The 72,089-nt window shown below is 34.1% G+C and overlaps 3 protein-coding genes across 7 annotated transcripts; 2 read left to right on the plus strand and 1 right to left on the minus strand.

Moving 5' to 3' along the window:
• The first annotated feature begins 3,696 nt into the window (after positions 1-3,696).
• Positions 3,697-6,415, plus strand: LOC110664964 (subtilisin-like protease SBT5.4). The gene is made up of 7 exons (XM_058143096.1): positions 3,697-3,907; positions 4,011-4,533; positions 4,739-4,836; positions 4,952-5,200; positions 5,295-5,409; positions 5,506-5,719; positions 5,910-6,415. Exons 1-7 carry the CDS (start codon positions 3,786-3,788, stop codon positions 6,413-6,415), a joined length of 1,827 nt encoding a protein of 608 aa, XP_057999079.1. The 5' UTR covers positions 3,697-3,785.
• Positions 6,416-16,853: 10,438 nt separating this feature from the next.
• On the plus strand, positions 16,854-18,459 carry LOC110664926 (uncharacterized). Of its 3 annotated transcripts, none has more exons than XM_021824827.2 (2): positions 16,854-17,134; positions 17,588-18,459. In XM_021824827.2, the coding sequence occupies exon 2, from the start codon at positions 17,609-17,611 to the stop codon at positions 18,260-18,262; it is 654 nt and encodes a 217-aa protein (XP_021680519.1). In that variant the 5' UTR covers positions 16,854-17,134; positions 17,588-17,608; the 3' UTR covers positions 18,263-18,459. The 3 variants fall into 3 exon arrangements, with proteins under 3 accessions (XP_021680519.1, XP_021680518.1, XP_057991831.1); XM_021824826.2 differs by having other exon boundaries at positions 16,856-17,134; positions 17,562-18,459; XM_058135848.1 differs by lacking the exon at positions 16,854-17,134 and having other exon boundaries at positions 17,555-18,459.
• A 17,096-nt stretch (positions 18,460-35,555) lies between these two features.
• On the minus strand, positions 35,556-51,212 carry LOC110656636 (protein DNA-DAMAGE INDUCIBLE 1). Of its 3 annotated transcripts, none has more exons than XM_058135855.1 (16): positions 50,967-51,211; positions 50,843-50,875; positions 50,472-50,599; positions 49,449-49,557; positions 48,900-49,011; positions 47,992-48,056; positions 47,024-47,086; positions 46,898-46,942; positions 46,616-46,677; positions 45,102-45,195; positions 44,475-44,567; positions 44,299-44,368; positions 44,068-44,138; positions 38,838-38,892; positions 38,527-38,552; positions 35,556-35,813 (listed from the first exon to the last, which is right to left on the minus strand). In XM_058135855.1, the coding sequence occupies exons 1-16, from the start codon at positions 51,030-51,032 to the stop codon at positions 35,685-35,687; spliced, it is 1,221 nt and encodes a 406-aa protein (XP_057991838.1). In that variant the 5' UTR covers positions 51,033-51,211; the 3' UTR covers positions 35,556-35,684. The 3 variants fall into 3 exon arrangements, with proteins under 3 accessions (XP_057991838.1, XP_057991834.1, XP_057991843.1); XM_058135851.1 differs by having other exon boundaries at positions 47,992-48,057; positions 48,895-49,011; XM_058135860.1 differs by lacking the exon at positions 38,838-38,892 and having other exon boundaries at positions 47,992-48,057; positions 48,895-49,011; positions 50,967-51,212.
• Positions 51,213-72,089: the final 20,877 nt, after the last annotated feature.

Consider the following 72,089-nt stretch of genomic DNA (forward strand, 5'->3'; position numbering starts at 1 on the left):
CACTAGGAATGACTATAAGCATGACCTCTTTTTGAAACAACCCACCAGGCACCCAGACTAAGTCAAAAACTCATTCTCGAGTCCAGTGAGCCATTATCAATCCAATCGCACCTAAAAGAAGCCTATAAATTATTAATAATTATCATGTAATTATCTTTTAATTTACAAGAATCGAAAAGGCTTGAAAATCTCACCAAACGATCTACACTGTTCGATGATCTCCTTTTTCAAACGGTGTCCAATAGGAGAGAAGTTAGTCCAATCTCGAAGGTTTCATCGCGCTGATCTCAACAGTGGTCTCGGATTTCCAATCCAATGATCGGATTGGTGGGAATCTCACTGGAAAGTGGCGAAACTCATTTTTTTTTCTCTCTCTCCTCATTTTGTGTGAATCTGGTGACTATCGACTATGAGGCTGGTCAGAAAAGTTTCCCCAGGCAGAGTGGAGTCAATCGGGACTGATGGTGTCACTGGGCATTAGTCAAAACGGCTAGACGCAGCTCTCTCTCTCTCTCTCTCTCTCTCTCCACGGTTGTTAGTGTTTTTTCGCTGGCTTCCATGGCTGCCAGAGGTCAGCCAACATGTTTGGGGCAGCTGGAGAACCTCACCGACACTGCTGGTTGACCGGAGAAGAACAAATGGGGGAGGGGTGGTTGGGTGATGAAGGAAGACTAAAAAAAGGGGGGGGGGGGGGGGGGGTGGGGGGTTGTCGTCGTTGGGTCTATTTGCTGTTTTGAGAATTTGATTTTTTTTTAACTTTTAATTACATCATAAGTCCATGAACTTTTTCGGCTTATTTACCTAGGTCATTTTTCTTTCTTCAAATAGGTCCAAACTACTTCCATTAATTTAATTTAAATAAAACTTTGGTAATAATAATTTAAAATAATAATAGTAATAATAATACATGTAAAACAATATTCATAAAATAAAATAAAAGTAAAAAAAATATTATTATTATGAAAATACTAATTTAACACAATGAATAAAGTAGAAATAAATTAATAATCTAATTAAAATTATTTTTTATAAAAAAAAAATCAGATTGTTACATAGGAATTCCATAATTAATAAAAATTTCCTTACTCCACTCCAGAACCTTCAACAAGGATGACTGTAGATGCGTGCCCTGTTGAGCTGCATGAACAAAATGTGTATGATAATTATCATATTTTATATATTAAATCTATCTAATCATTTTCAAATTATCTATTCTACATGATAGTTATTATAAAATTTGAAGTTTTAATAAAGTATTAAAATAAAATTACTATAGTTACATCCTATAAATTTTAATAATTAAATTATATAAAAAATATTAGAAATTATTTTAACAAAAAAATAAAATATTAAAATTTAAATTAAATATAAAAAAATTAATTTATATTAAATTTATGCATAACATAAGCATTTAACTAGTAATAATTGATAGATTATACAATGAGAGGTAGGAATCTCTCTTTTTTATTATAAAGATCAATTATTTTAAACTTAAATTCGAGAACTTTTAACTTTCAATATTTTAAAAGTGAAAAAAAAAAAATCAGACCGTCCTTGATTGACAGTCCAAAAATAATTATGATAATATAAACATAATTTTTTTTTAATATTTGTAATATAGTATAATAATTTATCAAGATTAAAAAAGAATAAAAATAGTATAATTATTATAAATTTAATAATATTAAAGAAATTAAATATGCTATTTTTATTAAAACTTCAAATTTTATAATAACTATTATATAGAATTAATATATAAAATATGATAATTATCATATGCATATAATTTTAATGAAATCTTTATTTTCATATAACTAACACTCACGTATACTTCACAACCAATAAAGAGACATCCTTATTGAAAGTTATAGGGTGAAGTAATGAAATTTTTATTAATTCTGGAATTCCTAGTTATAAGTTAGCTGGATATTAAATTATTATTAAAGAAAGTTTCAATGAATTTAATTAGAATTTAATTTGCTAATATTTCGACATGTCAAATTAAGCATAAAACTTAAATAATTCGTATCTCAAAAATTCAAATGCAAAATCATTGCTTTCTAATTGTCCTTGTTTTAACAAATTAATCAAACAAACATCGAATTTTGAGTTGTTACACTAAAATTAAGCAAACCCATCAATTTAATTAATAGATTTTTACAAGCTTGCCTCCAAAAATAGCAAAACTAGATGATTATAAAAACAGGAAAACAAAGAGATTTTTGCCACAACATACAGACATGTTGAAAGCAAAATTGAGGATTTCAATTCTTTTCTCTTCATTTCTGTTCACTCTTCTGCACGTTCCTTCTCATGCAGCCAAACAGGCAAGTATTTTTCTTTCCTTTTTTTTTTTTTTTTTTTTTCCTTTTAGCTAAACACATAAATTGTTATTGAATTATAGGAGTTAAATACTTCTTCCTCTTTAAATATTTTTGAAATAGTGAAAACAAAAATTTGAGACATTTCTTCTATCCATTAAAATTTATTATAAATATTATAGAAATATTGCATTAAGAGAGATAAAGAATAGGATTTTTTTTAGACTAATTTATAATGAAAACACAAAATATACGGTGGGACCTACTTATTAAATATATAAGTTCCACATGTTTATATCTCAAGTTTATAATATATAAAAATTTCTCAAAAGAATAAAACTCAATTTCACCTTAAACTTCTTTTTATTGTTAAGAATTATACCTAAAAATTGTTTTTATTAAACTTTGTAAGGCAGACTTAACCATTTGAATAAATATAAATAATTGTTTATGTGCAATTTTTTTGCTATCTCTCTCCACAGATTCATGTATCAATAATGCATAATTGCACACTTGATTAACGTGCCAAGTTATGTTTGGTGCAGTCTTATATAGTATACATGGGACAGCATTCCCTTCGTCAAGGGAATACAGTTTTTGATGACCAGAAAGTGTCACAATCACACCATGACTTGTTGGCCTCATTATCTGTTAGGTTTAAATTTTTCTTGAATTTCTGAAAAATCATTATCTGCATTTTTTATAATTAAAAAAAATTGAAAATTTACATTCTTTTCTCTCTTATGTAGTGGGACTGGGAAGCAGGACCAACCTGAAATTTTTTACTCTTACACTAGATGTGTGAATGGTTTTGCTACAATGCTTGATGAACAACAAGCAGAAGAGCTCAAGAGTAGGAGTTTCAATTACATATATATGTTACACGCATGCTGACTATGTTCCTATTAATTTTTTTTTATCGCTTAATTAATCAAGTTTAAATCAATGCAGATAATCCGAATGTCGATTCAGTTATCTTGAACAGAAAATATGAACTACACACAACACGTTCATGGGAATTTCTTGGATTAGAGAACAATAATGGAGCAGTTACTGAAAACTCAATTTGGAACCAGGCAAAATATGGTGAAGATGTCATCATTGCAAATTTTGACACAGGTGAGTATACTTTCCTTTAGCAAGTATTGGTTTGAATCTCCTGCACTTTTTCAAGACAGTACTCGACCAGATATTCTTTTGCTTTCACATTATTGAGCAATAACGATGGTGATTTTGGTGTAATGGTAAAGTTACTTCATTTATGTCATTAAGTCATGAGTTCAAGTCAGGATGTGCACTGGGTCACCCTCGTTTGTATATCATTGAACAATAACCTAAGCATTAATTACGTAATGCAGGTCTGCAGGATGCCATTGCTTGGAACTCCTGTTCCCCTGCTTGAATCTCAACATTTTTATTTATAAATTAAACTGATAATACATAACTTTAAAGGCTAATATATTTATGGGTAACATCACGCAAGGTGTTTGGCCTGAATCAAAGAGCTTCAATGATGAAGGGATGGGTCCTGTGCCAACACGATGGAAAGGATTTTGCGAAAGTGAAGGTGGAGTTCGCTGCAACAGGTCCATTCTTTCTCCATTTTTCCAATAGATATTTTAATTATAATGCACTGAAGATCGATTAAGACACTTAAAAAAAAAAAAACAACTTTGTGTACATATCCAGAAAGCTTATAGGAGCAAGGTACTTTTATAAAGGCCGTAATGCAGCAATTGGCCCTAACACAACTGAACTATCTGCACGGGACACCAACGGGCATGGCTCCCACACCTTATCCACAGCTGGTGGCAGCTTTGCCCCTGGAGCTAGTATCTTTGGTTATGGCAATGGAACAGCCAAAGGTGGATCACCCAAAGCTCGTGTGGCTGCTTACAAAGTCTGCTGGCCTGACGGCTGCTTTTCAGCAGATATCTTGGCTGGAATTGATGCCGCCATAAGTGATGGAGTCGATGTGATGTCATTATCATTAGGTGGAACTGGTATGATAGATTATTCTACTGATGTAATAGCCATTGGAACCTTAACTGCCGTCAGTAGAGGGATTAGTGTAGTTGCCTCATCTGGCAATAACGGACCAGCGGCATTTACTTCATCCAATGTGGCACCATGGATATTTACAGTTGCTGCTAGTACAATGGATCGCGATTTCTCTGCCTTTGTTATACTTGGAAACAATAAGAGTCTAAAGGTGTGAACTTGTATGATCTCTGTCCATTTTTTTTTTTTTTTTTTTTTTACAATTGGCGCATTGGGATGCAAATTCCATACCTCATATGAGATGACTCCAATACCACTGAGAAAGCTGGTGATCTCTCACTATTATCACCATTCAAAAACAAAACTAAACAAAACTAAAATGTTCAAGGACAATTTTTTGTCATTTTAATTTCCAGGGAACAAGTCTGTCAGACAAAGCCTTGCCTGCTGGAGAGTCTTGTCCATTGATATTTGGTGATGACGCAAAAACTGCTAATGCAACAACTGGAAATGCGTGAGTGGTTATTCAAATTGGAAATTTTGATTTAGTATCCTATTCTGCTGGAGTTATATTTTATTTGTTGAAAGCTTAACTGGTTAAAAAGTTACATAAAATGTAATCAATGCAGTACGCTATGCCTACCTGGAACTCTTGATCCTATCAAGGTTGCTGGGAAGATCATAGTCTGCCTTCGAGGTGGTGGTATGGCAAGATCGGACAAGGGAATTGTAGCTGCTAATGCAGGTGCTGCTGGGATGATATTGGCAAATGGTCAATCACATGGGAATGAACTTATAACTGATCCCCATATCCTTCCTGCTTCACATATAAGTTACACTGATGGTTTAGCAGTTCTTGCCTACCTAAATTCCACCAAGTAAATATCAAATGCTATTTCATTGATCCACCTTGTCGATTTCAGTATTGACTCTTAGAGTAACTCATTCAAGGTTTTTATGCTGTTGGAACAGAAATGCAACGGCATCAATTTCTCCTGTACAAACAGAACTGGGAGTTAAGCCAGCTCCTAAGATGGCCTTATTCTCATCCAGAGGACCTAATTCACTTGATCCAGAAATCCTTAAGGTTAGTTCAGTAGTCTATTAAACCTAAAATAAACCAGAAAAATCCTTTCTAAATCATTTTACATGGCTAATGTTTAATATCTATCGTATTTTATAGCCTGACATCGCTGCACCTGGAGTTAATGTACTCGCTGCTTATTCTGAAGTAGCATCGCCATCTGAATCTATATCTGATAAGCGCCGTACTGCTTTTGCTATAATATCTGGCACTTCAATGTCATGCCCTCACGTCTCTGGTATTGTTGGACTTCTCAAATCACAACACCCAGATTGGAGTCCTGCTGCTATCAAATCTGCCATCATGACTACTGGTATGACCATCACTTTCAATAAAAAAAATTGCAATGTGTTATAACCTTGCTATTAATAAGAATTTGGTGTCTAACGAAGTTGAATAGTGAAAAAAGATTCATATAGTCCATTGAGATTAAGGCTTAGTTGTTGTTGTTGTTGTCTTATTGTTTTAACCTTGCTAACCAAATTAAACTATTATACCTGCAGCAACAACACAAGCCAACGATAAGAAGCCTATCCTTGATGAAGATGGGAAAAATGCAACTCCATTTGCATATGGTGCTGGACATGTACAACCAAACCTTGCAGCGGATCCTGGCCTAGTTTATGATTTAACCACGAATGATTACCAAAACCTTCTGTGTCACCATAATTACAACATATCCTTTATACGATCATTCGGAAATGCTTCTTATACATGTCCTGAGAATTTCAGTATATCTGAATTCAACTGCCCTTCGATCGCATTTCCAAATCTCACAGGCTCAGCCACTGTGACTCGCAGAGTTAAGAATGTAGGCTCCCCAGGGACTTATAATGTTCATGTCCTAGCACCATCTGGAATTTCTGTTGTAGTTGAACCTGAAAGCTTGTCATTTACACAACCTGGTGAAGAGAAGATATATAAGGTTACTTTTAACCCTGCTGTGAATAGCACCGAGCAAAAAGACTATGTTTATGGGCAACTGATGTCACACCCTACCCCTCTGTAAGGCATAACATGATCCCGTAGTATACCTAATGAATTACCAACTCCGTCTACTGATAACCCATTAAATACACTACAAGGGATTTTAAAAAAACTTTTCTTATTTCTTTTACAGTGGTGAGCACTATTTACAGGTATTAAAAACTTTGGTGAACTGAAGTGAAATAACTAACTCATTTGGTTTATTTGGAATTTCTGTAAAAATTTTGGCAAAGTGCCATCTGTATTTTGGACAAAACAGTTCTTCAGAAAACCTGTAAAAAAGCACTTCAATAATTTTCCAAATCTCAACTCCAATATATTTCTCAACACAACAGTTTATCAACTCAATTCCATAGAAATTTTTCAAAGTCTGAGATAAGGAAATATAACACAATTTGTACAAACCAAAACAACTCATAATTATTTTACAAGTCAAATGTACAATTTGGATTTACAACAAGACCAAAAACAAAATGTACATACTCATACATTCTGACAAAATGCAAAATATTGGTATACTCATTATACCAGGTAATCCCTCGCTGGATGTACTAGCATCCTAGTCTGCTGCCCTGTCTATCTCTCTACCTGCGACAGCAATAAAAAGCTATCGCTGAGACAATGTCTCAGTGGTGCACAACATTAACCAAATACAATTTTTAAATCACAGTTCATAAATCATATCAATAGTGGATACTTAAAACCATAGTTAAATTCAAGACAATGAATGTCATAAGGAATTTAAAATCCAATTCACAAATTATCAAAATTCATAATAACACAATTTAGTCAAATAGTTTAAGAATACCGTATTGCCAATTCATACACAATTTGATCAAATTACTGAATAACACAGTTTTTCCAATCAATGACACAATTTGATCAAATAACTGAATAATACCATTTTGCAAATCAATAACACAATTCGATCAAATAACTGAAGAATTTAATGTTGCCAATCAATAACACAATTTAGGCCATGATACAATTTTTCCATACATGCCGTGTTGTACACCACGACAAGACATGCTCACCCCAATGATCGAAATCAATGAGGGAGGAAGCTAGCTTAATAATGAGTACTCATCCACACTCACCTCTGACTGACAAGTCAAAGAGGGAGGAACATAATCATACTCACCCCAGACTGATAAGTCATAGAGGGAGGAATCATCACACTCACCCCGTTAATGGAGGAGGAAATAGTATCAGTGTCATGCCAATTGCGAGTCAAAGCCATTCCAAACATTTTATTCAAATGATCCGTAAGAATCCAATAAATTTCCAAAGTTATAATTTCATTCACAAAATGGCAACACAATTCGTAATCCACTTCAATTTCCACAAAAACCATTTACAGTACTTTTCAATCAATAAGTATCCATCAAATACCATTCAAACAGTTTCTCACAGTTTTAAATCATTTACAATGCTTTTCAAGCAATAAATATCCATTAATGTCATTCAAATAGTTTTTCATAGTTTCAAACCATTCACAGTATTTTTCAATCAATAAGTGTCCATCAAACACATTTCCACAATTTAAAACAATGATATACAAATAGTCAATATTTATTTCCATTGAAAATAATTCAAAAGAAACAGTTGTTGTGCACAAAAACAATATCATATAAATAATCATATGAAATATTCGAAACAAAATCAGTTAAAAACTAGTTGTGCACAAACCTCTGATATTTGTCTCCTGGTCCTGACTCAGTATTTCTTTCCCTTTTGCTGAGTCCTTGTTAACTGAGAAACACAATTCGAAGTGTTTGATCAAATTAAATTGTCTCTATCGATGGTGTTTGGTAAATAATGCACTGAACTCAATTATTCACTTAATCACTTAATATACCGACCCTCGTTGCGTTTTAGGTAAATTAGGTTTTAGTGTCGTTAATATGTCACATTTGATAGGGTTTTAGGTTTGGTATGTTTTACCAAAGTCATTTCCTTGCTTAGTGCATTTTAATGCAAATTGCTGGATTCCGGGACACTGGTTTGACCTAACCGGACGATCTAGTTCCCTCGGTTTTCGGGTCTCGGTCAAAACTACAAACTTGTAGATCTAGGTCTTATTGCACGCGGTGCAAAATTTCAGGTCAATCCGAGTTAAGTAGACCAAGTTATGGTCATTACACTATTGCTGGTCAAGTGGTACCATTTTAGGTCAATTTTAGGTCAAATTGGTCAATTCTGGTTCGGCCAGTTTTGGACCCGAACTTGTGCAAGTTGTTTGACTTGCTTATGGTCATTTCTGGGCTTTGGTGTCTTCATAAGACTTGTAGGTATGGGTCTTAACTATTCTTGGTCAAAATTTCAGGTCAATTGGACCTGGTTTGAGTGAGTTATGGCCTAAACACTCACTGCTGCCCAATTGGTCATTTTTCAGGTCCTAATTGCACCTAATCCGAGTTGGTCAAATTTTTAGGTCACCTTGCAAGCAGAATTTTGGCATGGTTTCTCAATGAAAGTTGACACATTTTGTGCCTAGTTTCACCCCAAATTGGTCTCATACCAATTGAGGTTACACATTCAAGGTTATAGGCCAAAATATACACTGCCCTCAATATGCTTTTCACACCCAAACTTCAAACACACACTTACCTTTACAAGGTTCTCTTCCATACCCTACCAAACTGTTTTGGCACATTACCAACACATTTTCTACATTACATTAGCATTATTTTGGGCAGATTCCAATCACCATCAACACACCAATTATCATTCACAATCACAATTCTAAGTACCATTACAATTACACCTAAACATTACAAACATTACATACACTTTACAACTTTAATTTACATACTTAACATCAATCCTTCTAGGTCAATATGCTGCCCACACTTCCTTCAATATACACCCTTTCTCAAGTGTCCACAAGCTGCCACAAATCACTCATCAACATCACATTGCCATACCATATGCTAATTCCCATCAAAGTGCATAATTCACCATATATACATACATTAAATCACTAGGTTACTAACTCACCATGAACAACATTATTTCTCAACAATTATATGCACAATTTCCTCATCAAAAACGTGACCATGGCTGTCCAAAATGACAACAACAATAACCCTTCAAACTCAAAATTTTCCTTCACCAAACCAATACCCATAACATGCACATAAACTTTAACAAAGTAATTCTCAAAATTATGAACTTACCTTATGCTTGGAGCTTGTTAAACCTTGCTTAAACTTCCCAAAATTGGTATCAATATCTTCCTTGTGGTGTGTAGACCATTTTTCATGAAGGAACCTAAGAGATTGGAGTTGAAAATGGGGAGGTTAAGTGAGCTCATGCAAAACGTCCATGGAGTTTCCTCTCCCTTCACTCACGGCAATGTTGAAATCTAAAATGAGGAAGATGAAGTTCAGCTGCATTTTAAGTGTACACTTGTCCCACTAAGTATTTAATTAATCCCCTTAGTGGTCCACTTAAAATTAAATCATTTTATAAGTTAAACTTTCACTTATTCCACATTTAACCCATGATTTTAGCTATTTTCTTTAGGTACCACCAAATTAATTTTTCATTTTATTTTCTAAGTGTAATACTATTTATTTTTAATGGACATTTAGGTCAAAAGACACTTCGGGATGTCAAATGACCATAATGCCCTGTTCGGTGGCTTTCCGATTTTTTATTTTGTCTGTTTTTCGATTTCTCACTTCTCTTTGTACTAATTATTTAATTTTTCTTTGATCTTTCTAATGATATCTATCCTTCAATAAGGTTCTATTTATGTCCTAAAAATGTTTCCCAGGGTTCCCCGCAGTCCAGGGTTAGTCAACGGTCCACGCCGTGACTTCCCCATCGCTAGGTTTCCACTTACTCGGTTACATTTCTTTGCTATGATTTTTCCTTTGTTTTTCTTTTCTTGTATTTCATTATTTTATGTCTCCTCACTCATATTGAAGTACGGTTCTAGGCATCCTAGCTGTCCGGACAACACTAGTCACCGGAGCAGTAGAACGCACTACCGAACTTTGGGGTGTTACAATTCTCCCCCCCTTAAATAAATTTCGTCCACGAAATTTTACCCAATAGCTATCTTACAATAGTCATACGTTTATTTTCTCCTGTCTATATGATCGTATAATCTTCTTTTCCTCAAATTTGTATAAGACTTTTAACAATCTAATACCACATTTAATTTGTTTGTATAATACTAATCTCCTCTTACTATTGTGTTGTCTAATATTTCGGTTCACGTTCCTTCTTGAATGACCCTTGAGGTCATGTTAGAATCATTCATTAGTCATTGGTCCTCTGAACATTCTAGTCCATAGTCTTCCTCACATTTGTAATATTTCTTTGTTACACATGAATCAACTGTTCAATTCTCTACTTCCATAACTCTTTTTATCTCACAATATTCTATAACTTACTTCCTTTTGTAATGAACTATAACCTTTCGATATTTTAACTTTTGAGTTTTAGATCCCTAAGTAGGATTTTCAAACTTATTTCTAACAATTAAATTCATAACTATGCCAAAAGTGCTGGCAACTATTCTCATCTAGGTGTACTATCGGTTAGTACGTAGCTCTACACAATAATCTCAAGTTAGGATAAACATCAAGAACATTGCATAGTTACTACGATACATCCCAATAGATCAAACTTTGTTATCTTTTATTCTTTTTGAATTCACTGATATTCGAATCTTATTCTGATTACAATATCCATTAGCAATTTCTAACAGTAACCTCCTTGCCCTTATCAAGAGCAATTCCATTCTCGCATCTTACTTTACGTCCTCTTGCCTTACATTAAGTAGGCTCACTAATTAGCTTTATAATTTATGGTGTGTTAGAAAATACTTTTCGCCGATAAACTCTTTCAAAACTAATTTCACTTATTATCACAATCCTTATCTTAAGGACTAATCACTAATGCATAAAAATTTATTCCCCTTGCACCTCAGCCTCTATCGATTGATCGACTGAACGATCACCCTCTTCCAAAATCAATTCGAGGATTTTAGACCTCCTGTACAATGATACAAGGAGATTTCCTCCGTTAGTGCATATTTATAATGTAATGTCAGTATGTATCAAACAATGATATTGAGCAATTGTCTTTGAAGAAAGAATATTCAAGTAACAAGTGAAAACAGAATTTAAAAACTTTGCTCTGATACCACTAAAACATGTCACACCCTACCCCTCTGTAAGGCATAACATGATCCCGTAGTATACCTAATGAATTACCAACTCCGTCTACTGATAACCCATTAAATACACTACAAGGGATTTTAAAAACTTTTCTTATTTCTTTTACAGTGGTGAGCACTATTTACAGGTATTAAAAACTTTGGTGAACTGAAGTGAAATAACTAACTCATTTGGTTTATTTGGAATTTCTGTAAAAATTTTGGCAAAGTGCCATCTGTATTTTGGACAAAACAGTTCTTCAGAAAACCTGTAAAAAAGCACTTCAATAATTTTCCAAATCTCAACTCCAATATATTTCTCAACACAACAGTTTATCAACTCAATTCCATAGAAATTTTTCAAAGTCTGAGATAAGGAAATATAACACAATTTGTACAAACCAAAACAACTCATAATTATTTTACAAGTCAAATGTACAATTTGGATTTACAACTGCTCAAGACCAAAAACAAAATGTACATACAGTGTCATACATTACAGTACAAAATGCAAAATATTGGTATACTCATTATACCAGGTAATCCCTCGCTGGATGTACTAGCATCCTAGTCTGCTGCCCTGTCTATCTCTCTACCTGCGACAGCAATAAAAAGCTATCGCTGAGACAATGTCTCAGTGGTGCACAACATTAACCAAATACAATTTTTAAATCACAGTTCATAAATCATATCAATAGTGGATACTTAAAACCATAGTTAAATTCAAGACAATGAATGTCATAAGGAATTTAAAATCCAATTCACAAATTATCAAAATTCATAATAACACAATTTAGTCAAATAGTTTAAGAATATTGCCAATTCATACACAATTTGATCAAATTATGAATAACACAGTTTTCCAATCAATGACACAATTTGATCAAATAATCAATAATACCATTTTGCAAATCAATAACACAATTCGATCAAATAACTGAAGAATTTAATGTTGCCAATCAATAACACAATTTAGGCCATGATACAATTTTTCCATACATGCCGTGTTGTACACCACGACAAGACCTGCTCACCCCAATGATCGAAATCAATGAGGGAGGACGCTAGCTTAATAATGAGTACTCATCCACACTCACCTCTGACTGACAAGTCAAAGAGGGAGGAACATAATCATACTCACCCCAGACTGATAAGTCATAGAGGGAGGAATCATCACACTCACCCGTTAATGGAGGAGGAAATAGTATCGTTGTCATGCCAATTGCAGTCAAAGCCATTCCAAACATTTTATTCAAATGATCCGTAAGAATCCAATAAATTTCCAAAGTTATAATTTCATTCACAAAATGGCAACACAATTCGTAATCCACTTCAATTTCCACAAAAACCATTTACAGTACTTTTCAATCAATAAGTATCCATCAAATACCATTCAAACAGTTTCTCACAGTTTTAAATCATTTACAATGCTTTTCAAGCAATAAATATCCATTAATGTCATTCAAATAGTTTTTCATAGTTTCAAACCATTCACGATTTTTCAATCAATAAGTGTCCATCAAACACATTTCCACAATTTAAAACAATGATATACAAATAGTCAATATTTATTTCCATTGAAAATAATTCAAAAGAAAAAGTTGTTGTGCACAAAAACAATATCATATAAATAATCATATGAAATATTCGAACAAAATCGCTTAAAAACTAGTTGTGCACAAACCTCCGATATTTGTCTCCGGTCCCGACTATTTCTTTCCCTTTTCCGAGTCCTTGTTAATCGAGAAACACAATTCAAGTGTTTAAATTAAATTGTCTCTATCGATGGTGTTTGGTAAATAATGCAACTCAATTATTCACTTAATCACCTAATATACCGACCCTCGTTATTTTAGGTAAATTAGGTTTTAGTGTCGTTAATATGTCACATTTGATAGGGTTTTAGGTTTGGTATGTTTTACCAAAGTCATTTCCTTGCTTAGTGCATTTTAATGCAAATTGCTGGATTCCGGAACACTGGTTTGACCTAACCGGACGATCTAGTTCCATCGGTTTTCGGGTCTCGGTCAAAACTACAAACTTGTAGATCTAGGTCTTATTGCACGCGGTGCAAAATTTCAGGTCAATCCGAGTTAAGTAGACCAAGTTATGGTCATTACACTATTGCTGGTCAAGTGGTACCATTTTAGGTCAATTTTAGGTCAAATTGGTCAATTCTGGTTCGGCCAGTTTTTGGACCCGAACTTGTGCAAGTTGTTTGACTTGCTTATGGTCATTTCTGGGCTTTGGTGTCTTCATAAGACTTGTAGGTATGGGTCTTAACTATTCTTGGTCAAAATTTCAGGTCAATTGGACCTGGTTTGAGTGAGTTATGGCCTAAACACTCACTGCTGCCCAATTGGTCATTTTTCAGGTCCTAATTGCACCTAATCCGAATTGGTCAAATTTTTAGGTCACCTTGCAAGCAGAATTTTGGCATGGTTTCTCAATGAAAGTTGACACATTTTGTGCCTAGTTTCACCCCAAATTGGTCTCATACCAATTGAGGTTACACATTCAAGATTATAGGCCAAAATATACACTGCCCTCAATATGCTTTTCACACCCAAACTTCAAACACACACTTACCTTTACAAGGTTCTCTTCCATACCCTACCAAACTGTTTTGGCACATTACCAACACATTTTCTACATTACATTAGCATTATTTTGGGCAGATTCCAATCACCATCAACACACCAATTATCATTCACAATCACAATTCTAAGTACCATTACAATTACACCTAAACATTACAAACATTACATACACTTTACAACTTTAATTTACATACTTAACATCAATCCTTCTAGGTCAATATGCTGCCCACACTTCCTTCAATATACACCCTTTCTCAAGTGTCCACAAGCTGCCACAAATCACTCATCAACATCACATTGCCATACCATATGCTAATTCCCATCAAAGTGCATAATTCACCATATATACATACATTAAATCACTAGGTTACTAACTCACCATGAACAACATTATTTCTCAACAATTATATGCACAATTTCCTCATCAAAAACGTGACCATGGCTGTCCAAAATGACAACAACAATAACCCTTCAAACTCAAAATTTTCCTTCACCAAACCAATACCCATAACATGCACATAAACTTTAACAAAGTAATTCTCAAAATTATGAACTTACCTTATGCTTGGAGCTTGTTAAACCTTGCTTAAACTTCCCAAAATTGGTATCAATATCTTCCTTGTGGTGTGTAGACCATTTTTCATGAAGGAACCTAAGAGATTGGAGTTGAAAATGGGGAGGTTAAGTGAGCTCATGCAAAACGTCCATGGAGTTTCCTCTCCCTTCACTCACGGCAATGTTGAAATCTAAAATGAGGAAGATGAAGTTCAGCTGCATTTTAAGTGTACACTTGTCCCACTAAGTATTTAATTAATCCCCTTAGTGGTCCACTTAAAATTAAATCATTTTATAAGTTAAACTTTCACTTATTCCACATTTAACCCATGATTTTAGCTATTTTCTTTAGGTACCACCAAATTAATTTTTCATTTTATTTTCTAAGTGTAATACTATTTATTTTTAATGGACATTTAGGTCAAAAGACACTTCGGATGTCAAATGACCATAATGCCCTGCTCGTGGCTTTCCGATTTTTCAACATTTTGTCTGTTTTTCGATTTCTCACTTCTCTTTGTACTAATTATTTAATTTTTCTTTGATCTTTCTAATGATATCTATCCTTCAATAAGGTTCTATTTATGTCCTAAAAATGTTTCCCAGGGTTCCCCGCAGTCCAGGGTTAGTCAACGGTCCACGCCGTGACTTCCCGGTGCGGTCACCCATCGCTAGGTTTCCCGGCTCACTTACTCGGTTACATTTCTTTGCTATGATTTTTCCTTTGTTTTTCTTTTCTTGTATTTCATTATTTTATGTCTCCTCACTCATATTGAAGTACGGTTCTAGGCATCCTAGCTGTCCGGACAACACTAGTCACCAGAGCAGTAGAACGCACTACCGAACTTTGGGGTGTTACAACTGATATGGTCAGATGGGAAGCATGAGGTCAAGAGTCCTCTTGTGGTTAAATAAAAGTAGATCATCAATTGAGAGAAGTTCTTGCTTTATATATCGAGATATATGTACCAATCTGATAAAGTTTTTCATTCTTCAATTATATTATTTATCTTATTAATATGATAAAGATCTTTCAGTTTTAAATTATATTAATATATATCATATATTTTTTGTTAAATTTCTATCTTCTTTTTATCAGAGAGAGGAAAGTTCAATGATAATTTCAAGCATTTTCTATTGATCTGCTATAATAAAAAAGCTTTTCCATGACTTTTTTTATTGCATGCTTGGCTACATATTCAATAATTTCGCAAGCATTTACAGTTTTCTTTCCTATTAACACGTTTTCTTTCTTTTTTTTTTTAAGAAAAAAATCATAGTCTATTTGAATCATATTTTAAATTAGCAAACAACAATTAAAACTTTTATTATTGATGAATTGAATTTTTTTTATATTTTTATAAGATTTTAATGTATGCAGTTTTTTAATTAATAGGAAAAAGAGTGAGAAAAAAAAGAATAAATTCTTAAGAAGTTTTAGAATTGAAAGGAAAAAAAGAAGTTATATTTAACATTAATAGAGTATGTCGTGAAAATTTTAAAAATATCAAGATTTATTTAGAAAATTACTTCCTTAAAATCATTTAAAAAATACAAAATTTACTATTGGAGACGTAACACAAATTGTGCTGCCTAAATTTAAGTAAAAGTTATTAAAATATTTTAATTTATTATTTAATAAAAATATGAAAGTTTCTTGTTGTATTTATTTATCTTTTATTCTCTTATTTAAATTTGGAAGAAAATATTAGAGTTCGCTGCATATTGATAAAAGAAGATGTGAAAAAAAAAAGCATATTTATGAAAAAAAAAAAAGTATTTTTCAAATTAACCAACAAATATGTGCTTAATTAATTAGGATTGTGAAAATTTTAGTTTATATTGAAAATATCGAATATAATTATGGTAATTATTTTAATTTAACTCATTTTATTTTTATTTTATTTATTTTTATTAAATTATATTTAATTATTCTTTCAAATAATTATTGATAAAATAAAATTTAATTAGCGGAAAATTTTACAAAGTTATAAAATCCTTTTAATTAAATTTAATTATTTAATTATCTAAAAAAATAAAAAATATAAATCGAATTGATATTATAATTGTAAATAATTAAATAATAAATATAAATAATTAAAAATTATATTATTATACATCCGCATAAAATGCTGTAGTTTGGATCAACGGCCTTCATCCAAAAGAAAACCCTAACCTCTCACCATCTCTCAAAGCCGCTAGGCTCAATCCTTCGTTGCAGCCTCAATAGACTGCTCACCCAACCCCCTCTGTTCTCTACTTCTCTTCATCTCCGGTCCCCCTCGCCTAAGTCGATCTCCTTTGAGGCTCTCTCTTTCCTTCTTCTCACTCTGTCAGAGACGGGAAACTACTCGATTGCTTACTTTTACCTCCGTCTCTGGTCTCTTCCGTTCTCAGCTTAGCTCTCTCCAAGGTAAGCAATTGATAGGATTGAAATTTTTTTTTTCTTTTTTCTTTTTTAATAATAATTTATGAACATGTAAATTTTGATGGCTTGGTGAATCCTGAATTTTTCTATTAACTGTGAAGGATTGATATGCTTTAATCTTTATTGCGTTGAAAGTGTCGTGAATTCAAGCCCTTTCTTTTTCTTTTCTTTTTAATTAGATACCAATTTAGTGGATGAATCTAAACTTTGAAAGCGAAGTCTTTGATACCAATTTGTGTTTTTTTCTATTTGGTTTTTGATGCAAGAAAAGAGAATGGATATTTTTTATACTTTCTATTTTATGTTATGGGATTATTCGTTTTCATATTGGAATTGATGCTGTTGTTGGAGCAATTTGGATGGTTGAATCTAGTGAATATATCATCAAATATCAAATCTTTTGTAATGGCAGAACTTGGTGGTTTGATCATAATGCAGTCTGGTGAAGCCCCTGCTTCAATGGAAGTAGAAACAAGTTCAAATGGACTGGGAACACATATTGGGTCTTTTCTACTGCCACCTAAGCCGAAGTTTGAGCCTCTGAAGGCTCATGAGATGTCTGATGGTCGAGTTCAGTTCAGGAAGGTCTCAGTTCCACCACATAGGTATTCACCACTCAAGAAAGCATGGATGGAAATCTACACTCCAATATATGAGCAGATGAAGATTGATATCCGAATGAACCTCAAGGCTAGAAAGGTTGAATTGAAAACCAGATCAGATACACCTGATGTTAGTAACCTGCAGAAGTGTACAGATTTTGTACATGCTTTTATGCTAGGTTTCGATGTTATAGATGCTATTGCACTTTTGCGACTGGATGAGCTGTATGTGGAATCTTTCGAAATCAAAGATGTTAAAACCCTTAGAGGTGAGCACTTATCTCGTGCCATTGGAAGACTGTCGGGTAAAGGTGGCAAAACAAAGTTTGCTATTGAGAATGCTACGAAAACAAGGATTGTGATTGCTGACACCAAGATTCACATATTAGGATCTTTTCAAAACATTAAAATTGCAAGGGATTCCCTCTGCAGCCTCATTTTAGGGTCCCCTGCCGGAAAGGTATACTCAAAGCTTAGACAAGTTACTGCTAGATTGGCAGAGAGGTTTTAGTCATTTTAATTGCATTATTTTTTTGACTATTTAGCTTCATTTTGATAGGCAGAGAGGTTTTAATCATTTTAATTGCATTATTTTTTTGACTATTTAGCTTCATTTTGATGATCTGAGCTTGTCATGGTGAGCGGAAAGTTTGTGGTTGTAACTTGGCTTGAATTTTATATATCAGAGGCCTAGTTTCATTATAACTATATGAATATCACTAATTTTTGACATGTTAGTTATTGGTTATTCGCAGTTGATGATGGATTTTACTTGTCTAGTGCTGCCCTCTTCAATACCTTTGCTTATAAATTTTGCTTAAGCTTTTAGTGCTCACATTGCATCTGTTGAGGCCAATTTAATTTTGCAAGGACACTGGGCTTGATGGGCAGAATCAACCTGTCTATAAAATCAAACTTTTTACACATATGCTAGGATGGACTTGAATTGATGAATCACTTGGTTCTGATGCATAGTGCATTACTCTCTTTGATCTGCTATTGCTGAAGTAACGTGGTAGTAAATGAAGTCATAATTTTACAAGTAGAGTGAGCTCAACGTCTCACTATGGAGCCATTCTGGCCACTAACCTTCCCATCATTTCAAATGCTAATTTTCCATTTCCACGAATATCGATCAGGTTTTAATCACTAAGATCAAACCAAAATAAGTTCTCACAATTGAGAGAACCAAAAAAAAATAATAAATAAAAGAATTTAGTATTGTAGACATTGATCTCAACTTTCCCTGCAAATCAAAAGCCAGAATTATAAAAAACACAAATAGATCGGATCAATTTAGATCATAATAAATACGACGTGTTAAAACAGAGATGTGATCTATGAAACATTGAATCATACCCATGATTATGGAGTTAGAAAAGTACAAGTAGCTGCAAAGATGAACAATAAGGGAACAGTACGATAGGGGAGACCTTTGTAAGAGAAGGAAATTAAACTTGTTGCAATTTCAGCCAAAACGCAGACTTTTTTTGTCATGATATTAATCATGGCATACCTGTTACGACTCAATTTTTAAGCTGGACCTGCATTAGGACTTAGGTCGACATAAGATCCTCGAAACCCGTAGTAAGTCTAAACAGTTTACAACCCAATAACAAAGCCCAAAAAGGAAGGCCGGACACCAACAAAACGAACGGATAGAGTCCAACCATAAAATTGACAATCTAACGAAGAGAAAACTCACCCGACCTGTATCACAAATAAAACTATAATTGGAGAGTTCAACTCACTCTCATAAACCAAATCAACATCCAATATCAAAATGGGGAGCTCAATTAACCCTAAATCCAATATCACACAAGTACCATAAATCAAATACATTAGTTTTACAATACAAGAATATCATTATAGTCACTGCAGAGTTATAGATTTGAATAATAAAATTAACAACAAATACATTAACCATTTCAAGTTCCTTACGAGAAAGAAAGTAGGTTAACTCCAAAATAACGTCCACACCTGGGGAAAAATAATTGAACAAGGGTGAGCGTTTAACTCAAAGAGTTTAGATATTGATTATAATTATAATTTCTATAGCTATCTAAGACTGATACATTCCTAAGTATAAAATGCATACCAGGCACTTATATAACGCTCTTACTTTAGCTAGTCTGTATATCTTACTATTTCGATGACTAACGTCTGTCTAGACAGTCAGAATGTCTGGAACTATATTTGAACTAGAGTGAGGAGTGATAAATAAACCAAATAATAGTAAGAAAAATTAAGAAAAAATTTAAGCTATGAAATGCACTAATGTTAAATGAGTCGTAGCTTCAACAATGGGTAACCCTAACGGGAAGCAACTGTGAAGACAGTTGCAGACCCTAAACCCAAAGGAAAACCCTGTGAAATAATTTTTGGAACTCCAGTGAAAGATTACTAAGGCTTAGATGACAATTGAATGCCAAAAAAATGCTAAAAAAAATTTCTAAATCGGTACAAACAATTTTAACTCATTAAGCAAAACGAAGAGCATTTTGGTCATTTCATCTTCAGAGATGATTTTTGACCGATTTGTTCAATTGAGTAAGTGAGGTTTATATCATAAAATGTGAATAAATATTAATGAAAATTTAATTAAAAATAAGTAGAAAAGAGAGAAAAAGAAAAAGAAATTAAATTCTAATTATGACATAAGTCATATGTAAGCATGATGCAATAAAAATTTGTTAACCAATCACCATTCAACAAGCACTCATAAAAAGGATAAAAGGGGATAAAAACAAATAAAAATCAGCTCTTCTTCCTCCCTTCTTCAGCTAGCCGAACCTTCTCTCCCAAAAGCTTCCACCATTTTTGAATTTTCTAGCTTAAATTCTCTTCAATTCATACCATGTATTCTTACACCCCAAACACAAAAACTTGTCAATAGACTTTGAAGAAGAGATTGAAAGTAAAAAGAATTAGAAAATTTGAAGAGTTGGGGAACTTAGAAACCCATCAATTGAGGTTAGTGTCAATTTCTTCCTTCCTCTCTCTCTCTCTCTCTCTAATTTCTTTGTTATGACCATGAATTGAGTTAAAAATTATTGAAATTTAAACAAAATATGCATGTTTGGACCTCCCTTAATTTTCGGCAGCCATGAATTGACGATGGTCTTGATGAATTTTAATGGAATTAAAATGGTGTAGTGATGGTTTATAATGAGTATACAAGTATTAGAACTTTGATTTGTATGTGTGGAGCAAAATTGGAAATTTTGGGAATTAGAGTTTAAGCAAAATTTGGAGTTTTGTTGAATTGATGGTGAAGTGGTGTTCTGATGGTCAATTAGCGACCATTTGATAAAGTTTGACCTTAAAATGAAAGCAATTGTGGCATTGAATTGGGAATTAGAGATGCTGTCGTCTTGTGCTAGAAATTCTTGACTTGAGTCCAGTGGGTTTGGGCAGCCATAACTTGGCTTGTGTAGCTTCAATTGGTGTACGGCCAATTAGAGATGAAACTAGGGATATAATACCACATTTTTTATGAAGAGACTCTATCTAGAAAATCAACTTAGAATGACCTAAAATTTGTCTAAATCCGGGTAAATGAAATTCTAGACTTGGAAAATGATCAAATGAACAGTGTTTGTTCATATGGCCATAACTTTGTATAGAGAGGTCCAAATGACCTGATTCTTGAACCCTGGAAAGCTTAGACAATGTAGAACAACTTTCATGAAGAGCAGAAACTCAAATTCTGACTATAACCAATTCAAATTGCTAGCCAAAGTTAGGACACCAAAACTGCCAGAACCAAAATCAGCCTAGAAATCTGGGAATGGACCAATCCGGCAAGTTATGATAAAAATGCCATAACTTGAGCTACAAAACTCTAAATAAAGTGATTCAAAAAGAGAATTAAATAAGACACATTAAGGAACAACTTTTATGAAGAAAGTTTAGCCAAATTCTCATTGTAGATTGGTCCAATGGAACAGTAAACATAGGCAATAAAATCTGAAAATTTGAAATAACTTCTAATGAGCCTTGAATTGAGTTTGGCAATCAATGCCAACAAATGTAAAATCCAAAATGTGATATTATAGTATAATTAGGACTTGCATATCTATTAATTATGAAAAAGTCAATATTTTTGCATAAATAGTTAGGTGAATAGTAATCACCAAACATCAAATACAAATAACTAAACAATTAACTTTGTTAACATGCCCTAGTATACCTAGTATGATTGGTTTGGATAGTTTGGCATGCCAATATGGTTCCAATAATAGTACTACATATGGTATCATGCCATTTCGTGATTTATGGCATATAGTGTCATTTTTTAATATTATGACTTTTGGCCATTTTGATACTCTTGATATGCTTGGCCTTATACCCGATGATTATTATAGCTTGTTATTCGTTCTGTTGTACACCTGGCAGATACTATGTGACCAATGGTGTGACGGCCCAAGGTACTTAATACCCAGTGCCAGTTTACCCGTTTATCCAGTCTAGTTAATTACTATAGGTTACTTAGGCAACCAAAATAAGTCTTAATAATTTATTACTAAATAATGAATATAAAAAGTACTAAATTAATAATATTACTAATAAATACCAAATTTTAGTCTGCATGAAATAAAAACATAATTTCTGCTTATTTATTTATTTAGTTTATTTTCATTTTATATTGGCATCACTAAGCTATAATGTTTAGCGCGTCGCTTTTTGTCACGCGTAGGTACTGGAGATACAGATAGAGAGCCCAGCAGACCTCAAACTGAGTGAGAGTCCAGATCTGCATTGAGTCCAGTGTCACCTCCATTACAATGCATTTTAGGTAGGATCTATTAGGCTTGTTAGTAGTTTTTGTATTTTGTAGTTATGTATTCATTTTGTATTGTAAATTATAAACCTATGTAATTATTGTAAATTATGCAAATTAATGAAGATTTAGTATTTCTTTTATGAATGTGATGATAAATTTATTTATGTATAGAATGTTTGAAATTATGAATGGCAATGTTGAGATGACGTATTGGAATACATATGAGAAAGAATTTACATTATTGAGATTCTAAACAGTTGGAATTCGTCAAAATTATTAATAAATTAGGGAAAACTCCGTCTGTTTCTTCGATAAATTATTCAGACCTAATTTAATAAAATTAAAAATGATTATTAGGAAATGTTATAAGATAAGTTAAGATGCTCTGGCACTGAGTGTGACATGCGTCGCTCGACTACACTGTAGACGGGTAAGGGGTGTCACATTTAGTGGTATCAGAGCATCGTTTAGGCATTTCTGGGTTTAGATAGAGTCTATACTATGCATTACATTTGTAAGAGTTGAGGTGACACTAATGTAGATCTGTTTGTTTTTTATTATTTTGGTTAGGATATGGACCCGACATCGCAGAGAGCCATTGAGGAAGAGGTGGAGAGTCATGCTCCACCCATGGCTAAAGCTAGAGGCAGGGGAGAACCTATTCCATCAATGCAAGAGGTACCTGTTCAGCCTCAGCAGGCATTGTTTTAGCAAATGATCGAATTCTTCAGGCAGATGACTGGGGCTACACCACAACCACAGCCACAACCTCCACCACCACCACAGAAGTCCCATCTAGAGATGTTAAGGAAATATGGGGCTGTGGACTTTCTGGGAAAGAAGGAAGATGATCCTCCAATAGCTAAAAATTGGCTAGACAAAACAAAACGAGTCCTGAGACAACTTCACTGTACCCTAGAGCAAAACCTAGAGGGTATTGTGTCCCTACTTCAAGATGATGCTTATCAGTGGTGGGACACAGTGTCCAGAGAGGTGCAGCCAGATCAGATCACATGGAAACTCTTCCTCCCAAAGTTTAGAAAGAAGTATGTCAGTAATGTGTATCTAGAAGAGAGAAGAAGAGAATTTATCAGTCTGAGGTAGAGACAGTTGTCAGTGGCAGAATATAAGAGAGAGTTTGTCAAACTGAAGATATGGGAGAGAAATAGTCCCTACTGAAGCAGACTGATGTAGGAGGTTTAAAGAGGGGCTAAACGATAATATCAAGCTCATGATAACAGCTTTAAGGATTATAGACTTCGCAAAAGTGGTTGAAGCTGCACTGAAAGTGGAAACGGTTAGAATTAATGAGTAGAGCAGAAAGGATAGACAGCAGAAGGGAGCTCCGAGTCAGACCAGTTCAACCCCTGTACCTGGTAAGGAGTTCAAAGGTCCTCAATCTCAGGGCCAGAGTTAGATACAAGGTTAGGGCCAGTCCCAGAGGCTTAGATCTCAGTTCACACCAAGGAAAGGCCAGTCCACACCATCAGTGGGCAGCTCTCCAGGGACGGTGTATAGGGGACCAGCCCTAGCAGTCTCTTCAGCCTGTCCACACTGCTATAAGTGGCACAAGGGTGAATGTTGATGAGTAATTGGGGGTTGCTTCCAGTGTGGGTCTACTGAGCACCAGATCAGAGATTGTCCAAGGAGGACTGCTACAACTGCTCCAGTACAAGCAGACAAACCTGCTCCTGCAGCTCAAAGGGGTAGAAGGCCGAGTAAATCTGAGGCAGCTGGTACATCACAGAGGCCGATATCAGAGGCAGCTGATAGGTCAGAGGCCAGGGCACCAGCAAGGGCGTATGCTATGAGGGCTCAGAAGGAGCAGGATGCTCCAAATGTCATCAGGGGTATGTTCTCTCTTTATGACATACCTGTGCATGCATTGGTGGATCTAGGATCCACACATTCATACATTTGCATTGAGTTACCCGTGGAGAGGGGAATCCAAGTAGAGGAAAGTGACTAAAATATTCTAGTCACTAACCCATTAGACCACAATGTGATGGTAAAAAAAGTGTGCAAAGGTTGCCCGTTCAGGATTCAGGGGTATTAGTTCTCAGCAGACCTAATTGAATTGCCCTTTCACAAATTTGATGTCATTCTTGGAATGGATTGGCTATCATATCATCAAGCAATTGTTAATTGTAGATTGAATAGGATTACATTAAAAACTCCTGAGAATGATGAGATAACAGTTGTGGGAGAAAGGACAAATTTTCTGTCTAATGTCATCTCAGCCACTGCTACAAGGATATTGATGAGAAAAGGCTGTGAAGCCTATTTGGCATACGTGGTTGATACTAGGCAGGCTAAGCTTGACCTATGTGACATATCTACTGTAAGTGATTTGCCCGATGTCTTCCCTAAAGAATTACCTGGTTTGCCATCAAAAAGGGAAGTAGAATATGCTATTGAGGTTATGCCAGGTACAGCACCAATCTCAATTGCTTCTTATAGGATGGTATGCACTGAATTAAAGGAGCTGAAAATTTAGTTGCAGGGGTTACTGGATAAGGGGTTAATACGCCCCAGTGTGTCACCGTGGGGAGCTCCAATACTGTTTGTGAAGAAAAAGGACGGGACACTGGGGCTATGCATTGATTACCGACAGTTAAACAAAGTGACTATGAAGAATAAGTACCCATTGCCCAGAATTGATGATCTGTTTGATCAATTGAAGAGAGCATGTAACACCCCTCACCCGATTACAGTGTAGCCAAGCGAAGTGTGCTATATTCAGTGCCGGAGCACCCTATCTTATCTTATTTTATTATTTAATAATTCGATCTCGTTATATTTTAATATCATTTTTTTTTCAGAGAAAAATCAGCAGAGTTTCTCCTATTTTATTATCAGTTGACTTACTTCACTATTCACCTGCTTGAAATTTTCAAAAATATTTTACAATAAAAATATCATTCATGCTCATCATATTAATCTCACATTCAATTCTTGTAATTCACATACTCATTTGTACAAATCTATTCATACTCAATCCATATGTAAACATTCTCAAATTACATAAGCAAAATTTTTAAATTTCCTTAATTTACATAATTTACAAAATAATTACATAATTTCATAATTTATATGATCTGCAAATTAATTACAGTTCCATAATCTATATTTCAACATACAATTCATAGTTTACATTACAAATAATAACTAATTATAATGTACAAAATACATAATATGATCTATATGGGCTCTATCTATATGCATTGCTGAGGAGGTGACAACCTTTGACACTCTGCAGATCTGGACTCCAAAATCTCTGTTTAGTATTCGCTGGGCTTTAACTTCAGTACTTGCGTGAGGAAACAAATCCATCGCGCTAAGCATTGCTGCTTAGTAGTGCAATAATAAAACAAGAAATAATGTATACAAATAAAAATAATTGGAGCATATTTTCTATATTTAAGAATTTTACTGTGTTCATATGAAATTTGCCATACAATATATATTTCGTCATTTATGTTGCTCTCCAGAATCACTTCTTTCATAAGTTTACAATAATCATTTATATAATGTACAAATAAATCTAAAATTTAAACTTATACGTATATTCTTATGAAAGTCACATTTGTAATGTTATTTAAATTATAATTCTTCTACTAGTCTTCTTATCACTTCCTTGATACTTTCGAAGTTGTTTACAATCATTTCGTAATATTTAAAATTTTTTTTGAACTAGTTTAATTTACTTCAAATCATTCTAAGAAATAAATTTTTGGAGCTAATGTAATTTATTTCATAACTTCTTCTCATTTATTTACTTTCTAGCATTTTTAATTGCTAATATTCATAACTTATTTTAATAAATTAGATTGCCCAAGTAACCTAGGACAAGCTGACTAAACTGGATAACAGGTCGTTGGCACTGGACACTGAGGTGCCTCGGGCCGTCATACCATGGGACGCGGAACATCAACCATGTATGCAGTCAGTATGGCTAAAAAGCCATGATAACACATAATCGGGCATTAAGTCATGAGTGTGGGCATAAAGTCATAACTGCTGGCATAAAGCCATGAATACGGGCATAAATCCATGAATACAGGCATAAAGCCTTTCGCAGTACTGCTAACACAATATCCTATTGGCATACCAATCTATCCAATCTGACACACATGTCTAGGCAATACAAGGGAACATAGTACCATTAGGAGTCTATATGTTTCATCATTTCATTATATTTTTCATTTATATTTTTATAGCTTTCTAATTTTGTTTATAGTGGAAGCATAATTTCCAAATTCACATTTTTAGGTAATTTATGCATTCATCGTAATATTCATACTAATTTCAATTCACATTCATTTGAGTTCATGTACCATTTACATTCAAACATCTTTCCTTTCTCCCTTAATGGGAACTTAAATCCCAAATGACACTTTTATCACATTTATTCATTCAACAGTCTATTCATGTAAAGTACATTTCATACTTTAAGTTGTATTGCTAATATATTATGAACTCCATTGGTGTTGGGAGTATAACTCTCAACAATCCATCTAGGTTAATTTCATTTCATATTCAAGTAGTATCACTTATGTTTTATTAGACCTACTAGTAATGGGAATACAAATCTTAACTATATACTCACATAACTTAAATGTTCATTAAGTCATTTAGGTAAATTACTATTTTTATTCTAAGTAATCCATGAACATTTCATGAATTCTAAATTTCATGTCTTAATTTCCTCTACCAATTTAGTTCTTACTCTTTGTGTCTTTGTATCACTATTCACATTACTATTCACTCAAATTGTTGACTTTTTAATACATAATAAATTTATTGAATCTAAGTTCACCAAGATACCATATTTTGCATTCTAAAGTTATTGGTATTGGTTGTCAATACCATTTCAAAGCTTAGTGTTGGTTACTTTATAATTTTCAGATTTCAAATACTAAGTTTACTATTCCATTGGTCATTTGTACAGTAGGAATTTGACAAAATTGTCTTCATAAAAATTGTTCCTTATTGTGTCTAGTTACATTTATTTTTTTGAATCACTCCATTTAGAGTTTTGTAGCTCAAGTTATGGTTATTTTACCATAACTGGCCAGATTGACCTGTACCCAGAATTCTAGGCAATTTGGTTCTGCCAGATTTGGTGACCTAAATTTGGTTGGCAATTTGACTAGGTTATGGTCAGAATTTGGATTTGTGTTCTTCATAAAAGTTGTAGGGATATGTCTTAGCTTTCTGCTGATATAATTTGAGGTCAATTAAATTTTTCTACACTGAGTTATGACCATTTGAACAAACACTGTTCATTTGGTCATTTTCCAGGGACAGCATATTGGTCACCCAGATTAGGGTAATTTTTAGGTCAATTTGATTTAGTTTTCTGAGCAGGGTTCCTTTATCAAAGTTGTGCCATTGTGTCTTATAAAACTTTTTCCATTGGTTTCATTGCATTTGGATTTTTATAGACCAAGTTACAGCCATTTTGCCAAAACTGGTCGGGTGAGCTTTAGTCCAGGCAATTCTGGGCAGAATGGTTTTGGTCAGTTTGGTGATCTCAATTAGGCCAGCAATTTCATTTGATTAGAGGCATTTATGGGCTTGGTGTTCTTAATGAAAGTTGTAGTCCTATGTCTAATCTTTCCAGTGACATAAAAATCAGGTCATTTGGACCTGTCTAGGGAGAGTTATGGCCAAATGAACAGGTTTTTGAGTTTAATGTTTGGATTTACAGATTGAGACAGTAAATTGGTCAAGATTTGGACAGAATTTAGGCATGGTTTCTTCATGAAAAATGGAGTATTTTGTCCTAGGTTTCATCTCCAATTGGCCTCACACCAATTGGAGTAACACAACTCCAGTTATAGCTCAAACAATACATTGGACTCAAAGGTCTGAATTTCCTGCATAAGAATCAATACTCCCAAATTCAATTCTCCCAACTCCATAAACTTCATTTGACATATTTAGCACTTCTAATGGTCATTAAATCATCTCAACATCATCAAATTCCAAGCAATAATACAAAAACTAAGTTAGGTCAAAACCCTAACTTATAATTTCAATCTCAATTATACATCCATGCAATTTGATTTCTAATGCCTTAAACTTCATTAATCAACTTCACTAACTAAAACAAAATCATCAAAACCATCAAATTCATTTACTTCCTAGGGCTGCCACAAATTGAAACTTCAACATATTCCATGTTTTCTTTTCTTTTCATACCATTTCAACTTAATCAAGCATGCTTTTCATGCTTAGGAAAGAAAAAGGGTATAGTTATTGCACTAACCTCTTTAACCACTCTCTTGGCTTGTTGAAACCTTAGAATTTTTTTCACTTTCTTTAAATTTCTTGGCAGCCAAACACTTCTCCTTGGTGTGGGTGTAATTTTTAGTGAAAGTGGTTAGGGTTTTTAGGGTGAGAAAGGGTGGGAATTCAAGCTTGAAAGCTTGAAAAATGGAAGAGGGATTCTTCCATGGTGTTGCGGCTGGTTTGAAGGAGAAGGAGCAGAATTCTTTTTTCAATTTTTGGTCTCATTTATCCTCTTTTATTACTTAATTAAGTGGTGCTTAATTGTGATTGGTGGATAGGTTTTTAATGACATCATATGATGTCATAATTAGGTGTTTTCTTTCATTTTCTTTTCTTCTTTTCTCTACTCATTTTCAATTCAATTTTTAGCAATATTTATTTATATTTTAGATCATAATAATTATTTACTTAACTGGACAAGTCAGCCAAAAATCATCTCTGAAGACGAAATGACCAAAATGCCCCCCGTTTGGCTTAACAGACTAAAATTGTCTGTACCGACTGAAAAAATTTTCTAAACTTTTTCTTGGCATTCTAATGTCATAGAAACCTCAATGACTCTTTTCTAGAGTCCCAATAATTATTTCATTAATTTTCTCCCGAGTCTGGGGTCGGTAACTGTCTTTATCGATACTTCCGCGTACAGTCACCCATCGCTGGGGCACCGGCTCATTTAACTTGATTATATTTTATTTCTAAAATTTTTCCTTAATTTTTCTTATTATTATTTGAGTTATTTATGACTTCTCACTCTAGTCTAAATATTTTTCCAGACGTTCTAGCTGTACGGACCGACACCGGTCACCGGAATAGTAGAATATACAAAATTGCTACAGTGAGGGTGTTACAGAGCAGGTATATCTTCTAAGATTGATCTCAGATCAGGGTATCATCAGCTAAGGGTAAAGGATGCAAATGTACCTAAGACTGCATTCAGGATCCGGTATGGACACTATAAATTTTTGGTGATGCCGTTTGGTTTGACAAATGCACCAGCAGTTTTTATGGACCTTATGAACTGTATCTTCCATCCATACCCAGACCAGTTTGTAGTAGCCTTCATTGATGATATACTGGTGTATTCCAAGAACAAAGAGGAGTATGATGAGTATTTGAAAATTGTTCTGCAGACATTGAAAGAGAAGAAACTGTATGCTAAGCTGTCCAAGCGTGACTTCTGGTTGAATGAGATTGCTTTTCTTGAACATATAGTATCAGCTGATGGGATCAGAGTGGATCCCAAGAAGATTGAAATAATGATGGACTAGAAGCCTCCCAGAAATGCAACTGAAATCAAAAGTTTCTTGGGGCTAGCTTGGTATTATAAAAGGTTTGTGAAGGGGTTTTCCCTGATAGCTGCTCCTTTGACTAAGTTGCTACATAAAAATGTCAAATTTGACTGGAATGACTGATGTCAAGCCAGTTTTGAGAGGTTAGAGGCTATGTTGACAGAGGTGGCTTTTGGTGAAATGGCCTGGAGAGTTAGAAGAACTCCAAGGTTAAGCGTGCTTTCTTGAGAGAAATCCTAAGATGGATGACCTCCTAGGAAGTTCTCCATTCCACCTATGGGACAAAACCGTGAGGCTTACGGCCAAAGCAGACAATTCCTCTAGTGGTTGAAGCCTAACTATTACAACTTATATCAAGCAATTCACCCAATTCTCATGCAAGAAGATAATTTGGAGCTACACATGCAACTAGAATAGCATTTTCACACATAACTATGGAAGTTGATCTCTTATCCAACTCTCTTAATCCAAGACTCGTCAGCGAGTTCAACTCAAACTGGACTTTTGCTTAAATCCAAGTACGGGAGCCAATGAGATCAACTCAAAGTCATGACTCACTCCGACTTTCCATATCCATAAGGACTGGGTTCCAACAAAACTAGCTCAAACCGCGACTACTCGTCTAATCCATATCCATTACATACCATATATATATATATATATATATATATATATATATATATATATATATATATATATATATATATATTACACAGAGCTCCAAATTATCTTCAGGGCGACAATCACAAATAATTAACAACAATTAAATATACGGCAATAAGAGTACTTCTAATTTATTTAACTAAGTGTGTGTGTGTATATATATATATTTAATTGTTGTTAATTATTTGTGATTGTCGCCCTGAAGATAATTTGGAGCTCTGTGTATGTTATATATATATATATATATACATACCAAGAATATAAATAATATTAAAATTATAAAAATAATCAATATCTAACTTACAATGCAACTCAATGCTTGTTGGTTTTGCTGAGCAGAAGAAAATGATTGATTTGAATCTCCTAAGCAAATATACCAAAGAACTATCAAGAATAGACTAATAATAATTAATTAAATAAATAAATAACTTCCTAGGTTTGTATCAAAAATTTGACAGAGTTTTCCCTATATCTAGGACCTAACCTTCTTGCAAGAAAATATAATTTATATCTCAATAACCCAAAGGCCTCAGGCTCACAACACAATACAATACAATGTCCATTGAGGCTTGCCAAAATCAATTAACTAGTGTTATTGCTCAACTTCAGCTCAAGAACCTAAAATTTACTATTTTTTAAATATATCCAATTCACTTTCAAAAATTCTATAAATATTCATGGAGGTCCTTAATAATATTATCTTAATATTACAATTAAAATTACTGCATTTCATACACCCATGAATATTTTATTAACTATCGAACTATAGCTCAACTTAAGACCAAAAGAGTGAATTTGCATTCGGGGTTATCTATGCTAATTCTGACACTTGGAATGCATCCGAGGCGTCTGAAAATGATAGGAACGGCTATAATATCGATCTACTTTTAAGGTGGATCCCGAAGCCCGCACATCCAGACCAAAATTGCAGTCCCAAACATCAGTGGAATTCTTCTGAAATAAAAGTTCCTACACGAAGCCCACAGCATAAGAGTTAGAAAAAAGAAATTTTTTTAACCCAAAAGAAGACTTTAAAGACCCAAAATCTTACTAGTAAGCTCATGGGTCTTGAAAATTTTTTGGTGTCGAAAAATTCTCGAATTGGTATTATTTCAAAACTCTCGAAGTATACAACATGCTGGTATACTTGAATTTTTAAGAAAAATTCCGGTTTGGGATAAATTTATCCAGAAGTCAAAATTGGTTAAAACTTCCGAAGCTCAATTCGCACAAACCGAGAAATGATACTATGCAAACTTAGTATCTACACGATAACCATAAAGAGAGAAATGTTTTGATACTAAGTTTGCAAGAAATGGCGGCTAGATGAGGGAGATCCGGCAAAAAAAAAAAAAAAAAAAAATTGGCCTATTGCGCATTTGGTGCCTTTTTCGACGGAAAGGATGGTTGCAGGCAAGGGAGGGAGGAGATTGTACTGCGTGACGATTCTTTTTTTTTTTTTTAAGTAAAACAAAATTATAATATACCTAAAATTTTCTAACCTTTTCAATTAAGTCATTTATTCTTTCTTCAATTAAGTCCAATTCTACTTTAACACATTTAAATTAAATTTAAAAACAACAATAAAACAATGATAATAATTTAATATAATAATGATAATTTTTAAATAAAATCTTTAGATTACAATGATAATAAAATAATATTAAAATTCATAAAATTTATATATATATATTTTTTAAAAATTTCAGGTTATTACAATACCCATAGTTAACTAATGTGGGCCCGACATTTAAGTATTATTAATTTGTGCTGACCTGATTGCTACAAGTGCGTTTCCAGACTCAATTCTCTCTCCTAGCTGCGATTGACTCTAATTTGTAAAAATAAGCCAAAATTGACTAAAAAAATTTTTGGCCAAAATTGAGAATTCTCATAAAGTTTTAGCTAAAATTATAAAGTTTTAGCTAAAATTGACTATTAGGCCTAGGGATAACAACGGATCGGATTTTTACAGGAACTTAATCCGATCAAACCCTAATAGGACATGTTTAAATAATATATAATCGAGTTTTGGACAAATTTAGATTTTGCATGATGAATATCTGTTACTCGAATCCATTTATATAAATATTTTATTAAATGTAAAATATATATTTTTATAATAATATTTATAAATTTTATATATTATTTTATATAAAATAAAATTGAAATATTTTATGGAATTATTAAATTTTTAAAATATAAATTATTAATAAAAATAATTTTTATATAGATTATTAATTAAAATATATAAAATTAAGTACATTTAGGTATTTTTCAAGTAATAATAATTGAATTTGGAAGGGTTCGAATTTTGAAAATATTAATCAATTCGGGTATGTTAATTTTCGTAATACTTTATCCGTTGTCATCTCTAATTAGGCCTATTTTTAAAAGATCAGGAATGAAGCGATTGAATAATTGGCAAATTGATAAATCCAAACCTAACTAAAATAGGCCGAACATATATTTTCACTTTTTAACTTTATTTGAAAAATCTCGTGGTATCTTGAACTTTTGAAATGTTTCATGACACACCTCAACTCCTGCTAACGTTTCACGATACAGCTCAACTTCTGTAAAAGTGAAATTAAGACACCCTTCGACCTGCTGACGTGGCAATTTGATGACTAAGATTCGAAGAGTATTTTAATTTCACTTTTATATAAGTTGAGATGCATTATGAAATGTTTACAGGAATTAAAGTATGTCATGAAACATTTTAAAGGTTCAGAATTTATTTTTATTGATATGAATAAATTTATTATTTTAAAAATTCTATTCTTATATATATTTTTATTATAAATATTATTATTTAAAATGTTAAATTTTAAAATTCTAATTAACATTTTAAATTATTTTGAAAAAAAGTGTACATTTTAAAATTTAACTAAATTTATTTTAATAATTATTTACAAAATATATAAAAGTAATAATTATAATAAAATATTATTATTAATTTTACAATATTTATTTAACAATATATTAATTGAAGTTCGATTAATTTCGTTTGAATTTTAAACCCTTAACCTCTTATTTTCGCCAATTTAATGATTGAAAACCTATTGCATTTCTCATGTACTAACTTCAGTCTGGATAAGCTGTCTTAAATTGTAGTGCTTTATCCTATTTTTCACATCTAAATGTAAAAAGGTTTTTCCTTACACTTGAGGCTATAAATGAAACATTTTAAAGGTTCAGAATTTATTTTTATTGATATGAATAAATTTATTATTTTAAAAATTCTATTCTTATATATATTTTTATTATAAATATTATTATTTAAAATGTTAAATTTTAAAATTCTAATTAACATTTTAAATTATTTTGAAAAAAAGTGTACATTTTAAAATTTAACTAAATTTATTTTAATAATTATTTACAAAATATATAAAAGTAATAATTATAATAAAATATTATTATTAATTTTACAATATTTATTTAACAATATATTAATTGAAGTTCGATTAATTTCGTTTGAATTTTAAACCCTTAACCTCTTATTTTCGCCAATTTAATGATTGAAAACCTATTGCATTTCTCATGTACTAACTTCGGTCTGGATAAGCTGTCTTAAATTGTAGTGCTTTATCCTATTTTTCACATCTAAATGTAAAAAGGTTTTTCCTTACACTTGAGGCTATAAATGAATCGAACTGCTTGAGAATTATTCAAAACTCAACTCAAAAAAAACTTAACTTGTAAGAGAGCCAAACTTGAATCTAGTTTTTAGACTCGTTTATTAAACAAGTCAATTTTGAATTTATTGATATTCATCTTGTTAAAATTCATAAGTTGACTTTTTAATAGGTTCTTGAGTCGATTAGTGAACAAGCTTATGAATTGGCTTGATTAACTAAAATTATTTAATTTTTAACTTATTATATTAAACATAATCAAAATTATGTAGTTTTAAACATTATAACATTAAACCTAAAATTTATTAGTACTATAAATGGATCGAACTGCTTGAAACTCATTTCAATAAAAGTTCAATGACTTTATTTAAAAAAAAAATCAAGTTTAAATTTATTGATATTCAACTTATTTTCTAAAAAAGCCAAGTTTAAACTCAAAAATATTGACATCCAAGCTTAAATGGGTTACACCCCCACTTAAACTTGGAACAGGTACACCCCTACCTCGTTTCACATTACGTGCAATTAAATGTTACTTTTTTTTTTTTGGGTCTTTTTAGTTGATTAGATTCCAACTAGCATTTAGGAATGGCGAGGTAGAAGTCTAAGGTTGAGTTTTTGCTATTCTTGTTCCCAGCCTACCACGCACCGAGGCAAGGTGTGTTGACACTCAATTTTCCGAACACAGATTACAAGGGCTACCGTACCTATTGCAGAGTTCATCGGTAGATATACAAAATAATCCAAAATCGGATGATGGGACCACAAGAATAATAAAAATCTGCCAAATCAAAAATATCATTGATGGGAAAAAATTGTCATCACGAGAAATTAAATGTCAAAGAAATATGTGAGCTATATTGGACATGCGTCCTAAGTGTTAGTACTGATTTTCTTGCAAAAGAAAACTAGCCTTCCTGCAAATAAGAACGAAGAAAGGTCTGAAACCTAATAATGTAGTATTATATTAAACAGTCAGACGACTCTTCCATGGTTAAGTTGAACTAGACGGGAAAAAAAGCAGCAACTGTTAAATTTACTTCCCATTGAATTATAAAACTAGTTTGTGAAAAAAAAAAATATTGTAATCAACTGCAGTTGGGTACACACTTTCTTTTCTTTTTGAACTAATTTTCTTGAATTTGTGAAGCTGTCATTGAATTACTGAAATTAAATCAAAATATTATTCCCACAATGAATGAGAAATTTAAAATAATAATAATAATAATAATAATAATAATAATAATAAATGAGTCTTCTTCAGCTACCAAAAAGGAATCCAGCAGCTTGCTCTTCATTCCCATCAAATAATTTAAGCGCTTGCATTACGGCATCCCTTCCAAAGCCTAGCTCAACAAGCTTTGCAACCTTGGCTTCAAATTCAGGTCTCTGCAGGAGCAATAAACAAAAATTCAAATTCAAATTCACCCGTTACAGTTGTCCAAACTTAAAGGTTCGGAAAGGCATACTAATAATAATAATAATAATAATAAGGAACAACACCACTTTCAGTAAGTATACAACTCAACTCAACTCAACTAAGCCTTTATCCCAAAAATTTGGGGTCGGCTATATAGATTCGCTTTTTCCACTCTGAACGATTTTGGGTTAAATCCTCAGAAATGTGTAATGCTTCTAAGTCATGTTGTACTACTCTCCTCCAAGTCAATTTAAGTCTACCCCTTTTTTTCTTTCTATCCTCTAACCTAATGTGCTCTACTTGTCTAACTGGAGCCTCCGTATGTCTACGTTTCACATGACCAAACCACCTCAATCTCCTTTCTCTCAACTTATCTTCAATTGGCATCACTCCTACCTTTTCTCTAATACTTTCATTACGAACTTTATCTAGTCTAGTATAGCCACTCATCCACCTTAATATTCTCATCTTTGCAACTTTTATCTTAGATGCATACGACTATTTCAGTGCCCAACACTCACAACCATATAACATAGCCGGTCGTATGGCTGTACGGTAAAATTTTCCTTTTAATTTATTGGGAATCTTACGATCACATAAAACTCCCGTGGCACGTCTCCACTTCAACCATCCGGCTTTAATCCTATGACTAACATCCTCCTCACATCCCCCATCTACTTGAAGGACTGAGCCTAGATATTTAAAGTGATTACTTTGAGACAGTACCACTCCATTCAAACTAACTCCATCTATCAGAACACTATCATCTGCAAACATCATGCACCAAGGAATACTCTCTTGTATATGTTTCGTCAGTTCATCTAAAACTAATGTGAAAAGGTAAGGGCTTATGACTGATCCTTGGTGTAATTCAATTGAGATCAAAAAATCTCGTGTCCCCTCCCACTGTGCGCACAATAGTAGTTGCTCCTTCATATATATCTTTCAATACTTGTATGTACCTAATAGATACCCTCTTTTGTTCTAACACATTCCATAAGACCTCTCTTGGAACACTATCATAAGCCTTCTCCAAATCAATAAAAACCATGTGTAGATCTTTCTTCCCATCTCTATATTTCTCCATCAAGCTTCTAATGAGAAAGATCGCTTCCATAGTTGAACGACCGGGCATGAAACCAAATTGATTGAGAGAGATAGAAGTATCATGACGTAGTCGATGCTCCACAACTTCATAGTATGGCTCATGAGTTTAATTACCCTATAGTTTGAGCAGCTCTGTATGTCTCCCTTATTTTTAAAAATAAGTACTAAAATACTCTTCCTCCATTCATCAGGCATTTTCTTTGAATTTAGAATCTTATTAAATAATTTAGTTAACCATGCCACTTCCATATCTCCCAAATACTTCCACACTTCAATGGGTATTTCATCGGGTCCACAGGCTTTACCCACTTTCATTCTCTTAAGTGCTTCCTTTACTTCTAAAGATCTAATCCTTCTAGTATAATTTATATTCTTTTCTATTATTCTATAATCTATATTCACGCTATTTCCATTTTGACTATTATTAAAGAGATCATTAAAATAATTTCTCCATCTTTCTTTAATGTCCTCATCTTTCACCAACACTTTTCCTTCTTTATCCTTAATGCACCTAACTTGATTGAGATCTTGACATTTCCTTTCTCTACTCCTTGCTAATCTATAAATATCTTTCTCCCCTTCTTTAGTTCCAAGTTTCTCATATAACTTTTCAGAGGCCTGTGCTCTTGCTTGACTAACTGCCTTTTTTGCCTCTTTCTTTGCTATCTTGTACTGTTCATATGCCTCATTATTATCACATTTAGGTAATTTCTTATACCATTCCCTTTTTCTCTTCACTGCCTTTTGTACTTCCTCATTCCACCACCATCTCTTTTGAGGGTGGTCCATGTCCTTTAGACTCTCCAAGTACTTTTCTAGCTACTTCTCTAATCTTTGATGCCATTTGTATCCACATATCATTGGCCTCCATATCTAGCTTCCATACTTCGGACTCGAGAAGCTCATTTTTGAACTTCACTTGCTTTACTCCTTTGAACTCCCACCACTTTGTTCGAGCTACACTATTTCTTCTGACCTTACTTGAATTGTTCCTAAACTTGACATCCAAGACCACCAACCTATGTTGACTTGTTAAAGCCTCTCCTGGAATGACCTTGCAATCCTTGCATAGAGCTCTATTTGTCTTCCTGGTTAAGAGGAAGTCGATTTGGCTTCTATGTTGCCCACTTTTGAAAGTCACTAAATGTGACTCTTTTTATAAAGTAGGTATTTTCTAGTATTAGGTCGTATGCCATAGCAAAATTCAGGATTGCAAGGTCCCCTAATACTTTGAATTGCTTACTATTAGTTTTATCCATTAATCTTTTTTTTTTTAAATATGAATTTAAAAATAATAGGACTTGATTGTAAAAAATATAATCAAATAGCTTTAGAAGATCAGGTCAACTTTTGAAGTTCTGCACTTGGAAAACTTTTTTTTTTTTTTTTTTTTGGCTACTATCCTGGAGAGGGTGGAAATTTTAGTTTACCAAACAAAGCCTAAACATATGAACAAAGCTTTGATGAATTTGAGAATAACCGAAAGCAAATTGCTAACACGGCTAAATGTAAATTTCCAGTAGAAAGCAAACAGAACTGCAGAAGGATGCAATGCTATATAATGGCATGTCTTACCTGTGTAATATTGCCTCGTGCAACTCCTGCAAACCAGAGGCAAAATGAACGATTAATTACTAAATTACATAAAATTCAACACAGCACAAAAAGACGCCCCAATCTATCAAGCACAACTATAAATTAATAAGCCTAGCAAATAATTTGATTATGCATTTCCATGCCACAAAGAAACCTCAAATAACAGGGGCATCACCAGAATCTAAAAATTCATACAAATGTCACCATAATAAATTAAATTAGTTAACTTATATTAGTTAAAATAACTGCAGAGTTAAATACCCCATAAAAAACTTTTTTAAAAAACTAACCAGAAGATTGACCTGCAGGTACATTATTCTTCTTCTCCATTGCTCCTGAGGCCAACTGACGAATCAAGGAGGGTTAATTCCATAACTAAAAAAAGCCTTTGCTTATCAGCAGATGTCAAAACCAATTTGAAAATGCTTGCCTTTATTATGTGCAAGAAACTGAATGCAGACATACAGTTCGCTGCTTATCTGATATGGCTAGAAAGATAAGCATGTAACCTTTCCAATACTAACACTTGGATTTCACATGCAAGAAAATTACAGCCCCTCTAGTATAACCTCGGTTAACCATAAAACCAAGAATATCCCAGCACAAATGTAGAGTTATTTGCTCCACAAACATGACTTGTGATCATAAAGTTTTTCACTACTGTAACTCTGGTGGTAAGCACAGCCAAGGATTTACAAGCATATCTGATGCAGAGAAGCTAAAGAAATCACTCACACACACACACGTGAGAGAGAATTTGAGAGTAAAATATCTGCTGAAAATTTATAAATTGAAATCTGAATCTGTAATACGTAGTTTTTGGAGTATTTATAGAGTTTTAGACTCTCAATCCTAATAAGAAAATAGCTCTACTAAATAGGAATTTAAACTAAATCCAAATGCATTAAGAAAATAAAGATAAAGTAGAAAATTAACTAGTCCAACTCTAAGTAGAAGACATGATTAAATCCTAAATAGATAGGAAAAACCTCAAAATTAATTCTGAAATAATTACTCTTGCTAAACAGGGAGTCCAAGTTGATCTAGGACTGCTGGAGATAAAAAAAAAAATTAATTAAAAAACGTAGCTCCTCTTACTGCCCACCAAAACTCGCCTCAAACTTATTGTTTTTCTCCAATTTTCATTCCAGAATGCTTCCTTTGTTTTTTCCTTTGAACCTTCTCCAATTTTTCAATAAAATTATCACTAATACATTCCACATCAGTCTCCTTCACTTGGGAAAGACTCAACCTTGAGTTCAAGTCATTAGGCGGATACAAAGGCTCATCCATGGAGACAAAGGCTCATCCATGAAGTAGTATGGAAACAAATCAACTATATTGAAAATACACGAAATTCTCATGCCATCCGGCAAATCAACAACTTACACGTTGTCATTGATTTGTTTGACAATTTTATAAGGTCCATATTTCTTCGGTTACAACTTGCTATAAAAACCCACAGGAAACCTTTCACGCCTTAGGAACACCATCACCTTGTCACCCACCTCAAACACTTGCTTTCGCTTGTGTTTATCAACAGCTTCTTTGTACTTCTTGTTAGCCTCTTCCAACTTCAACTTTACCTCTGTGTACCTCAACAACTTGTTCCACCATGTGCTTGGCTGCTACACTCTTTCCATCTTCTTTAGGCAATTTGACCAAGTCAAGAGTATGTTGAGACACTTTTGTGTATACCATTGAAAATGGAGACCTTCCAATAGCGCTATGAATGGCACTATTGTAGGCAAATTCAACTTGGGGCAAAGCCACATCCCATTGCTTGGGTTTATCTCCACAAATGCTTCAAATTAGATTTCCCAATGTGTGATTGACTACTTTGGTTTGGCCATCACTTTGAGGATGTGCTATACTACTGAAATTCAAAGATGAATCACAAAGTTTCCACAAGGTCCTCCAAAAGTGTCCCAAGAACTTACTATCTCGATCTAAAGTGATTAACTTAGGCACCCCATGCAACCGAACCACTTCCTTGAAGAACAATTTAGCAACATGAATTGCATCGAAAGTCTTTCTACCAGGAATAAAATGTGTCATCTTGAAAAATCTATCAACAACCTCAAACACCGAATCCACTCCCCTTTGTGTTATTGGCAATCCCAACACAAAATTTCCCAAATATTTTCAGGTGTAGGCGAAGGCATGTATAAACCGTTATTTTGAGATTGTCCCTTAAAAGTTTAATAAGTAAAACACTTCATGACAAACCTGATTACATCCTTGCTCAATCTAGGCCAAAAATATCTTTTTTCCACTGCTGCAATGGTCTTATCTCTTCCCAAATGGCCAGTTAGTCCCCCTCCATGCAAATCTCGGATTACCTTCTCTCATAACGAGGTTCGAGGAAGGCAAAGCTGGTTCTCATGCATCAAATACTCATCAAGCACATAAAAATTTTCACAAGGATAGCCTTGAGAACACTTACCCCATATTTTTCCAAAGTCCTCATCATTGGCATAGAGTTCCTTTAGTTGCTCAAACCCCACAATCTCATGGCTCAAAGTCACCAATTTTGAACTACTCAGCTAGTCCTACTCAAAGCATCCGCTACCCGATTTTGAACTCCAGATTTGTGCTTGAGCTTAAAAGGAAATCGTTGCAAGAATTGACACCACCCTGTATGCATATCCCTACTAATCCTCTTTTGGCTATTTAGATACTTTAAGGCCTCGCGGTCTGAATACAAGATGAACTCTTTACCTATCAAATAATGCTCCCAATTTTAAAAAGCACACACCACCGAATAGAACTCTTTGCCATAGGTGCTCTAATTCCTCCTAGCATCACTTAGCTTTTCACTGAAATATGCCACAGGCCTTTTCTCTTGGGATAAAACCGCTCCAATCCTGATTCTACTTGTATCACAATCCACTTCAAATAGCTTATCAAAGTTTGGTAAAGCTAGGACCAGTGCAGTGCATAGCTTTTCCTTGAGAATTGCAAAGCTATTTGCAGCCTCCTTGCCCCATTTGAACTTTTCCTCCTTTAGGCACTCGGTCATTGGCACCACTATGGTGCTGAAATCTTTGATAAACCACCGATAGAATGTGGCTAACCCATGGACAAACCTTTGAAACAATAGTAAGGGTTGACCACTCTTTGATTGCTTTGACCTTTGCCTCATCTACTTGTATGCCTTCTACTCTTATAACATACCCCAAGAATAGTAGTTTGTTGGTAAAAAAACTACACTTATTAAGGTTGATGTATAGTTTTTTCTCCTACAAGGCTAATAACACCTTCCTCAAATGCATTAAGTGGTTCTCTTCTGACTTGCTATATTAAATGTCATCAACATAAAAAATCACAAAGTGCCCAATAAAAGGTTCATCAATCTCATGGAGGTACTAGGTGCATTTGAAAACCTGAATGGCATGACAAGCCACTCATACAGCCTCTCCTTTGTCTTGAATGCTATTTTCCATTCATCACTAGGCTACGTGTATTTGATGGTACCCATTCTTCAAATCTAGCTTGGTGAACCATCTAGCACTATGCAATTGATCCAACATATCATCCAATCTAGGAATTGGGAATTTATAGCCCACCGTAATGTTGTTGATGGCACGGCTATCTACACACATACTCCTACTCACATCCTTCTTAGGTGTTAACAATGCGGGAACAACACATGAACTCATGTTTTCCTCGATAAGCCCCTTTTCACAAGAGCTGCTCCACTTTCTCCTTGAGTATCTCTCTCTCCTTAGAACTCATGCGATAGTGAGGCAAATTTGGCAAAGCTAGCACCCGGAATAAGATCAATGTGATATTGGATATCACGCATGGGAGGCAATCCATCCGATATGTCATTCGACATCAACTCCTTAAACTCCTTCAATGATGCTCTTACTAGCTTGGGAGGCTCCTCCACTTGGGATTTTGACTTCCCCATAAGGATTTGCTTCACAACCAAAGCATGGACTTGCTTTGTTTCCTCGGCCTCCACCTCAAACTCTTTAGTGACTGCTAAGAAGGTACGCACCTCCTTCTTTGTTGATTTGTTTTTTAATGGCAAAAGAGAATACTTCACCCCTTCCTTCTCGATGCTATAGGTGTTGGTTCTTTCGAAGTGTTGTGCATTGACCTCATATTGCCATGGCCTCCCAAACAACAAATGGCACACATCCATGTCTACAACATCACAATACACCTCATCTTTGTATTAGCCAATAGAGAAGGGAACCTTGCACCTTTCATTCACCTCAATAGTACCTGTTGCTATCTTGATCCATCCCAAAGTGTATGGATTAGGATGCTTTTGGTTGGTAAACCCAAACTCTTCACAAGCTCTTTCCCTACAATGCTTTCACAATTACCACTACCAATAATAACACCAAATATTCTATTATTAATAGCGCACCTGGTTCGAAATAGTTGGTAGCATTGTGTTTGATCCTTTTACTTTGGAGCTAGCATCATCCTTCTAACCACATAGTTTTGCTTCTCATCAAGCTCCTCTTCATATTCATCTTCTTCCCCTTCAGCTTCATGAACGTTGTTTCTTTCAGCCAACCTCAAGAATTCAGCTGTATATTCATGAACTGTTTGGCTACCTTGTTGGCACGTTTCCATTCTCGCTTCCATCGTTGCTTTTGACAATATGGTAAAAGGCTCTGATTCCTCAATCACCATCGCAATAACCACTGTCATCACTACCTCTATCAAGATAAGCCATCTCGATTGGGGCAATTTCCCCACTCCGATACCACCTTACGCAACGAAGCTAGATAAATCGCTCACACAAACACGTGAGAGAGAATTTGAGAGGAAAATATCTGCTGGAAATTTTTTAATTAAAATTTGAATCTGAAATACATAGTTTTGGGAGTATTTATAGAGTTTTAGACTCCCAATCCTAATAGGAAAATAGCTCTATTAAATAAGAATTTAAACTAAATCCAAACACATTAGGAAAATAAAGATAAAGTAAAAAATTAACTAGTCCTACACTAAGTAGGAGACATAATTGAGTCCTAAATAGAATAGAAAAAACCCTCAAAATTAATTCTGAAACAATTACTCTCGCTAAACAGGGAGTCCAAGTTGATCTAGGACTGCTGAAGATTAGAAAAAATAATAATAATAATTAAAAAACGTAGCTCCTCTTACTGCCCACCGAAACTTGCCTCAAACTTGTTTTTCTTTCGTTTTCACTCCAGAATACTTCCTTTGTTTTTCCCCTTTGAACCTTCCCCCATTTTCCAATAAAATTATCACTAATACATTCCACATCACTATCCCAAGCCAATTTTACCTCTCTCTTCTAGCTGGGGATGTACATGTGCTGTTGCAAGGAAATTAATGTTTTTCCAACTTCAAGTACAATTGAATTTTGACATAACTCAAACATTATATGATGCTTAAATTTAGGACTAAATCGCACTAAATGAATAGAGTATTCCATCAACATTTTAAAAACATTCACAGGAGTTCAGTTAGAAGCCTAACATATCACAAGGACAAGCTTTGTACTTTCATTAAAAGGAGCACACTTACTGGGTTTCCTGAGCTGGATGCTTCTTTGGCTAGGCTCTCTTCATCCAGAATATGAGATGGAATGTCTTTTTCTGAAACAGCAATGAATTTAATTTATGAATTAAAGTGAAGGAATAAAGGAAGGGAAGACTGGAAAAGAAACAAAACTTCTAGATCAGAAAGCAGTTCAAGCAAAGGAAACATGATCATTATTGCAGAGTATGCAGCAAATGCTGAAGCCAGATGATTAACCTTGCAAAAATGGTACAGAAACTTCCCCACCTCCAACTCTCAAAACATTCTCCTTCAAATCAATAATGCACTGCAGCCAGACAATAAAATTTGAATAAATTTACAGATACGGGTAAAATACAACAATCAATACTTCTAAAAAATCATCAGAAAACAAACCCAACTCCAGATGCTACCTGGTGCTTTCGAAGCATATCAAGCCCGAAAAGAAATTCCATGTTGGGAGAATCCAGCACCAAGAAGGAGCAAGGGTAAAATATATTCCCAATCTAAGGAGAATAAAAAGCATTAAAGAATGTAGCGTCAGATTTAAGCATATATTTTAGTATCAAATAACAACCAAATGATAGCCAAAGAAATATCCCTCGGTTGAATACTTGTACAACATGTTATAAATGAAATGCGAGAAAAAAGTCAAAATATGCATGCCTACCAGACAATTTATGGAATATAAATAGGTCAAATATATCCATATATTTTCCAGCCTGTAAACAATATAGATGACAAATATTTATGTAAAAGGTGATTAATCATGCCCACAAGTACTTCGAATATGACATTTTTTTTAGCTTGTACAAGAGGAATATGTTAAAATAACCTTCTATATAGACGGTTACCCTCGTAAAAACATGCTTATACACCACATACACACACACACACACACACACACACACAAGAAAGATCAAAGGGCAATAATGATAAATTGCATTTACAAACACGAACACAAACAAAATGGCCCAATGATGAACTAGCTTTGCGCAACAAACAGCTAAATCTTAGAAGAATCCCATCAGGTTTTCTACCTTTATTGGAGCTACATGTATCCGACCCAATATCTCAGACTGACCCACTCCACGAGCAATGCCTTTATAACGCTGATCCAAAAGCCTCAGCAATCTGAAACAGACAAGCCAACAACAACACAACAGTTATGGTGGCCTCCCATTTTAATTTATTTAGAAGATGTCAAACAAATCATCCACATCACTGACAAAAAGAAAAGAAATAAAGCAAATAAAGCACAGAACTTTCACATTGTCCACTTTAGTTTATTAGATAAAACAAACAGTGAGTAGTAATCCACTATGCTACATAATAGACAATTAGCAAATTGCAACTACCAACTTAAAGAGTTGAAAAGCGATATACCAACTTGTATAGACTTATCAAATAATTAGTAATATGCTTAGGGGCCATCTGAGTCGTGGAAAAATAAAGCCAAAATCTGAATCATTAATTCCACCTCCCAGTATTTATTTCACAAAAAAAGGAATTAGAATGTAATTTCCAAAATAAGGGAAGCAAACATCCCATTCCTATGGAAATCAAGTCAAACTAGTGACTAACAGGTCAAACCAGTAAGTTGTGACTATCTGCCACATGGTACTTAAGATATATAAAATAAAATTGATAAATATCAACTTAAAATTTTTTTAAAAAAATAATTGTGAATATTGATAGCATGCCAATGGCTGGCAATTACAATTTAAAAATTACATGTTAATAAAAAAAATGAATAAAAATGATAAAATTAAATTTTAGTTAATAAAATAAAAGTATTATTTGAACAAGAGCTCACCATGTATTATAGAATTTAAGAAAATGTAAAATAAAAAATTTAATTAATTATTAAAATTACTAAAGAAGTAAAATAATTTAGAAAATAAAAATAATTTGACAAGAGCATGCCATGTCGAAAAATTCTAACAAAAAAAATGAATTAACATTATAATTTTAAAATAAATATCAATTTATAGAAAGAGATGATGTTAAAAATAATTAAATTACAGAAATTTTGAAAAAATACAGAATTATTTATGAAAAATAAATGTTAATGACATGTGTCACCTTATTTAATAAATTTTTAACAAGAGCATTATAATTCTATACAAAAATTTAATACTAGAAATAAAATTTGAAATGATATAGCATTCTTTTTCTCAACCATAACATGTGAATATGTTTTCTATTTAGGATTATTATGAAAATTTTGGATTTATTCCAATTTCTGTGCACATAAAAACCAAAAAGCCTCCAAAGGAATCAACCCAAAAATTGAGAAAAAAGATCATCCCGTTTTTTAGTCTGCTCTATTTGTTTACGATTCCAAAGCAACCAAACTGACTCTCAATATACACATATATAGATGCATATAAGTTTAGCCAGGCATACATCTGTTATATCATTGAAATGAAGGATAACAAAGGGATTATGATATGTAACGCTATTAGCACCAAATGATTAACTATTCACCCAATTTGCAGAACTCAGCTACTATTTAGCTAAATAATAAATAAACACATATAACAGCACATACCCACATCGCTCAGCACAACTTTTTGATATTATTGTGGACTGAGCACCACTATCAACAAAGGCCTGAAATAAGAGAAATTTTATTAGGTTATCACTTCCATCATAATCAATAGAACCAATGTTACAACATATTATCTGAAAGAAATTCAGTAATAGTTTCATATTTGTATAAATAACAAGGTACTGAAGATGAAAGAATACTAAAATAAAGTTATATTGAAAATTGAAAGAATAACATAATTGCATCTTGGTTGAAGCCTTGGCTAATTTTTCTAGTCTCTACCTTTAAAGGCACGCCATTAACTTCCATGTCAACGTACAACATAACCTGAAGATTTAAACAGGAAACTTCAATTTTAAACATAATCAACTAACTTCTGTGGTACACAAGGTCCAAGAAAATACATACCACCCTAGCAAAAGCTTCAGGGTTGTATTCCACTGCAGCTGCCCAGTTCTCATCAATTCCTTTCTGCATTTGAATTTAGCAAATTTGCAAACATCAAAACACAAGGGACAAAATAACATCTGAAAGCATTAAAAAAATGTTTTAAAAAAATCATGACGTGAGAGTATTAGTAATGAGGGCCTTTAATCAGAAAAGATGTAATAAAGGCGCTAAGAAATTTATTAAGAGTCTTTTTTTTTTTTTTTTCAGAAGTGGATGAGGGTTTGAGAAAAAATTGAAAGCCAAAACGCATCAAGTCAATATATCTCATGGAGCATAACCACTGGCAAAATGTCATTCAAAAAATAAAAAACAATATACAACAGAAGCTTGGCTATTAGCATCTTATCAGCTAACACCTAACAGCAAAGAAGTTCCAATAGCATGACTGACTCATCAGCAAGAAAATAAAAAGCAAAAGTTTTTTTTTTAAAAGAATAAAAATGTAAATAAAATATATAATTAGGTTCATATTTCATCTCTTATATACTTTGTTTAAAAATACAATTTTCAAGAAAATTTAAGATAACATCAACACTCCTCTTGCCTTTGAACATTCTGTCCCATGAAGAATCACATCAATTTTAACACCAAAATACTCTCAACCAAGCAAATGAAGGAACCCTGTCAATGACAGAAGCATGTCCAGGTGGACGAAACCACCCCAACCCACCACTTTATGAGCAAATACATTATTTTCTAAAACACTTTGAAATAACAACTTGTCCCCAATTGTCCAATCAGAGCGCCTCAGTCATATGTCGACCAGTACCCATTTTCCTATTGCACCCAGTCGACATTATTCCCAAGATGACCACAAATGCTCAACTTGGTACTTGTTTATACATTATCATAAATTAACAAAAAGCATACTTTTCATGAGTCATTGCCTGTTAACTGTCACCCTTGAAAATGCAAATTGAACTGACCTGGCGAATGGCAGCTTCAATTTTCTTCTGCGCCTCAACATCAAAAGGATCTGCATCAAGAAGGGCCTATAATGCAAAACAGAAGAACATAGGTAAATTTAAACAGCATCTATATTTAATACACTGAAATTATATCCTTTTATTTAACAAATGGGTATAAAATATAAATCACAGCAGTAGACAATAAGAAACTTCTTAATTTGTCAAACAATGATGATCCTCAATAAAATTCATTAATTTTACCAAGTAATCATATCTAAAATGAAATCCAAAAAGAGTAAGAGGCAAATCAGCTTCTCCACAAAATTATAATCAATTTGTAAAGATGCAGGGAAATTATATGCTAAATTCTTCTTTTAAACAAACAGGTACAAATCAAAACAACAAATGACAAGAAACCATTTCATTGCAAATGACGCTTCTCAATAAGATTTATTGAATTATTAAGTAATTAAACTTAAACAGTTTGTCAAAAAAGCAATCTAGAAAGACTAAGGCGTAAAATAACACTAGATGCTATATGTTTTCAACCACCCTCATTGTGACACAATAAATCATTAGAAATATAATACTTATTTTGGCCCCTCGTCTATGGCTTGAACTTGCAAGTAGATGCTTCTTTGATATTGTTATGATATATCAAATATGCGCCCCCTCAACCAAGAGGTCTTGAATTCAAATTCTAGGTGCCCCCATTATTACAATAACATTTTGACCACAAGGCCATCACAGGCCTTACTTGTTAATCCATTCAAGCTTTACATGCTTTTGTGTGAAGGTACTTGTTAGAGATTATTAAATAAAAAAATTAATTAAAAAAAATCATCTATAAACTTAAAATTCTAAGTAGAGAAGTCCTTTAAGACAAATATGGCAATGAATCAGGAAAAGCTAGCCAATCACTAGTTCCTCTTCTTGTTGACGCCGTAATTCAGATCTTTGGCGATGACGTTGCCGGAAGAGGTCCTGCAGTTTGTTGAGATCATTTCCAAGAAGAACTTGTGCAAGTTCTGGATCAGTCTGTGAATCCAATATAAATTTATAGTATCAAAAATCTAAGAAAGGCAATCAAATCATAGAAACTAGGAAAAAAATTTGGAACCAAAACAAGCAACTATCCACTGAGAGTTTAAATCTTTTGCACCAAGTAATGAGACAGCTGATTCAACAACCACAAAATATACAGAAAATAACCATGAGTATAATCACAATAAACTTACAATACTTTGTAAATGAATGGCAGAAATAAGAAATTTGACAGGCAATGCATTTATCTTCAAAGAAAAAAATCATAAGGAGAAGAAATGAGTGAATATTAATGCATAAAGAACTAGGTTGTTTTGCATCAAGATTTTTCTCATCTGAATTGGGAAGATCTTAACTACTATGAAATTAACCAATATTCTCAACTCTGAAGAAAAAAAGGAAAATATAACAAAAATGACCATCCATTAGACCTGAAAAAGTTGAGACATCAAATTAGAGTCACTCCGAATATGTTGTTGGAAAGCCTCAGGATTCACAGCAGACCCATCAGGATTGAAGCTCAAATCATTTGCAGTTGCACTGAAATAATTTTCAAAGTCTCATTAGCATAACACAACAAGGTATTGATTTCATTTTGCTAAAAATCACGTGTGTGTTCAAGTGTGCATTTAGCTAAAACAAGAGCACTGTAAAGCTAAGTAAACCCCAAAAAAAGGCCACAAATAAAGACACAAAAGTAAATAATAGAATCACTAACAGAGAAAGGCAATGGCCAGAAACTAGACACAAATAATAAAAGCAAAGAGACTTAATTGGGTTCATAAAAAAAAATTGAGCTACTTAGGACTCAATACATGAAATCACTACACAATGGATTAATTGGATAACATAGGATACCTTAATCCCTTTCCCTTAACATCTTCCAATGACTTGCATATTGCAACAAATGCAACCACTCAATTTCCAATAACCTTACAATGTGGCCTTAAGGCTTATTTTCTTACAATAACCCAATTCAAAAAATAGACATGCATTTGAATACCTAAGTTTCTACTATTCTTTGGCAACTAAAAAAAATCTTAATCCAACAATGCAGCTTTCTTACCAAAATCAATTCCATTTACCAAATATATGAGCAAATCGATCTAGTTTACATCCTTTGACCCCCCAAATTATCATCTAAAGCAAATCCGGCACTTTTACCATCATCACAAATACAATAAATCCTGAATGTAATTAAGAGTTTCAGACTTCTTGTATAAGGCAATCCAATAAAGCTACAAAAATAAATTGTACACAAGTGTACATAATAAAATACTAATTTTGAAGTCTATAAGCAATTTTATACTTAAGTCATGACTATTAATACCAACAGTAAACAAATGAATGAAGACTGAAGCCACCAAATTGGAAAACGTAATTGACACTCCAAATTTTAGCAAAGAAATCTATTTTAGTAAACTGGATAGGTAAATCATAAATAGAGTATACACCTATGTGTGGCACTGGAGACCATCATCAATAAATCGTCATCCTTAACGCCCAGTGCACTCAATTTCTCATTATTCCTTATTTCCCTCCCATTATAAAGCAGCTGCTGCTGCTGCAGGGGCACCTGTGTCTGCTCACCCACGTATAAATGACAATAAGAACAAAAAAGCAGCAAACTTTATTCATAAAATAACAATCTCAGTTCTTAAATTTCAATTCAATTTACTGAGCTGGAATTCTAAGTATCGTTTCTTTTCCTTTCAATTTTCATTCTACTTTCTCAGCAACCAAGCAAAAAGCCATATTTGAAACAGCTAGAAAACGAGACAGACACACACACACACACACACACACACACACACACAGGGATCACCTCCACTTCAAGAAGAGCTTTCACGTTTTCAACCTTCAATTTAAAAAAAAAAAAAAAGTCAGTCTACAATTACCCATATAAAGACGCATGTAATGCATTGAAATTAGGGTTTAAGAGGGATTACAGATTCATGGGAATCGACATCTAGAGATATGATGTGCTCATCAGCTGTCATTACAGTGATTCTCATCTTTTTCTGGGTCTTGTCTCGTGATTGGATCTCTTTTTCTCTCTCCTACTTGAGTTTGGCGGGTTTGCGCTTATATAAGGAACTTCGGTTTCTTAGCAGAGAAGAAGGTTTTTGTGGAGACTGCTGACGAAGGTTTTGAAACCGGTCCCGTGGCTGAGAGTATAGAGTCAAATAGTTTTGAGATTTGATCGAAGTTAAATGAGCCATACACTATTAAATAAATATTATAAAATTAATAATAACATTTTATTACTGATAAAAAAAATAATAACACTTTATTATAGTTAATACTTTTATATTTTTTATAAATAATTATTAAAATAAATTTAATTAAATTTTAATATGTAATTGCTTTTTAGAAAAATAATTTAGATTTTAATTAATAATATTTAATTTTTTATAACAAACAAAATTTTCTAATATAAATTTATTTATATCAATAAAAAATAATTATTAATATATTAAATTATAAATAACAATAAATTAAAAAAAGATGATTTAATACTCAACTCAACTCAACTCAACTAAGCCTTTATCCCAAAAATTTGGGATCAGCTATATGGATTCGCTTTCTCCACTCTAAATAATTTTGTGTTAAATCATCAGAAATATATAATGTTTCTAGGTTATATTGTACTGCTTTTCTCCAAGTCAATTTAGGTCTACCCCTTTTTTTTCTATCCTCTAACCTAATGTGCTCTAGTTGTCTAACTAGAGCCTCCGTATGTCTACGCTTCACATGATCAAACCACCTCAATCTTCCTTCTCTCAACTTATCTTCAATTGGCACTACTCCTACCTTTTCTCTAATACTCTCATTACGGACTTTATCTAGTCTAGTATGGCCACTCATCCACCTTAATATTATCATCTCTGCAACTCTTATCCTAGACGCATACGACTCTTTCAGTGCCCAACACTCACTACCATATAACATAGCCGGTCGTATAGCTGTACGGTAAAATTTTCCTTTTAACTTATTGGGAATCTTACGATCACATAAAACTCCAGTGGCACATCTCCATTTCAACCATCCGGCTTTAATCCTATGACTAACATCCTCCTCACATCCCCTATCTATTTGAAGGACTGAGCCTAGATATTTAAATTGATTACTTTGGGACAGTACAACTCCATTCAAACTAACTCCTTCCCTATCATCCGTTTGGCCTTCACTAAACTTGCAATGCATGTATTTTGTCTTCGTTTTACTTAACTTAAAACTCTTTGACTCTAGAGTACTTCTTAAAAACTCTAGCTTTCTATTGACTCCTTTTCGTGTCTCATCTATCAGAACAATATCATCCGCAAACATCATGCACCAATGAATACTTTCTTCTATATGTTTCGTCAATTCATCTAAAACTAATGTAAAAAGGTAAGGGCTTATGGCTGATCATTGGTGTAATCCAATTGAGATCGGAAAATCTCTTGTGTCCCCTCCCACTGTACGCACAATAGTAGTTGCTCCTTCATACATATCTTTAAATACTTGTATGTACCTAATAGATACCCTCTTTTGTTCTAACACATTCCATAAGACATCTCTTGGAACACTATCATAAGCCTTTTCTAAATCAATAAAAACCATGTGTAGATCTTTCTTCACATCTCTATATTTCTCTATCAAGCTTCTAATGAGAAAGATCGCTTCCATAGTTGAACAACCGGGCATGAAACCAAATTGATTGAGAGAGATAGAAGTATCATGACGTAGTCGATGCTCCACAACTCTCTCCCATAACTTCATAGTATGACTCATGAGTTTAATTCTCCTATAGTTTGAACAACTCTGTATGTCTCGCTTATTTTTAAAAATAGGTACTAAAATACTCCTCCTCCATTCATTAAGCATTTTCTTTGAGTTTATAATCTTATTAAATAATTTAGTTAACCATGCCACTCCCATATCTCCCAAACACTTCCACACTTCAATTGGTATTTCATCGGGTCCACAGGCTTTACTCACTTTCATTCTCTTAAGTGCTTCCTTTACTTCTAAAGATCTAATCCTTCTAGTATAATTCACATTCTTTTCTATTGTTCTATAGTCTATATTCATGCTATTACCATCTTGACTATTATTAAAGAGATCATTAAAATAATTTATCCATTTTTCTTTAATGTCCTCATCTTTCACCAACACTTTTCCTTCTTTATCCTTAATGCACCTAACTTGATTAAGTTCTTGACATTTCCTTTCTCTCCTCCTTGCTAATCTATAAATATCTTTCTCTCCTTCTTTAGTTTCAAGTTTCTCATATAACTTTTCAAAGGCCTGTGCTCTTGCTTGACTAACTGCCTTTTTTGCCTCTTTCTTTACTATCTTGTACTATTCATATGCCTCATTATTATCACATTTAGGTAATTTCTTATACCATTCCCTTTTTCTCTTCACTGCCTTTTGTACTTTCTCATTCCACCACCATCTCTCTTTTGAGGGTGGTCCATGTCCTTTAAACTCTCCAAGTACTTTTCTAGCTACTTCTCTAATCTTTGATGCCATCTGTATCCACATATCATTAGTCTCCATACCCAGCTTCCATACTTCGGACTCAAGAAGCTCATTTTTTAACTTCACTACCACTTTGTTTGAGCTACACTATTTCTTCTGACCTTACTTGAATTGTTCCTAAACTTGACATCCAAGACCACCAACCAATGTTGACTTGTTAAAGCCTCTCCTAGAATGACCTTGCAATCCTTGCATAGAGCTTTATTTGTCTTTTTGGTTAAGAGGAAGTTGATTTGGCTTCTATATTGCCCACTTTTGAAAGTCACTAAATGTGACTCTTTTTATAAAGTAGGTATTTGCTAGTATTAGGTCGTATGCCATAGCAAAATCTAGGATGCTTTTTCCCTCCTCATTTCGACTGCCAAAACCAAAACCTCCATGAACATTCTCATAACCTTGTCTATCACTTCCTACATATCCATTCAAATCTCCACCAATGAAAAAATTCTCTTCATTCGGTATGCTTTGCATTAAACCATCCATATCTTTCCAAAACTTTTGTTTACTCTCACTGTCTAGTCCTATTTGTGGGGCATAAGCACTAACTATATTTATTGTTTCTCCTTCTAGTACTAGCTTTACTAGTATAATTCTATCTCCTACTCTTTTCACAGCTATTACTGCGTTTTTCAATGTCCTGTCTATGATTATGCCCACTCAGTTCTTGTTTCTCTCCTTTCCAGTAAACCACAGTTTGTACCCTGAATTACCCACTTCCTTACTTTTCTCTCCTACCCATTTAGTCCCCTGAATGCAAGCAATATTCACCCTTCTCCTTTCCAAGGTATCAACAAGCTCCATTAATTTTCCTTTAAGTGATCCAACATTCCAAGTGCCGACCCTGATCCTCCTCCTATCCTGCTCCTTCCTAATTGGTCTCATTCTATGATATCTTCTGTTGTTTTCTGTGTCTATCTTATATTCTGTTCCACTATCTGTTCTACTATCTGTCCTATGGACTAACTTCTTTACCCACACCCATCTATGATGTGGGAATCCTTGCTCACTTAACACCACACCCAGGTGCCGGTATGGCGCATCACTTTCGGTGAACGCCCTACACCTTTGCATATTTCTCACTACACCCAGGCTCCAATGTAGTGCGTCATTAGTAGAGGACGCCCCCACGTTTATATCATTTGAATCCATATCATAAGGTATGACGAAATTTTTACACTGGTTGTCACCTACCGCAACCCTCCTCCTTTATCCGGGCTTAGGACTGGCTAAGCGCAAACTACTTAGGTGGAATTAAAAAAAAAAGATGATTTAATAATTAAAAAAATTAATATATGTAATAATACAAAAAATAATTTAAAATTAATATATTAATACAATAAATTATTATATTAATATAAAAGGGGGTGAGCCAGTGTGAATGCATTTGAAGTGTTTTGAGAATTTGATGTGTTGCCAATCATAAATGTGAATTTGTGATAATTGAATGTGGTTAATTGATTTATAATGTGATCATTTAAATGAAATTTATTTTGAATTTATTTTGAAACCACAGTTGACATGGCAATTTGATTTGTGTCCCTCATTATTTGAGGTGAGATTGATTATATGACTTTCCTCTCTGGCTTGCTGGTTGAGGTTGAGATTCGATGAGTACTCATATTGCTAGCTAGCCTTTGTGTCCCCCTTTAGCCTTAGTTATTGAGGTGAGATTACTTTGTTATGGTGTACAACGCAACATTGATAGTGAAATTTTGTGTCGTGGCCCTAACTGTGTGATTGTTGGCAACACCATTGATTGTGAATGCTTTGATAAAATGTGATTGAAATAAATGATTTGTAATGATTGAAAATTGTGATATTGATTTCATGACTTATGGAAAATTTGGATATTTCAAATTCCTTGTTATGATTTGATAAATCATGTTTTATATTGAGTTTAAAGGTTATAGTTGTGCACTACTGAGTTTAACGCTCAGCGATAACTGTTTTATGCTATCATAGGTAAAGGGAAGGATAAAGCAGGCGAGTGAGACATTAGGAGCAGAGTTGGATTATCTTTAGGTATATCCTAAGTATACCCTTGAAATTTCATTTTGATATAAGGTAGAACTATATGTATGTAATAGACAAATGAGCAGTTGTATCAAAAGAATTGTAATAATATATATATATATATAATTTTGAAGCTTGTAAATTTGTAATTAAGTATCTTTTGAGTTATAAAATTGTGAATGATGTATTTCTTTTAAATTGCAATGAAATGGATTTATTTTTCTTGATGTTGAATGAATGAAAAGAAATTATTTGAGCTTGATTGAGTTCAATTTATGCATAATATTTATTATAGATTGATTTCCATCAGGTTATATTTTTGAATTTAATAAAGTTATAGCTGTCACCATGCGGATTTTTCGCAAAAATCTTCTTGGTTTTGAAAATACTTAATTTATTCCTTAACTAAAAATGAATTTAGTTCATTCAAAATCCCTTGTAATATATTTAATGGATTATCGGTTGGCGGAGTTCGGTAATTCATTAGGTATACTACGGGATCATGTCATATCTTACAGAGGGGTAAGGTGTGACTTGTTTTAGTGGTATCAGAGCATAGTTTTGAATTATAAATTTGAAATATTTCCTGATAAGTACAACTACTCAAATGTCATTGATTGATACATATAATGTATTTACATCATGAAAATGGACTAATGAAGGGAAAATTCTTTGTGTTGGTGGTTCAAGAGATAGGAATTTTTGTGAACTGAGATGGAAAAAGGGGATCACAATATGGAGCAATCAGCTGCAGCTGAATCTCATGGAGAGGCCCCAACCCCTCAGGGTGCAGGAGGGCCGGCTGCACAAATTCCAACTATGCAGTTTTGTGACGCCCCTTACTCGTCTACTGTATAGCCGAGCAAAAAGTGTCACATTCAATGCCGGAGCACCCTATCTTGTTTTATCATATCTATTGCAAACTTTTAATATCATCTAAAAGTGGTAATCCATGTGTAATTTCTTTTTTTTATAACTTATTTTTGTGAAGACCCGGACAGAGCCTCCCCTATTTTATTAGCATCTGGCGGGTTCCACTAATCACCTGTTAACATATTCATATTCATTTCACACATTTTCATATCATATTCTCTTTTATCATATATTCACAACTATTTATGAGATTTCAAAATGAAGTATCATCTATTGCATTCATGTAGAAATTCATAGATAATAAATTACAAGTTTTCATTTTAATCTCAAAGTTTAAAGTACAAGTCCAAAATGAAATACATCATAAACTAGTAATTACATCATGATTAGACATAATGAACCAAAATACTAGTCTATATATGGGCCCTACCAAAATACAAAAGACTAGTGAGGTGACTCTAGACGGTGGTAGATCTGGTCAGAGCTCTATCAAGGCACTATTGGTGCTGCTGCTGCGACTGCTCAGACTGGTCTCCAATACCTACGTGATGGAAAACCAACGCGTTAAGCATAACACTTAGTGGTGCATTATAATAACAATAACTGAACAATTTAAATAATAATTCTATATATGGCAATTTCATAATTTCTAGGTATTTTATATTTTCATTTCACTTTGGAAACAATTTAAATTATCGAGATCTTTTCCGTTTACTTATTGTATATTCAGTCTTAATTAATTATTATCAGTGCCCAAGAAACCTATAACAGATTATAAAAGCTGGATACATGGAAGTATATGGGTTAGACAGCCATATGTCTACCCTGTATACATCTGTCAAGCACAAGGCCAGCTGTCAGGCACGAGGCCCGCTATCAGGCTTGTAAAGCCAGAAATAATGTTTGGCATAATGGCCAATAAGTAGGCATATAGCCTGTAGAATAATCATACCAGACATATATTATCAGTTCGTGATTTTCTCAGTAGGTAGTACTGCTATCTGTAGTCCCTAATTGGTATACTAATCGATCCAAACTAAATAAATAAGTCTAGGTATACTATGGGCAATTACACATTATTACATATTCATTTGAGTTTTCATATCACTTTATAGTGGCAAAATAGGTCCCACATACCTCTTTTATATGGTTTAGTGTTTAATAGCTTGTTAGGGTTAAATTCCCTACTACCATAAGATAATTTATCTCATGGACCCTTCTTTAGTTTCAGTTTTTGTGTCTCACATTTACCTATCCATTTGATCAGTTTGCAGCCACTGTTTGGCCACACTTCCTTCATGGAAGTTGTTCTCCTATGTCTTATCTTTATTTTCCCTTTTGAATCATGTCAATTTGATTTTTAGAACAAAAGTTATGGTCAGATAACCATAACTGACTCATTTCCAGATCCTGGTTCCTTAACTAGGCAGCTTTTGGACTTAGAGTTTACCTAATTAATGGAATAGGTTGCAGTCACTTTTAGGCATGGTGATCTTCATAGAAATAATTTCCCTATGTCTTATGGTCACTTAGAATTTTTAATCACAATTTTTCAAGTTTTGTGGAGTTATTTATGGCCAAATAACTGAACTAGGCTCATGTAACCTGTGCCAACAGGGGCTCAGTTCAGGACAGTGACTGCAAGTCATTTTTTGATGTTCTTACAGGCATAATTTGTAACACCCTCACTGTAGCAACTCCGTACATTCTACTGTTCCGGTGACCGGTGTCGGTCCGGACAGCAAGAACGTCCGGAAAAATATTTAAACTAAAGTCAAGAACCATAATTAACTCAAATATTAGTAAGAAAAATTTAGTAAAAATTTTAGAAATAAAATACAACTAAATCAAATGAGCCGGTACCCTAGCGAGGGGTAACCAGAGGGAAGTTGCGGTTCTCGCAACGAGGAGCCCTAGACCAGGGGGAAAAATTATAAAATAATTTTTGGGACTTCAAAGAAGGGTCATTGAGGTTCCTATGGCATTAGAATGCCAAGAAAATATTTAGAAAAATTTTTCAATCGGTACAGACAATTTTGACCCGTTAAGCCAAACGGAGGGCATTTTGGTCATTTCGCCTTCAGAGGTGATTTTTGGCCGACTTGTCCAGTTAAGTAAATAATTAATATGACATAAAATATGAAGAAATATTGCTAAAAATTAAATTGAAATGTGGTAGAAAAGAAAAGAAAAGAAAAATGAAGGAAATTAGGGATAATGACATCACATGATGTCATTTACATACCCTCCACCAATCACCATTCAATAAGTCTTTTTTTTAAACAATTAAAAGAGACAAATGGACTCAAAATTCTGCTGTTTCCTTCTTTTTCTTCAGCCAAAACGTGAATCTCTCCCTCTTCTTCCTCCATTGATTTTCAAACAAAAGCTTCATTTCTCATGCTTCCTCACCATATTTCCTCAAGACCCCAACACTAAAATGAATCCTTGGACCTAGAGGAAGTGTTTGGCAGCCAAGAGAGTACAAGAAAATGAAGATTTAACTTGGAGAAATCTGCCCTACAAGAGGTTAAAGTGAGGTTAGTGCCTACTTATATATATACTTCTTTGATTCCATGTTAGAAGCTTGAAATAAGTGAGAAATTGTAAATTAAATGAATAAAAGTTAAGTGTATGCATCCCTTGAATTTTTGGCAGCCCTAAGGAAGGATGAGTTTGATTGTTTTAATGAATTTAGAGTGGATAGAAATGATGTTTAAGGTATGAATATGCATGGATGTTGAACTAGTGTGCTAATTGAGGTTTATGGGCAAATTGAATTGGACATTAGGGTTTTGAGAAGTGAAAAATTGATTTGGCTTATGAAATTGTTAGAGCACATTTTAATGGTCAATTAGTGACCATTTTAGGTAAGTTGACCATATTATGGACTGAAAAATAGGATTGCAAAGTGAAGTTGTAGGCTGCCCTAGGGCGACATAGGGACTGAAAATTCAGTCCACTTGCACTGCCATAACTTTGGCTGTGTAGGTCCAATTGATGTTTGGCCAATTGGACATGAAACTAGGCTTATAATGGCACATTTTTGCTGAAGAAACCATGCTCAAAAGACCAAAGCAAGAGGACCAAAACTTGGCCCCAATCCGGATACCCTACAAACAGCCCCTGCAGAAATGACCAAATGAACAGTAACTGTTCATTTGGCCATAACTCACTGTAGAGTGGTCAAATTGACCTGAAATTTTTACATCAACAAGATAGGATATAGACAAACAACTTTCATGAAGAAACCTACCCCAAATAATGCCATTAACCCATTCAAATGATTGGGCAAAGTTAAGTTATCAAACCTGCAACTCTGCAGATTTACATTTGAACAGTAATGTTTGGATGGCTATAACTCTCTCTAGAAAACTCGGATTTAGGCTATTCTTGAACCGATCAAAACCTAAGGCATAGTAGAACATTTCATATGAAGAAAGTTAGGCCAAATTATGAACTTAACTTGATCAAATTACTGACCAAAGTTGGACTAAAATCTACCAAAACCCAAAAGTGCAGCATGAACAGTGCACGTGAACAGTAAACTTATTTTGGCCATAACTTGAGCTACAAAACTCCAAATGGAGTGATTCAAAAAAGGAAATTCAACTAGACAGAATAAGGAACAACTTTCATGTTTACCATTTCCTCAAATTCCCACTGTAAAAATAACAAATGGAACAGTAAAGATGAAGCACCAAATCTGAAAATTTTGTTCAATTAGCATTATGCTTAGAAATGGTATTGGCAACCAATACCAACAAGTTTTAAATACAAAATGTGGTATGTTTGGGGTGTTAAAACCAATACACCTATTTTCTATCCAAAAGTCAACATTTTTGTTGACCAATGAGGTGAATACTGACACCAAAACAAAAAATTGGCAATTTTGCCAAAATGACCTAAACTTTGAGAAAGTGATCAAAACCAACAAGTTTTGAATACAAAATGTGGTATGTTGGGAGTACTAAAACCAATGTACCTATTGTTTATGCAAAAGTCAACATTTTAGTTGACTAATGAAATGAATAGTGACATGAAAACTTGAAATTCAAAAATTGTGAAACTTAAAAGTGCAAAATGCCCTAGTAGGCCTAATGTGATTGGTTTGGATAGGTTGGCATGCCAATAGGGTATTGTTTTAGCAATACTGCGAAAGAAAAGGCTTTATGCCTGTATTCATGGCTTTATGCCCGTATCCATGGCTTTTATGCCCGTATTCATGGCTTTTATGCCGATTATGTGATATCATGGCTCTTTAGCCATCTTGTTGCATCGTGGTTAACGTTACTGCGTCCCATGGTATGACGGCCGAGGCACGCGGTGTCGGTGCCAGCGACCCGTTATCGATCGATCGTCGAGATAGGTTACTTGGGCATGGAAAAGTATAACTGTGATTGAACTGATTATTAAAGAAAATACGAAAATTAAGTATCAGGAATGATTACAAAAATACAAAGAAGCTCAAGATCATGAAGAAAATAATTAACGAAATGCATGAAGAAGTTAATATCATAAAACATGATTAGCCCTCAACTAAACAATAAGTTAGTAATTATTCATTTCTTATGAACACAATAGCAAGGAAATTATTATTTTTATTTGTATATTATATTTTCTTGTATTATTGGCACCACTAAGCTTTATGCTTAGCGCGTCGCTTTTGCAATGCGTAGGTACTGAAGAATTGGACAGAGGGCCCAGTAAACCACAGATTGGATAAGGCCGTTTACAGTTCTGCATAGTGTCCGTGTCACCTCACCATCCACAGTGCATTGGTAGGACACTAGGTCCCATTTTGTATTTTGAGGTTTTTGTAAATTTTGTAATTAAACTCTTATTTTATCATGTGTATTTGAAACAAATGTAATATAATTTTGTATTAATGTAAGTACTTGTAAATTGTGATTATAAATCACATGTGAGAATTTATTTATGATTTGAGTCTAATGATGATGTGAATTGAATGAATGACAAATAGAGGAATTGTTAAGAAAATTGTGTTTGTGAAAGGAAAAGTGAATACATAACTGTGACTTGTACATGATTATCACATGAGATGATTGAATATGATCATAGGAAGTGTTTTTCACAGGTTCCGAAGAACTGTTTTCTCCATTTTTAGCCGGTACTCCGCCGGATTTTCTTTAAAATTTTCGGAACCTTAAATAAATTATAATTTCGATAAATGGCTTAAATAAATTATATTTCACAAGTTATATTCAAAAGGAAGAATAAAAATGAATTAAGATAAAATAGAGTACTCGGCACACTGAGTGGCATAACTTGCTTGGCTACACTGTAGTCGGGTAAGGGGTGTCACATTTAGTGGTATCAGAGCGCGGTTTAGGCGTTTCTGGACCTAGATAGATTGCATATCATGCATTGCATTCATAAGAGTCGAGGTGACACTATTGCAGATCTGTATTTCCCGTTTATTTTAGGTTAGGGTATGGAATAAGAGAGTGAAGGTACAATGAGATAGCGAATGGACATGAGAAGGAGACTGTATTTAAGATGAAAGTGGATGAGTACAGAATTATTTGAGGATAGGATTGAAACTAAGGAGAAAGTGAAGTAGGATAACACGGAAAGGTGAAGAAATAAGGAGGTAGTAGCTCCTCGACTATTTACACTGAGTAAATTTCGAGGACGAAATTTTTGTTAGAGGGGAAGAATTGTAACACCCTCACTGTAGCAACTCCGTACATTCTACTGTTCCGGTGACCGGTGTCGGTCCGGACAGCTAGAACGTCCGGAAAAATATTTAAACTAAAGTCAGGAACCATAATTAACTCAAATATTAGTAAGAAAAATTTAGTAAAAATTTTAGAAATAAAATACAACTAAATCAAATTAGCCGGTACCCTAGCGAGGGGTAACCAGAGGGAAGTTGCGGTTCTCGCAACGAGGAGCCCTAGACCCGAGGGAAAAATTATAAAATAATTTTTGGGACTTCAGAGAAGGGTCATTGAGGTTCCTATGGCATTAGAATGCCAAGAAAATATTTAGAAAAATTTTTCAATCGGTACAGACAATTTTGACCCGTTAAGCCAAACGGAGGGCATTTTGGTCATTTCGCCTTCAGAGGTGATTTTTGGCCGACTTGTCCAGTTAAGTAAATAATTAATATGAAATAAAATATGAAGAAATATTGCTAAAAATTAAATTGAAATGTGGTAGAAAAGAAAAGAAAAGAAAAATGAAGGAAATTAGGGATAATGACATCACATGATGTCATTTACATACCCTCCACCAATCACCATTCAATAAGTCTTTTTTTTAAACAATTAAAAGAGACAAATGGACTCAAAATTCTGCTATTTCCTTCTTCTTCTTTAGCCAAAACGTGAATCTCTCCCTCTTCTCCCTCCATTGATTTTCAAACAAAAGCTTCATTTCTCATGCTTCCTCACCATATTTCCTCAAGACCCCAACACTAAAATGAATCCTTGGACCTAGAGGAAGTGTTTGGTAGCCAAGAGAGTACAAGAAAATGAAGATTTAACTTGGAGAAATCTGCCCTACAAGAGGTTAAAGTGAGGTTAGTGCCTACTTATATATATACTTCTTTGATTCCATGTTAGAAGCTTGAAATAAGTGAGAAATTGTAAATTAAATGAATAAAAGTTAAGTGTATGCATCCCTTGAATTTTTGGCAGCCCTAAGGAAGGATGAGTTTGATTGTTTTAATGAATTTAGAGTGGATAGAAATGATGTTTAAGGTATGAATATGCATGGATGTTGAACTAGTGTGCTAATTGAGGTTTATGGGCAAATTGAATTGGACATTAGGGTTTTGAGAAGTGAAAAATTGATTTGGCTTATGAAATTGTTAGAGCACATTTTAATGGTCAATTAGTGACCATTTTAGGTAAGTTGACCATATTATGGACTGAAAAATAGGATTGCAAAGTGAAGTTGTAGGCTGCCCTAGGACAGCAGCATAGGGACTGAAAATTCAGTCCACTTGCACTGCCATAACTTTGGCTGTGTAGGTCCAATTGATGTTTGGCCAATTGGACATGAAACTAGGCTTATAATGGCACATTTTTGCTGAAGAAACCATGCCCAAAAGACCAAAGCAAGAGAACCAAAACTTGGCCCCAATCCGGATACCCTGCAAACAGCCCCTGCAGAAATGACCAAATGAACAGTAACTGTTCATTTGGCCATAACTCACTGTAGAGTGGTCAAATTGACCTGAAATTTTTACATCAACAAGATAGGATATAGACAAACAACTTTCATGAAGAAACCTACCCCAAATAATGCCATTAACCCATTCAAATGATTGGGCAAAGTTAAGTTATCAAACCTGCAACTCTGCAGATTTACATTTGAACAGTAATGTTTGGATGGCTATAACTCTGTCTAGAAAACTAGGATTTAGGCGATTCTTGAACCGATCAAAACCTAAGGCATAGTAGAACATTTCATATGAAGAAAGTTAGGCCAAATTATGAACTTAACTTGATCAAATTACTGACCAAAGTTGGACCAAAATCTACCAAAACCCAAAAGTGCAGCATGAACAGTGCACGTGAACAGTAAACTTATTTTGGCCATAACTTGAGTTACAAAACTCCAAATGGAGTGATTCAAAAAAGGAAATTCAACTAGACAGAATAAGGAACAACTTTCATGTTTACCATTTCCTCAAATTCCCACTGTAAAAATAACAAATGGAACAGTAAAAATGAAGCACCAAATCTGAAAATTTTGTTCAATTAGCATTATGCTTAGAAATAGTATTGGCAACCAATACCAACAAGTTTTAAATACAAAATGTGGTATGTTTGGGGTGTTAAAACCAATACACCTATTTTCTATCCAAAAGTCAACATTTTTGTTGACCAATGAGGTGAATACTGACACCAAAACCAAAAATTGGCAATTTTGCCAAAATGACCTAAACTTTGAGAAAGTGACCAAAACCAACAAGTTTTGAATACAAAATGTGGAATGTTGGGAGTACTAAAACCAATGTACCTATTGTTTATGCAAAAGTCAACATTTTAGTTGACTAATGAAATGAATAGTGACATGAAAACTTGAAATTCAAAAATTGTGAAACTTAAAAGTGCAAAATGCCTTAGTAGGCCTAATGTGATTGGTTTGGATAGGTTGGCATGCCAATAGGGTATTGTTTTAGCAGTACTTCGAAAGGAAATGCTTTATGCCTGTATTCATGGCTTTATGCCCGTATCCATGGCTTTTATGCCCGTATTCATGGCTTTTATGCCGATTATGTGATATCATGGCTCTTTAGTCATACTGACTGCATACGTGGTTGACGTTCTGCGTCCCATGGTATGACGGCCCGAGGCACCGCGGTGTCCAGTGCCAACGACCCGTTATCGATCCGATCGTCGAAGATAGGTTACTTGGGCATGGAAAAGTATAACTGTGATTGAACTGATTATTAAAGAAAATATGAAAATTAAGTATCAGGAATGATTACAAAAATACAAAGAAGCTCAAGATCATGAAGAAAATAATTAACGAAATGCATGAAGAAGTTAATATCATAAAACATGATTAGCCCTCAACTAAACAATAAGTTAGTAATTATTCATTTCTTATGAACACAATAGCAAGGAAATTATTATTTTTATTTGCATATTATATTTTCTTGTATTATTGGCACCACTAAGCTTTATGCTTAGCGCGTCGCTTTGCAGCGTGAGTGCTTGAAGAATTGGACAGAGGGCCCAGTAAACCACAGATTGGGTAAGGCCGTTCACAGTTCTGCATAGTGTTCGTGTTACCTCACCATCCACAGTGCATTGGTAGGACACTAGGTCCCATTTTGTATTTTGAGGTTTTTGTAAATTTTATAATTAAACTCTTATTTTATCATGTGTATTTGAAACAAATGTAATATAATTTTGTATTAATGTAAGTACTTGTAAATTGTGATTATAAATCACATGTGAGAATTTATTTATGATTTGAGTCTAATGATGATGTGAAATGAATGAATGACAAATAGAGGAATTGTTAAGAAAATTGTGTTTGTGAAAGGAAAAGTGAATACATAACTGTGACTTGTACATGATTATCACATGAGATGATTGAATATGATCATAGGAAGTGTTTTTCACAGGTTCCGAAGAACTGTTTTCTCCATTTTTAGCCTGTACTCCTCCGGATTTTCTTTAAAATTTTCGGAACCTTAAATAAATTATAATTTCGATAAATGGCTTAAATAAATTATATTTCACAAGTTATATTCAAAAGGAAGAATAAAAATGAATTAAGATAAAATAGAGTGCTCGGCACACTGAGTGGCATAACTTGCTCGGCTACACTGTAGTCGGGTAAGGGGTGTCACATAATTTGAGAAAGTCTCTAAAATAAAATTGTAGCCCTATATCTCAGGTTTTTAGAAAGGTATGGCTCATCTCAATTGGATTTTTCTAGTGGGAGTTATGAATAAAAGACTGTTCTGGGTCAAGTGAAGTTCATCAGATTGCAGGTTTTGATGCAGTGACTTGTTCTAACTATTTGACCTAGTTCTCTTGATTTCTAGGTTTTGGTCAAAATACCAGTTTTGTAAACCTATGTCTTATGGACATTTTTCCACTGGTTTCACAACATTTGAATTCTTGTAGACCAACTTATGGCTATTTTTCCAAAACTGGTTGGGTAAATTTACGTCCAGCAGTTTCTAGACAACCTAATTCTAGGCTGTTTTTTGACCCAACTTGGGCCAGCAATTTGGTTTGGTTTTTGGCATTTCTGGGTTTAGTGATCTTCATGAAAATTGTAGCTCTATATCTAATCTTTCCAATGGTATTAAATTTAGGTCATTTGGACTAGTATAGAGGGAGTTATGACCAAATGAACATGTAGTCATTTTCTGGGTTTTGTGTAGGGTAATATGGATTTGGGTAGTGTTTAGGCCAAGTTTTTGATAAAATTTGGGCATGGTGTCTGCATGAAAAATCGGTTATTTTGAGTCTAGTTTCACCTTCAATTGGCCTCATACCAATTGGAGTCGCATATTTTCAGTTATGGTTCCACAAACCCACTAGACTCATTGAGTCGCAACCTGCAGAAAATTGACACTCCCAAAATTCAATCTCCTCCAACTTCCTTACTTCAATTTGCATGCATAACACTTCTATAAGCAATAATCTCAACTAAATAGGTCAATTTCAAGCATTTACATAAAGTCCTCAATCATTTACACAAACCCTAGTTTTCAAAGTTTCAAAATTGCACAAACACTACACAATCAAACTCCCAAACATATCAACTTATCACAGATTCTCATGGAACCATTTTTCATCACTTGAAAGCAACAAACCTCAAGGTTCCATGGCTGTCAAAAATTCAAGGGGTTCTTTCCTCAAGATTTTCTTTTTAATTTCATGAATTTTATACTTGGCTAAACATGCTTTTCATGTTTAATGAAGAGAAAAAAATGGATTAGTGCACTAACCTTTTTTGTAACTTGTTAAACTTCAATTTCCTTGCTTCTTATGGGTATCTATGGCTTTCTTATGGAGTGGAGACTAATTTTTGTAAAGTGAGCTATGGGTTTTGAGTGGAAAAAGCTTGGGAAATCAAGCTTGAAGCTTGAGTAACAATGGTGGGAGAGAGGAGCATGCAGCCGGCCAAGAGAGAGAAGAGGGAGTGGGGAAGAAGATGAAGGTTGGTGGCTTTTATCTCTAGTGCCTATTTATATTTATTTTTTTGTGTACTTTAAATTTTTAAATTTCATAAGCTTTTCTTTTCTTTTCTTTTCCTTTCTTTTCTTTTCTTTTCTTTTCTTTTCTCATTTTCCTAATTTATTTCATAAATTTTAACTTATGTTAATTATTTTATTCTCTAAAGTTTAATTTGACATTTAGGTCAAAATTCACCTCTATGGGTGAAATGACTAAAATACCCTTCATGGTGCTCATCGGGTTATATTTATTATTTTTGTACCAAATAATAAATTCTCTAAATTTTTATTTTTTTTCCTCTAAATTTTTCCTATATTTTCTTAACATTTATTTATGCCTCCTTACTATAGTTTAAGTGTAGTTCCAGACATTCTAACTGTCTGAATAGACATTAATCGCTGGAATAGTAGAATGTACGGACTACTTACGGTGAGAGCGTTACAAGTTTCCTGTGCAGTTTGCACAATAAATGGCTATACTATTTCAGCAGATGGCTGATAACATGCAAGCACAAGCATTAGTGTAACCCCAACCCACAGCAAGACAGTATGAAAAACTGATGAAGTATGAGGCCGCAGAGTTTAAGGGTACAGTAGACCTGCTCGAAGTAGAGCAATGGTTAGAGAGAATGGAAAGGGTCTTTAGGAAGCTACAGTGTATGGAGGCCTTAAAATTTGAATATGTTGTTTCTCTACTGCAAAGGGATGCCTATGAATGGTGGAAGACCATCCTCAACAGTCTGTTAGAGCCTCCAGTTCTGACCTGGGGAGAATTCCTCAAAGAATTCCAGCAGAAATATGTCCCCGACACATATGTTGACATAAAGCTATAGGAGTTCTTGAGTTTGAAGTAGGGGGACAGAATAGTGGCTGAGCATGAGAGGGAGTTTTTCCGCCTAAGTTACTATGTAGGGAGTCTACTTGCTACCAGTAGGGATAGATACAAGAGGTTTGAAGCTGGTTTGAGATCTAGCCTGAGGTTGCAAGTAGTTGGGTTTCGACATGAGAACTTCTCAGAATTGATATCCTAAGCACTTGAGTTAGAAAGGATAAAACTGGAAGGGGTAACTAAGAAGGGAATAGGAGAAAAGGAGAAGAGTGTGAAAACTACTGGCTAGAGTTCAGGTAATGGTTCGGGAAAGAGAAACCATTTTGGGGGACCTTGTACTCGTAGATTTGGTAGAGGGAGATCCATAGGATCTAGTCAGCAGATGGTCAGGGGGAATACCATAGTTCACACCTGTGAAACTTGTGGTAAGGTGCATGGAGGAGTATGTTTCTAAGCCACTAGAGCCCCTTATAACTGCAGTGGAACTGGACATTTTGATTGCACCAGTACCTGCTGATTTGTGCTACCTACCACAACTGAAGGATTAGTCCAAGGTTCTACACTGAGAGGTTCACTGTTAGTTAGCAGAGGCAGAAGCAGAGGCAGAGGCAGAGGTAGAACTTCTAGCAGTTAGGGCACAATGAACCAACTAAAGCAGAGTGATGCACCAGCCAAGGTGTACACCATGCGCCAGAGGAAAGAAGCAGAGACTTTAGATGTAGTTGTCAGTACATTCTCAGCCTTTGAACGGGATGTTTATGTGTTGTTTGATCTTGACTCCACTCACTCACATGTTAGTGCTAGCATTGTTTGTTTTGCTATTATTCCTTGCATGAAAATGGATTTTGATGTGCTAGTGACTAGTCCATTAGGACAAGAGGTAAGGATGAATAGATTGTATAAGGATTGTCCATTGGTGATTCAAGGGCATACATTTTTGTAAAATTTGATTGAGATGCCCTTCAGAGATTATGACATTATCTTAGGCATGGAATGGCTAGCTAGGCACCATGCAATGATTGACTATAGATTAAAGACAGTCACTTTTGGTCTTCTTGAGTACGCAGATGTAGCAATACACGGGAAGAGGCAGTTATTGCCATCTAATCTCATTTCAGCTGCACTTGCTAGAAAGATGATTCGGAAGGGGTGTAAAGCTTATCTAGCTCATGTGATAGACACCCAAGTAAGGAGTCTAGATCTTAAGGATATCCCTACAGTGTGTGATTTTTTGAATGTTTTTCCTAATGAATTGCTAGGATTACCTCTGAAAAGAGAGGTGCAATTTGAAATTGAGGTGATGCCAAGTGTGGAGCCAATCTCCATCACTCCATATAGGATGGTGCCAGCTGAATTAAAAGAATTGAAGGTGCAGTTACAAGAGTTGCTAGATAAAGGATTTATACGCCCTAGTGTGTCACCTTGGGGAGCATCAGTGTTGTTTGTAAAGAAGAAAGATGGTACTCTCCGTCTGTGCGTAGATTACAGACAGTTGAACAAGGTGACAGTGAAGAATAGATATCCTCTGCCAAGGATTGATGATTTGTTCGATCAGTTGAAAGATGCAAGTGTGTTTTCTAAGATAGATTTGAGATCGAGATACTATCAGCTGAGGATACAAGAGCAAAGTATTCCTAAAACTGCTTTTAGGACTCGGTATGGCCACTATGAATTTTTGGTGATGCCATTCGGGTTGATTAACGCTCCGGTTGCATTTATGGACCTAATGAACACAATCTTCAGGCCATATCTTGATCAGTCTATAGTAGTATTTATTGATGACATTTTTGTGTATTCAAGGAATGCAGAGGAGCATAACAAACATTTGAAAATTGTGTTGTAAACTTTGAGGGAGAAACAGTTGTATGCCAAACTATCCAAATGTGAGTTTTAGCTGAAAGAGATTGCCTTTTTGGGACATATTGTATCAACAGAAGGTATTAAGGTGGATCCTAGCAAGGTAGAAGCCATTCTTAAGTGGAAGCCGCTTTGGAATGTTATAGAAGTTCATTGTTTTCTCGGGTTAGTTGGTTATTACCATAGATTTTGTGAAGGGATTCTCTCTGTTGGCATCTCCACTAACCAAATTGCTACGAAAAGATATGAAATTTCAGTGGACTGACTAGTGCCTGAAGAGTTTTGATAAGCTGAAATGGTGTTTAACTGAAGCTTCAGTTTTAACTTTGCCTACATTGGGTAAAGAGTGCACTATCTACAGTGATGCTTCTCATAATGGGTTAGGTTGTGTGTTGATGTAAGATAGGAACGTCATTGCCTACGCTTCATGCTTGCTTAACCCACATGAGAGGAATTATTCGACTCATGACTTGGAGTTTCTAGCAATTATCTTTGCTTTGAAGATCTGGAGACATTACCTGTATAGGAAAAAATGCTACATTTATACAGATCACAAGAGTTTAAAGTATTTGGGCATTCAGAAAGAGCTGAATTTGAGGCAAAGGAGATGGCTAAAATTGATAAAAAAAAACTATGATTACTTGATTGACTACTAGCCTGGAAAAGCTAATGTTGTACTAGATGCCTTAAGTCGTAAGACCATGGCTAGATTTAGAGTTTCACCTTTGTCCATGGTGTATGACTTGAGGGCATTACATGTAAATTTGAAGATAGATGATAATGGGCAGATGATGGCTACCTGGCAAGTGAAACCAATGCTAATTGAACTAATTAGAATAACAGCTTAGAATGATGACAAGTACCTGAAGTTGATAGAAGAGGCTTGGGATGGCAAGAATGTAACACCCCCATTTGCATAGCCTGGTATATTTCACTATTTTGGAGACCGGTGTCGGTCCGGACAATTAAGGGGATTAGAACCATACTTCAGACAACTAAATAAGCCATAAACACAAATAATTAGTAATTGCCAATTAGTTAAGTATAAATAAGAAAAACAGAACATAAGAAGTTAAACGAGCCGAGAGTCACAACGATGGGTGACCGTCTCGGGAACGACTGCAAAGCCATTTTAAACTCAAATTTCAAATCGTAAAAAGTGACGCTGCAGTCCTTAGGACCCTCATGAACACAGTGGAAAAGAGAAAATCACGAAAAAGAACTGTTAAGCTAGTCAAATAATTAGGTTAGGGAGCCGGAAGAAATATTGGATTATTTGCAAACCGGGATGAACCGGCGAGGGGCAATTTGGTCAATTGACCCCGAGAGCTGACTCCTAACCTAACTGTCAAATAAAATCGGGGAAAAGAAAATTTCAGAATCGAGAATTAAATTGAAGAACTAATAGAAAAATATGAAAAAAAAAGAGAAAAATGAGAAAAGTAAATGGGTGATGACATTATGCATGACCTCATGCATGATGTCATAAAAGAATTAATTAAATTATTTATTAAATTACATTTTGTGGTCTTCCATAAGCCAAGTTTATAAAATAAAAGAAAAGAAAAAAATAATTAAAAGTCATCTTTTTCATAAAAAAAAATGTGACTCTCTCTTTCCCTCTCCCAAAGCTCACTCTCAAACCTCCATTAGAGCTCTTAGCTCAAGCTTTATACACCCTAAATTAACCATAAGTTCCCCTAAAATTCTCCACTAAACCTCATCCTTGCATCTTGAAGAGTATAGAGGAGTAAGAAAAAGAAAGGAAATTGGTGAAAAGGGGAGTTAGAAATTGCTACACAAAGGTTGGTATTTTAACTCTTAATTTTCTGTTTTAAGTATATGTTTAGTGACTTAAATGAACTTAGAAACTAAGGAAATGAAGAGAAATCAATTGTTGAAGGACTAAACTGAATTTCGGCCTGTTGAAGGGGAGTATGATTTTGTATGGTTTGATGGAGTTAAATGAGTTTAGAAGCTTTATTTAGTTGATTGATTAGGATTAAAACCATTAAATGTAGTTAAATACAATAATTTAGAAAGTTAGGATTTTGGGACTTAGGGTTTGTAAACCAAAAATGTAAGAAATGAGTAAATGGCATGTTTGATCTATTGTGAAGTGAAAAATGGTCAATTGTGACCAAATGAGTTGTGTTTGAATTATTAGAAGTGAAGTCAAATTCGTAAGGTAAATGGTCATGCTGCTAGCAGCATGACCAAGCCAACTTTGAAGGACCAAAACGGAAATTTTACAAGTCCAATTGATATGCCATCAATTGGGGATGAAAA

This window comes from Hevea brasiliensis, chromosome 2, assembly GCF_030052815.1.
Source record: "Hevea brasiliensis isolate MT/VB/25A 57/8 chromosome 2, ASM3005281v1, whole genome shotgun sequence".
Classification (NCBI taxonomy): domain Eukaryota; kingdom Viridiplantae; phylum Streptophyta; class Magnoliopsida; order Malpighiales; family Euphorbiaceae; genus Hevea; species Hevea brasiliensis.

What these genes read in the sequence shown, in the direction of transcription:
- LOC110664964 (XM_058143096.1), top strand. Translation starts at nt 3,786, where the DNA reads ATGGGTAACATCACGCAAGGTGTTTGGCCTGAATCAAAGAGCTTCAAT. An exon ending in AATGCAACAACTGGAAATGC is followed by an intron (nt 4,837 to 4,951) that starts GTGAGTGGTTAT and finishes TAATCAATGCAG; the next exon opens with TACGCTATGCCTACCTGGAA. An exon ending in ATCTGCCATCATGACTACTG is followed by an intron (nt 5,720 to 5,909) that starts GTATGACCATCA and finishes TTATACCTGCAG; the next exon opens with CAACAACACAAGCCAACGAT.
- LOC110664926 (XM_058135848.1), top strand. Translation starts at nt 17,555, where the DNA reads ATGGCAGAACTTGGTGGTTTGATCATAATGCAGTCTGGTGAAGCCCCT.
- LOC110656636 (XM_058135851.1), bottom strand. Translation starts at nt 51,032, where the DNA reads ATGAGAATCACTGTAATGACAGCTGATGAGCACATCATATCTCTAGAT. An exon ending in ACCTGCAGGTCAATCTTCTG is followed by an intron (nt 38,553 to 38,837) that starts GTTAGTTTTTTA and finishes TCTGGTTTGCAG; the next exon opens with GAGTTGCACGAGGCAATATT. An exon ending in CACGAGGCAATATTACACAG is followed by an intron (nt 35,814 to 38,526) that starts GTAAGACATGCC and finishes TTGCTCCTGCAG; the next exon opens with AGACCTGAATTTGAAGCCAA.